Source organism: Vombatus ursinus, unplaced genomic scaffold, assembly GCF_900497805.2.
Source record: "Vombatus ursinus unplaced genomic scaffold, bare-nosed wombat genome assembly UNPS02007460.1, whole genome shotgun sequence".
Lineage (NCBI taxonomy): Eukaryota > Metazoa > Chordata > Mammalia > Diprotodontia > Vombatidae > Vombatus > Vombatus ursinus.
This window is the reverse complement of record NW_020947238.1, coordinates 796,021-868,109: the sequence shown is the minus strand read 5'-3', so window position 1 is coordinate 868,109 and position 72,089 is coordinate 796,021. Positions and strand designations below refer to the sequence as shown.

The following is a 72,089-nucleotide window of genomic DNA, read 5'->3' as shown; positions in this document are numbered from 1 at the left end:
ATAGAGATGGCATTTTCTCAGTGGGGGTAAAAGTAGCCAGCTCCCCACACTCCAAATCCTGGATGCTCAAACCTTCCTCATTCAAAAACCTCAAGGAAGAGAATATGAGATCATGTACTTGAATATTTTCTACTCACATTCAGTTCCAGATTAACCTTTCCTGAGGAATCAGTCCTTCCATGTCTAAAGTCAATTAATAGGTTTTTTTGTTTTTGTTTTTGTTTTTTTACCATCATATAGTACTAACCCCATGTCATCATGGCTGAAACCAGCTTTGAAGGGGACAAAGGCAAAGACTTTCTGGGCATTGGTCAAGGACCAGGCCCTCATCATCAGGGCTGCCTCACTAATATATTCTTTACCCTCAAAGTAGTCTTCAGCAAAACAATTGCTGTATATTTTGAATTCCTTGTCCATTACCACAACCCAGGACATTTCTCTGATGTCCTGGAGAAGGTCAAGTATTTTCTCTTTGGATATTTTGGGAATAAGCATTTATATAGTACCCACTATATGTCAAGCACAGCACTAAGTGCTTTACAAATATTGAATTTTATTTTCGCAACACTGGTACTGTTATTATCCTCATTTCACAGTTGAGGAAACTGAGACAAACAGAAGTGAAGTAACTTACCCAGGGTCACTCAGCCGGTAAGTATCTGAGGCCAAGTTTGAACTCAGGTCTTTCTGACTCCAGGCCCAGTGCTCTATTCAATGAGCAACCTAGCTACCTCATCAGACTTGAACCAGTACCTTTGGTTCAGAAGTCAGAAAACAGGGTGAAGCAAAACCTGACCACGTGTAGAGATTTCAGAAGGAATTAAGTACTTTGAATGGAACTACTCCCTCTAAAATCAGACAAGTTCACCACCACTCCCACCTCCTCAAACACATACTTAATCTAGCACAGAGTAAAATATCTCTTTGTAGGTTGCTCCAGAGACTATCAGTCTAAATACAGAACTCATTGAAGGGCAACAAAGAAAGATAACAAAGTTAAGCAGTGTTAATAGTAGGATTATAAAGTGAAATATGCAAAACAGAAAAAAACCTATGTGCATATAGTTAACAGCAAGACTAGATAAAGTTAAAGGAATATAGAAACATATACATAATCATCAATAAAAAGAAGTTTGTCTAGGCAATAATAATTAAAGTATACTTAAACAGACAAAATTAACATATATGTCAGTATAGAGTAAAACAACAGATATTAGTACATAAGTATTAAAGTAATGGTTAGCTCAAAGAAATTGGTCTGACTTAAAAAGGAAACAAACCAGAAAGTTGTTTTAAATAAAATACAGTCTAAAACAAAAGAGACATTTTTTTTTTCCTCTAGTGAATCTGGAAAACCGGGACATCCAATAATGAGAATCCTGATTGGAAAATCTTTCCTGTGAGTCATCAAAAATGAGGAGGGATAAAAATGTATACAAGAAGTCATCACATGTAGCATCTTCTCAGGGCTCACTTCCCCAGATCTTAATGGAAACCCGGTTAGTTTTCCCAAAGGGGAGAATTATTTCATTTAATTCTCATAAGAGTTGTGCTATTACACCCATTTCGCAAAAAAGGAAAGTGAGGTTAAGTGACTTACCCAGTGACTTATTATAAATACTGAGTACTGGAGATGGGCTTTGAATCCAGGTCATTCTGACTTCAGATCCAGTACTCCAACTACTTATACCATAGATTCTCAGATATAGGCTGTATCATATGAACCATCAACAGAATTCCCTAACAACCTTACAGGCTATATGGAGATTCTCAGAGGAGATCCCTCCATATCTAGCACCTTAACTTATCATTATGAATTAAAAGTTTTGTAATCAAATTTCAAATTTGGGTGACACCCAAATCCATGATGGATCAGCTCATGACCAAAAACATAACCTCTTTCCTAGTCAGTAAGTACAGAAGTCTTGGGCCTTCCTACCTGTGAGGAGCACTGTAGACACTAGGATATATTCCCCATGGATCTACTTGACAGTTGCATTCAACTTGTAACAGCTTCAGGGAAAAAAAAATGTTTACTGAAACATCAGCTTCAGCAGGATGTTCCAGCTCACTGGAATTCTATTATTTAGAGGATACCTAGCCCTAGAACAACAGAGCTGTGTGACTTTGAAACGTTGCCATTTCAAAATAGCTATAAATTGGAATCCTCTGAGAGGGCTTACATAAAGATGGGCAAAACACAGAGGGAAAGTGGCTTATAGAAAGATAATTCTCCAAATAGAAAAGGGAAAAAATAGGGGGGAGACAATAATAGAAAGGTCAATTCTAACTGGTAGCAGTGCCATTGTGGGAGAAATTGCAGAAGATTTTTAAAAAGAAAAAGGATAGAGCTAGAAAGCACAGTCATATTATTAATTATAAAGATCCATCAACCTGTTGGGAAGTTTGTGTTTTTTCTTAGCTGTCTACTTCTTTTCTTGCCTTCTATTTTATCCTGAAACACATTTTTAATAGTGTTATTTTATTGTTTTAGAATAAAAAGCTTTATGGATGCCTTTTTTTTATATCACAATCTTTTCCAGATATATTGCCCCACCCCCATTGATCTTCACTTATAACAAAGGAAAACAGTTAAGATAAACCTATCCACACAGTGAGCACATCTGTCTGCGTATGCAACATTCCACACCTACCCTCCACCCCCCCAACCATTTCTACTGAAAGGAGGAAGGGATATTTTCTCATTTTTCTAAAAAGTGGCCATTACAATTACTCATCAGTATTCTATGCTTTTTCCTATAAAAGGCCATATTATTTTGTAAAGAGATTAGGGGAAAAAATCCTAATTAGTAAATGAGCCTATTTTTCTGTCTCCCCAATTTTACATCTGTGTCTGTTTTCTATCTCATTCTGATATAAATGAGCATTAAATTATATTGTGAGATCCTTGAGAGCTGGGATTATCTAATTGCTTTTTCCAGTTGTATCCCCAGGGTTTATCAAAGTGCTTGGTACACAGTAACTTCTTAATAAATGTCCCCCACCTTTTCATTCAGTAAATCATTTGATACTTCAATAGATATTAAAAATGTTTAGTAACTGAAGCTCAGTTGTATTTTGAAGCACAAATTTTCTCCCATCCCCTTTATCTGATTGCTCATCTCTAGGGTTTCTCATATAAATACATTTCCAGTGGGTGGTATTTAAACTTTTCATAAGAAGAAATTGTCATCACTGTATGTGTTCTATGTCATAACTAATTATCTACAGATAGCAGGTGGTAATAAATATTTTATTCCAAACACTGGCTGATGTTGTTGAAAGAAACACTCTCACCTTTACCTCCAGACTCCTGTGGTTCCCCATGGTGCCCTGGATTATTTGTTTTGCTGACAACAAACACTCAAGCTTCTGACGTTAGATCACTTTCAATTAAGTGTGATGGAAGTGCAGACAGAAACTCTGGGGAAGAGACATTTTGACTTAATGCCAGTTTGGAATAGACACTCCTTACCCAAGAAGAGATGGCCTATGCCAGAGAAAAGGTTACTAACAACTCCCCACACTCCTGAATCAATGTCATTACAAGACATTTATAGGGCACAGTTTTATTTTGGAGTTGCTTCCTACTATATGCTTAGTCTCTACTTATTTCTTAAAGAGAAATGAATACAGGAATATTTTTGGCCTGAGTCTCAGAAATACTGTGAAATAGCAAATCACATGTAACTTTATATCTATCAGAAATTACTTTTTTTTAAATCACTAAAAAGTATAAAATAGTATCTAATGATGATTAAAATACTTACATAGGCAGTTTGAATATGAGAAAGGAGAGGAAAGAATTATTGAGGTAAAATTATAGAGCAGAAAAAGGAAAAATTCTATAGGGTACATCACAAGATAGATGACTAAATGTCAGTGCATATATAATTGCATCACCTTGAATAGTATGTGTTTCAACTGAAAAAAAAATCCTAAGGAATCCAATGTCTTTTATGTGTGTGTCTACCCAGTTTGTTAGAAACTCTGGCTGTTACTAGGAGACAGCTTTCTCAGGGCATCTACTGGCTCAAAGAATCCATTGGTAGCTTTAGTTAAATATCCAGTGGACCGGTGACCAATTTAACAAAACAAGCCACAGATACTACATAAAGCCACCCCATAAATCAAATGAAAATAAGTTGGGTTTTCATTTGAAAAGGTTTACTTTTTAAAGCCTAGATTGATGCCCATTAGATGACAATGTGGGAAAGTTTGCATCTCAACTAATATTTATGATAGTTCTGAGGAGAAAGGACTTTTCAACTTCAATTCTATTAACCTATTCCCTATCATAAAAGCTAAAATTTTACATTTTAGAAAAAAAACATCTTTGCCTTTCCTCAGCCCTCCTCCCTTCATTCATCCACTGATTCTTAGATTTATTTTAAGCCCTGGTTCTCCTTGCTTAAACTGGTAAAAGTTCTGTTAATCCTCCTTAAATTAGAGACACTTCAATACACTCTTCAATACAAGTCAGATTATTTTCTTCCCCTAGAGCTTTGAAATGACCACTACTGAACTTATTTTTAGGGTAACTTCTCTTCTGCCTTAAAATGTTAAGAAATATTTTCATTCTCTGTTTCTTCAGAGAACTAAGCCCTGTGTACTTCCACATTTATCACTGGCAAAGTTGTTGAAGGCCATCTTGGCCCATTCATCATGCTATTCCTCATTGTGAGTCAACCAACAGCTTATGATGGAAGTGCCTTCCCTCCTTGTTCCACTTCCTTTGAAAGAGCTGAAGATGAGCAAGTGACCTTCATTATTTCTTTTAGAAGCTCCTGGAATTCCAGCCCCTCATGAAGCCTCCCTCACTGCCTAGTTCTCAACAACTCTCCTTGTAATTCATGTGTTTCATCACCTATTCATATATATACTATAGATTTGAGTATCTGATTGTATGATGGACAGGGCAATAAGTGTTTATTGAGTTCCTATTGTGTCAGACAATGCTAAGTGCTTTACAAATATGGTTTTATTTGATCCTCACAAAATATCTGGGAGGTAAGTGCTATTATGATCTCCATTTTCCAGTTGAGGAAATTGAGGTAGAGAGGTTAAGTGACTTGCCCTGAGTAACACATAGAGGAAATGTCTGTAGCTGGGTTTGAACTCAGGTTTTCCTGACTCCAGTTCCAGAGCTCTATCGATTACAAACCTAGCTGCCTCAATACAGGATCTGTGACCTTGAATTCAGAAATTCCACTTCCACTTCGAGTGAATTTTTACATGCTCATTGCCTACAAGGTGGTGTGAGTTCCCTTGTTCAGAAAAAAATAAAATAGAGAAACACCTGAGGAACAATACTACTCTTTCTTACTTTGAAGGAAGCAGGAATGATAACTAGCATTAGTGGGTCTTAAATCAATTGGGACAGAACTTTTAATAATAACTGACATTTATGCAGCATTTTAAAATTTGCAAAGGAGTCAGCTATCTCTTCATTTCCCATCTGGCTGCAGTCCTTTGAACTTCTCCACAAAGGCCCCTACAGAGTATTCTCTTCTCCCTCACATAATCTCCTTGTGAGGACAGAGACTGTCTTCTGCCTTTCTTTATATTCCCAGGGCTTAGCACAGTGCCTGACATGTACTACTACTGCTACTACTACTACTACTATTATTACTGCTACTACTACGAACTGCTACTACTCCTGATGATGATGATGATAGCTAACATTTATATAGTACATACTCTGTGCCAGGCACTGTATTAAGCCCTTTACAATTATTTATTGTATCTATATGATATCTGAGCATCTAGGTGGCACAGTAAATAGAGCACTGGGCCCAGAGTAAGGAAGACCTGAGTTCAAATCTGGCTTCAGAAACTTACTGCTTGACTCTGGGTAAGTCACTTAACCCTGTTTGTCTCTGTTTCCTCATCTGTAAAATGGGCTGGATTAGAAGACGGCAAACACTGCAGTTTCTTTAACAAGAAAACCCCGTGAACAATCAAACATGACTGAAACAACTGAACAAAAATAGCAAAATATGATATCTAATATATTTTATCTAATATCACATATATTATCTAATATGATGATTCTCCTCCTCCTCCTCCTCCTCTTCTTCCTCTTCCTCCTTCTCTTCTTCTTCTCCTTCTCTCTCTATCTTTCTTTCTCTCTCTCTCTCTCTCTTTATTCGAGAATTATCTCATTTGATCCTCACAACCCTTGGAGGTAGGTGCTGTTATGATCCCCGTTTTGCAGATAAGGAAACAGAGGTATTTGGAAGTGAAGTGACCACCATTTTACATCAATTCCTGTGTATTTTCTATGCTTTTCTGTATTTATCATGTTCATCATTCTTATAGCACAGTAATATTCCATCATATGCATACACCACAATTTTTTAACTATGCCTCACTTAAATAACATCCATTTTGTTTCCAACTCTTTGCTATCACAAAATATTTTGGTATATATAGATAACTTCTTCTTAACTGTTCTCCTTGAGCCTAAGTCAAGAAAAGGAATCTCTGGGTCAAAGTGTATGTATATTTAGTCACTTTATTTGAATAATTTCAAGTCATTTCCAAACCGGTTGTACAACCAATAATGCAACAGTAAGCCTGTCTTCCTAAACCCCACCAAAATTGACTATTGCCATTTTGTGTCATCTTTGTCAATTTGCAGGGTAAGGGGTAAAACCACAGGGTTGTTTTGATTTGTATTTCTCTTATTATTAGTGATTTGAGCCACTCTGTAATACGATTGTTAACATTTTAGAAATCTGTTGAGAACTCTATGTTCATTTTATTTGTCCATATTTCTATTGGGAATGGTGTTTTGTGATAAAGATGTGCGTATATGGCAGTTTTGACATATGGGTATATGGGGTTTTGGGGGGGGTTTTTTTGTTTTTTTTTTGTTTTTTTTTTAGGCAACTGGGGTTAAGTGACTTGCCTAGGGTCAAACAGTTAGTAAGTGTCAAGTGTTTGGTCTGAGGCTGGATTTGAACTCAGGTCCTCCTGACTTCAGGGCTGATGCTCTATCCACTGTGCCACCTAGCTGCCCCGACATATGTATATATGTTGATGTATACACATATATGTACAAGTGTCTATTTATTTTTATATGAACATACACATGTGTAATCATTTGTTGGTTTATTTTATATGTGTATATATACACATATAATTGTGTGCATGCATATATATATACATATATTTATATATATAGTCAATAAACATTTATTAAATGCTTACTATTTTCCAGGCACTGTGCTAAGTTCTTGAATGAAAATAAGAAAAGGAAAAGACATTCCATATCCTCAAGGAGTTTAATATCTAAAGGGGAAAAAATAACACAAAAGGAAACTATGAAGCAAAGGGGGCAGTGAGGGCAGGTTGAGGTGGAAAGGGAAAGGAACCAGTGGGGGAGAAGTTAGACATGAAGCCTCAAAGTGGTATAACCAGATGAGAAATAAGGATATGTCTGAGCTGAGTTCTCTCCTTAAAGAGAGGTTTGGAATTCATGGTCCCATCCACTAATCAGAGAGGCAGAGGGTATTGATGAGGTAGGGTGAGAAAGCTAATGAGATCTTATAGGATGATGAGATTATGGTAATAATGAGCTTCCTGGGGTATGGTTGAAAGTCAGAGAAATGTCAAAGTAGTGCACTCAAATGATGTGAGAAATATATGTGTATGTACATAAGTAATTATTTATGTATATATAAAAGTATATGTATATACAGGAGTATGTATATATACATAGATAGATAGATAGATAGATAGATAGATAGATAGATAGATAGATAGATAGATATGCACACACACACACATATACTAATTGTTGATAAATCTTAGATACCAAACCCTTATCAGAGAAATTATTTGATACAAAGAATTTTTTTTTCCTGTTTGACCACTTCATTTCTTCTCCTATGTGTGCTAATTTTGTTTCTACAGAAGTTTTTCAGTTTAATATAATCAAAAAAAAACCTCTATTTTTTGCTATTTTAAAAATATACCTCTTATCCACACTTGGGAGTATCATGATCTGTTTCTCTTGTAGGTTGTTGTTGTTGTTGTTTTGCATTTTTAAACATGATCTTTAATATTAAGGTCATATATTTATTTAGAATGTATCGTGGGTTATGGTATAAATAAGATATTATTCTAAGCCTAACTCCTGCCAGACTGCTTTCCAGTTTTTCTAGTGTCTTTATTAAATAGGGAGTTCTTTCCTAAGTACTTTATGTTTTCTGCTTTGTAGAACAGCGATTTATTGAGTTCCATTTTCTCAGATTATCCCTTTTCTTGTCTACATCTCTTTTATAATCAACATTAAATGGTGTGGGTGACTATTACGATGTGATGTAGTGTGGGGACTGGAAATGCTATTCCCCTTCAACTTTACTTCTTTTCATCATTTCCCTTAATGTTCTCGATTTTCCCCCCAAAATAGTGTCAGTGTCTTTAAAAAGTTCTATAAAAATATGTTTGATAATTGATTAGTATAGCATTAGTAGTATAAATTAACTTTGGTAATATTGTTGTTGTTGTTGTTGTTTTTTAATATCATCACGACCCAGCAATAAGTGATGGATATTCACGATCCATTTCTTAAAGAGAGCTTTGTAATTGATTCTATACAAGCCTCTGTGTGTGTGTGGTGTGTGTGTGTGTGTGTGTGTGTGTGTGTGTGTGTGTATGTGCGCGCGTGCGTGCTTTGGTAGATTCATCCCATGGTACTCCATGCATGTTGTTGTTATTTGGAATGGGATTTCCTTTTCAATTATTACTGCTTGTATTTTGTTATAATTATACAGAAATCAGTTTATTTTTGAGAGTTTATTTTATAGTCTTGTTGAATTAATTATCTCATTTGTATCTTTGTGAATTCCCTAGTTTTCCAAATGAATTATCATTTTATCAGCAAATAGAGATAGTATTATCTCCCCTTTACTTATCTTTATGCCTTTTATTATATCTTTTATCTTTTTACTGTTGCTATTTTCTCCAGAAAAAAATATATCAAATTGTAGTGGCAAGAGTGGGCATCCCTGTTTTACTTATTTATATTGGAAAAAGTTCTAGTATATCCCTATTACATATGATTCCCACTTTTCATTTTAGTTAGATGCCTTTTTATGATATTTTTAAAGTTTGCTCTCTGCTTCTGTTTCGTAGAGGTTTTAACATAAATGAGTTTAATACTTTGTTAAAGGCTTTCCCTTCATTACTTGAGATAATCATGTGGTTTTGATTTTTTTTTAATTTTTAATAGGGTTATATTGATTGTTTTCCTAATGTTGAACTATCCTTGCATCCCTTGTATAAATCGATACTGGTCCAAATGGATGAATTCTTAAATTCTTCTACTATGTTTGACAGGATTCTATATTTAGAATTTTGAAGGATCTTCATTAGTGCTATTATTCTATATTTCCCCTTCCGTGCTTTATCTTTTTGTGATATAGGTTTTAGGACAATATCTCATAAAAGTATTCCAGTACATCACCCGCCCCGCCCCCCCAAAACTTTGAGAATAATTTTGTAGCATGGGTTACAATTCCTCCCTAGGTAGAATCTACCTAGACTAGGATATTCCTACTCACCCCACCACTACCTTTGGTGATCCCTTTACATCTAGTTCTGTTTCTTTGTCTGAGATTGTGTTGTTTAAGATCCCTGTTTGGGCGTCTATTATTTTGATACTAAGTGTCTTAGGAAGGATTTGAATTCATGTCTTCCTAACTCCAATCTCAGACCTCTATCCACTATTCCACCTAACTACCTGTACTATGTTGCAAGCACTCTTCATGAAATGATTGGAATAGAATTGTCCCTCGTGATTTGGAAAAGAGTGCTTGAAGTGACTGAATGGTAATTTAGGCCAAACCATTCATTTTACTGATGAAGAAAATGAGCCTTAACGTGTTGTGTTTTGATTAGGGTCACACAGGTAGCAAATAGCAAAACTAAGATTTGTACCCAGATACCTTGATTATACATTTGGCACTCTTTCTTCTATACCACATAGCCTCCTGAGTCTTATTGATCCAGTTGCAAGGATCCAGGAGGTTTGATAGAGCTCAGTACAAGGGCTTTAGGGTCAGGTTTAGCCTAATCCTCAACCTCATATCCATTTCTTGATGACTGCTGTGTAAGATTGAGTTTCTAGAATGACGTCAGATCCTTCTCAAATATATGCCATCATATATTTGCCCAATATAACCATAGTTAAAGCAAAATACAGCTCAACCTCCTTGGGGACACTGTGTTCATGTCTAAAAAAAAGAGCCCAAACAAACCTCCTTGAATCACCAAGAGGGGAGACTCTGAATAGTAGTAATCCAGTAGATAGTATCCCTACCTTGGGGTGCATCATTAAAATCTATTTGGTTATGTTTTCCTTCATCATGGAGGCCAACACTAAAAAGATCACCTGGAACTCATAGCTTGTGGCCTCCACATGAATTTATAGTGTAGACACCAAAGCTGGAGGGAAATTAGAACAGCTTTGTTATGAGGTTCAACAGATAATAATCACCCAGACTATATGTATGCATAGGCAGTCTGTCAGTGTGGGATTATAATTATGGGGTCCAGGAGATGGGCTTTTACACACAGCAGTAAAGAAGCAAGGAGCTCCTGGCTGTTTCATAGGTATCAGAAAAGAACACAATTAAAATATTCCATGGTTTGGGGGAGAAGTTACATCTCTTAGTAAGAGCTATGGCTGTTGCAATAATTGTTGGGCCATAATAAGGGGAGGATCCTGAGACAGATAAGGACCAGGGACAAGATGGAAGGACTTTACAAAATACTTTGGTTACTTTGCTACCAATAAAATGTCCATAAACAATTATATGTTATTCTAGAAGAACTATTTTTTAATAGGGTAAGAAAAGGAGAAATTGTGCTGTGAGAAAGTTTAAGTAACTTTCTCAGGATCACACAGCTAGAAAGTATCTGAGGGCAGGGACCATATGTGAGCATACATTTGTGTATGTATATGTCTTTCTATATAGATATCTATATGATAACACTTTAAGGTTTGCAAAACTTTTTATTTTATGATGTAGGTGCTTTATTATCCCCATTTTAGAGGTAAAGAAATAGAGTCTATCAGGGGTTAAATGACTTTCCCAGAAAACACAAACAGGAAGTGTCTGAGCAGATTCAAATTCAAGTGGTTGTCTCTTAAAGCAGGACAATGATTACAGAAAATAGATTCTCTTCTCCTAATTAGCAAATAGAGAAGAGAGTAAAAACTGACTAGGCCACTAATCTTACGGTCAATCAGAAGGGATAACACTGAGTTGAGATGGAATCAGACTTTGGGTTTCATGTTCAACTAGAAGAGATGGCAAGTTTAAGAGGAGGACCCCACAAAATCTGTGTCTTGAGGTCTCTGCAGTACCTGGTCAAAACCAGAATAGATTCTTACTAAGATCCATGCTGTGCTAAGCTCCTACCCAAAGGGTAAAAAGGTATCTTATTATCTACATTCCAATATTTGCCAAACATTATGACCACCACATCAACAACTAAACAGTTCTAGAACCACTGATCATTTCCAGATTCCTCCTTCCCTTGTCATGATCATGAACTCACATGAACCTATTTTTCCCCTTTCTTTTTGTCCTCATGGCCTAGTACTCATTAACAGTCTCTCAAAAAAGAAATTGAGCAGGAAAGAAAAAAAAAGTGTATTGTAAAGAACAATCATACTATAGGCCAAGGTATTTTGTGGAATACAATTTTTACTCATACAACTCAGTTACACTCCAAGTGATCCATAGTCTTCATTAGTGTGGATATTCTACTTAATGGTATAAACCACCCTACTGATAACCCTTCATTAATTTGTCTCACAAAGAGGGAAATCAATTCTTTAATGTACTGAAGAAAAATTATAGGTGTTCACTGTTGGTCTACAATTCCTTTAAATTTTCTTCCTTTGACTGGTTTACCACTTGTACTTGTTAAAGTCACTGTTGTGGTTCTCCTAATCATGGTAAATTTTGAAGAATCACAGAATTTCAGAATGAGAGGAAAGCTCAGCAACCATCTAGTCAAAACCATACCTCAAAATAATTCACCTATAATAGACGTGACAAGTGATGATCCAGCCTCTGTTTAAAAATCTTCCATAGCAGGAAGACATTATTTCCTCAGGCAGGCCATTTCACTTTTGGGAACTGTAATTGATAGGCAGGTGTTCCTTATATCACAGCTAAATACCAGTTAACTAACCCTATGAAAAAAGAAAATGTTTCTGGCATGAATGGTTCTTGACTGAAGCCATGGTAGGTTTTCATGATGATTGCTTCTTTTAGAAGTTCACTAACCATCCCTTGAAAATATTCTAAAATTTTGCCAGTAACTAAAAGTAATGTCATTGGCCCATAGTTAGGAAACTTTTTTCGCTTCCATTTTTTTTTAAATAAGGATGACCCCTCTCCTACTCTTTACTGTCTTACAAATATCAGTGTCAGTGATTCATCTATAAAATCTGCTAGCTATTTCCTCACATCCTTAAAAAAATGGAGGGTACAGAGTTAGAAATAGGACTCTAAGAAGTATTTTACCAGGGCTTATAGTGATGAAAATATTACATCCTTGATTAGTTATTTGGCTTTAGTTCCCCTCACACTCTTTATTTGTGTAATGAATGAGACAAAAGCCATTTCTTGCCACTCTATATTAGAGATTCATAGAGTTTCTGCTCATAGAATTTCTTTGTTCCTCATCCTTCCAATTTTCCCTTTGATTCCATGATTATGCTGAGACTGTGGCGTGTTTTTCAAGGATTATAATACCAACTACTGAGTCATGGACTAGCTTGATGGTTTGGTACAACTATAGTAATTATTTAAATATGGTATTTGTCCCCATTCTGAACTGAACTTGAAAGCCATGTAATTATTTCTGCAGGTTGTTTTCAGTGCAAATATTGATTATTTTTAATATCTTAATGATATGGTAGAATGGTTTGGGGTGATAGAAGATATAAGGCTTTCCTTAGAAGAAAGTCAATTCCTTCCAGTATAAATCTTTTCTAAAAAAATGATCCTTAAACTCACAATCACCTGCTGTAGCTCATTTCTACTTCAACCTGATGATGCATCACCTACTAGGATCAATACTTTAAAAATCACTGAAAGTCTTTACCCTCCAAATCAATTACCTTTCTCTGCTTCTCAGAATTGGAATAAATAAATGCACGAAAAATATTTATTAAGCACTTATTGTGTTCCAAGCACAAGAGATGTGTTGGGAAGCGAATTAATTGATCTATAGTATTATTTTCATGGCTTTGTAAGGTGCCTACTTAATTGTATTCAAGATAATTGTTAAATTTGTCTTGTGTATAGATCTATGTAAGAGATACTAGGAATAATATGTTGCACAGTAGGCTAGAACATTACAACTCAGAAGAGGTTTTGGTTTGAGTTAACCTCCCACCAGGTGAATTAACCTGAAACTCAGATGTGGACCCTTTGGGCCCAAGAGTACCTTATGTACTGAGCTTAGGGGCTTCTACCTCACAGGGTTGTTTTAAGGATCAAATGAGATAATATTTGTAAAGTGCTTAACACAATGTCTGGCCTATATAGTATGTATTTAATAAGTGCTTGTTCCTTTCTTTTTTCCTTTCTTTCTCAGATCAGAAAGAATTTTCAAACAGGCTGCTTTTACCTAGGATTTGTCAAGCAAGGCTTTGAAAGGAGAAGGCTGAGGACAGCTGTGATTTCTTGTATGAATAATTATTGCAAGTGTTCTTTACTTGAACCTTTACGCTCCCAATAGTACATTTTGCTATATAAAAGAGTTTCTCAACCCTAATCTGGGAGTAAGTCAATTTTTTTCCTCATCTTTTTAATTCTCATATCAACTTCCCTGGCCATAGGCTATGGGATTTAAGCAGTTGTCTTTTGTTACATACAATTTCAACAAAGTGATAGTGTTACCGATTACCTACTTGCCATCTGAATATTTATTTGCTTTGATTAATGTTTTAATCTCAGATAAATGAATGTCATCTACCTAAACTTTGATATAAAGCATTAGCTTTTTTGTAGCCTAAATTTTGTAGCATTTGAACCTTCCTCTTGTTATCATGCTGTGGCATATTGAAGCAGAAATATACCAATGTGCATTTTTTCAATTTTCTTTTTAGCTGCTCCAGACAAGACTCAAATACACAGTATGTATGCCAGTTGGAAACTTAATGTATAATTATCTTATGGAAATTTATAAATGTTTTCATCTGATCAAAACCTTCTTGCAAGTAATAATGAACTTTTGTGAGTAAAAAATAAAATAAAAGAGTTTCTCCACAACAATTGGTTGAAGTAGTTGAGAACTGGCAAGATCGTACCCATTCAGAAAAAAGCAGATAGGGCTGACTGGTTGGCAGTAATGCCTTCACAACAAGCAGTGGGCAGCAATTCAGGCAGCAGTAGAGGCTGCAAAGTGAGTAGCAGGTGGACAGTGAGGGGCATGGGAGGAGTAATGTTTTGGCTATGGGAAGCAACAGGTGTAGGCCTGGCTGAATGACGTTCTGGCCTCAGAAGATGGGCAATATGATGGGTAGCATCATGGATACCAGCAGCTGGCAGCTCCATGAAACCAGTGCGGGAAATAGCACATGCAGCTCATGGTAACCTTTCATTTATTTTTGGTGTTGAAACAAGATCCCCTTTGCTTTGCTACAGAGATGAGGGTATGGGGCTGACGTTAATGACTCTGGCCTTTCTAGTCACTAGTGGACAAAGATCACAGAAGGTGCATTATTTAATAAGCCAGAACTATATGACTTAGACCAGGGGTTGCTTGAATTAACTTCTCTCCTACAGGTGGATTGGTTTGAAACCCAAATGTGGGATCCCTATATTTTTTAGTTTGAGTTTTCTCAGACCAGAAGGAACTTGAGCATGGACTACTTTGATGTGGGGGTCAATGGGCAAACATTGGTGATAAGGCTAAGAGAAACTGAACTCACTTACTTATTCCATAGCTTGGAAAAAAGTGATTCCTTACATTGGGCTGTTAGTTACTGTGCCCAGTAACCAGATAGAAGTGAAGCAGAATCTGGCAAAATGTCCCAGAGGTGGGGCGGGGAACAAAGAAGGCATTTTGGAGTCCCTTGTCCTGATAGCAGCAGTAGTAAATAGCACAGGAGCTGCAAAACCTGCAGGAAGCAGCAGGAAAACAAACAAAAGTATTGGATAGTAGTAGCTTATAGCAAAAAGGGAAAAGGAAGCAACAGGAGTAATGTCAGATAAAGAAATGCCCCCAGGACTGGAGCCAAAGGTTGGATAAGGTACTGTCCTGGTATTTATGGAGTTTATTGTATAGTACAGAAATGTAGCACTCATAACTAATATAGAACAAATAGGTCCACAAGATGTAACACAAACTGCTCAGGGAAGACTGTGGTGGAAAAGAACAGTATCACTTTCAAGAAAGGGATGGGTAGGTTCTTGGGGAAGGTATCATTTAAGTTGGCTTCAAAGGACAGTTAAGAATTCAATAAGGAGAAAGGGCAAGGGGAAGAAAAACACATTTTAAATACAGGGAATAACCAGAGCTAAGGCACAGAGTTGGAAAAGCGGGGTGACATTCAGAGACCAGATAATAGTTGAGTTTGACTGGAGCATTGAGTAATAGGGAAATAATGACATGTTGCACTGAATAGGTAGGTTGGGGAATACTAAGCATCTAATGCTTGAACTTTATTTGGTAAATTCTCAGGATGCTTTGAATATTTTTGAATAAGGCAAGGAAATGGCCAAGTGTAAAAAAAAAAAAACAATATTAGTCTGGCAGTTGTGAGGAGCTGGGTTGGAGTGCTGAATGAGTAAAGGTGGGAAGGTGTATTTTGGAGCAGTCTCATGTAATGAGGATCCACACTAGTGAAGTGGAAGAAGATAAAGATATGAAAGAATGTAGAGGTAGACATGATAATTTTAGACCTTAGATATGAGATATAAGGGAGAATGAAGAGTTCACCCAATGACCTTGGCTATCCTTCTCTAAGGTCAGAAAACCAAAGGCAACGGTAGAGTTGAAACAGACTATGAAAGCAAGATTGATATTCTGGCTATGTCAGCATTTGATTCCCATGTGCCATTAACCCATAAGCACATGAAGACCCCCAGTTACCAAATGCTGTCATATAAGGAAGCGACTCTAGATCATCACCTCAAGTGATGCCTTCCTATATATCTCCCAGACTATACCAATCTATCCATGCAATAACCCTAACTATATTCTCCCCACAAAGAAATAGAACTCTGTCAAAATCCATTGAACTCAAGTATCTGTTAATATTATATAGGTCCACATGTATTTTCAAAATTATTCACATCTTTCAAAATTTTGCAAGGTTACTATGCTGAGTTAGAAAAACAATAGGTTTGAGATTGAGGAGTGAAAGTTAGAATGAATGAGAAGCACACATAATTTATAAGTACACTTCCCCCCCAAAAAAAATTACTGTGTGTTCTCATTTCTCTTTATTTGATGTAGTTACTTAGTGAAGTTACTTGGTTAATTGTTTGAACAAAGGTCTAGTGGGCAATGCTTTACTGAGCTTATTATAGCAATGTGATAAGGTCACATCTACTGTTTTCTAGAAGATGTGGTTGTATCCGTATGCTATCATGTGTCCATATGAAGTAAACAGCCCATGGTGTTCAATCAGTTCTTATAGATTGACATAAATAAATTGGAGATAGCAGTGGTGAAAGACTGGAGTTTGGAGCTGAAGACCAGAGCTGAATTAGTAGCTTTGCCACTTACAAACTGAGCAACGAACAAATCCTTTCATCTCTTGGAGCCTCACTTTCCTCATCTGTCAAAAGGAGACCATAGCACTTAACACTACTTTCTCAGCAGATTGCTGTGCTAAAAGTAAACCCTGAAGCAAAATAAAAACCCTCTTTCAAGTTTGAGAATAAAATAAGTTCAGTATTTTGTCTGGTGCTTAGTTTGAAAGTCCACTTGTTACCAGGGCAGACATGAGAGCAGCACTGAAATTCTAAAAGCCCCTAGGCTTTGCCCAAGTACAGCATGCCCAAACCACCCCGCATTTGCTTCAAAAAAAAAAATCAAAGAATACTGTTCTAGAATAGCAGGAAATAAAATGTCTACTAATGCTAAAAAGGCAGTTGTCGTATGTGGTCCTACTGTCTGCATATTATAATGTAATATATATAATAATATAAATGCATATTTACATTTATCTACATTTGTTATGTGTGCCCCACCATTATTTAACCTTCTGGAGGATACGGACTGTTGATTTTTTTTTTTCTTCTTTGTGTTTCCTGTGCCTGCCATAAAGTGAGAGCTTGCAAATGCTTGAATTGAATTATTGAGCTGATCTATGTGTCTGTTAAGTATAGCCAAAATAAGTGATCCATTGATTATGTTGACAAGGGTGCCAAAAAGTCACCCTGTCCTCTACCTTGACCCACTAACCTACCAACCCAATTGTATTTCCTTGAAGATTCCTCAACTACACTTACTGCAAATATTATTCTTTTTATGACCTCTACATATTTAAAAGTGTGAAGAGTTTAAAAAAAAATTGGAACAACAGAGGACAGCCAGAAAAGACAGAGGAGCTATCCAAAAATGCTTCTAGCTAAAGTTAGGAGAATTTAGACTGAGCAGTTGGGAGGCAGGATGCCTGGCTATAGCAATGTAAATTCTGTCAGTAATATTGAAATCATTCAGTGGAAGCTCATGATGTTCTTCTTTTAAGTTGTGTCTGTGGCTAAGGGCCCAGGTTCTGTTCCCATATGGTCCAATTAGCTGTGCTTTGTTTTGTGACTGTGTATTCATACTGGCCTCAGTTAGTTGATTTGTAGAGGATACTGTTGGTCACCGGTGGGTCTGGGCAGGAGGCTGTGGATGACTCTGTGCACACCTATCCTCAGTGCTAGGGAGAAAAATTCATGTTCTATACCTATTTGTTCTTTGGTATCAGTTTTTGTAGAAAGGACAGCCTGACCCCATTTGTTTAATCTACTTTTTTTTAAGATTCAACTAAAATGTGAACTCAGTAAGCCAACATAAATTTTTAAATAATAGTTTATTTCCCCTACAATTACATGTAAAAAAAAATTTTAACATTCTTTTTTTTTAAGTTTTGAGCTCCAAATTTTAACCCTCCCTCTCTTTTCTCCACCCCACCTCATGATGGTAAGCAAAACAATGTAGGTTATCCATGTACAATCATGAAAAACATTTCCAGCCAATATAATTTTTGTTTTAAAAAGTCATTTAATAAAAGAGGATAATTGCAATTATAACATTTTCCTTAGTAAAATAGAAGCTAGTGACCATCTTGGGGGGAAAATATAACTCTAGGGTTGAGGAGAGTGAAGATTAAATGAAAATCATATGTAATTTATAAGTACACATGCCCCCTCAAAACACATAGTTCATAATGTTTTCTGCATTTTTTTTCTTCATTTGATGCAATTGTTTAGTGAAATGGTTTGGTCTAACTGTGGGGACAGAGGGCAAGGTGTCAAGGTTTTACTTTGTGCCCTAATGCACATGAATTTTTTATGGTCTTAAGAAAAAATATTTAGGATTGGGTCCCTGTTTGTTCAACTATAAATGAAGATCATAATACCTAGTTGTTGTTTTTTAAGGAAATATATATAGGACAAATTTTAGGTGTTTTTTTAATTTTATTTTTAACATACAGTATTATTCATTGGAAGTGTTAGCTATTACCTCTATGTTTCATTTTACACAAGAAACAGAATACAAAATGTGATAAAGTAGGAATTCATATCAGGATTCTAGGTAGTATAAGATGATCTCCCAATATTACTTCTGAATTCAATAGCAAAACTTTATTTGTAAAACTAGGAATCTTTGGATTTTAGAAAAATCATGTCTTAGCAGATTGTAACCAGATAATTTTAGCATTTGCCTATCTGTATTTTTTTACATAGAAGTTTTAGCTTTAACAAAAAAATACTTATAATCATCTGAATAGAAGACATGTGCACACAGAGTGGAGGTATCTGGGGATTATACATTTCTGAAATCAGCTTGGAGTTTGAGGCACATGGCCTAGGTACTGTCAACCTTAATAGTATTCAAGACAGAAGCAGCCTCCAAATAGTAACTTAGAAAAAAAAATATTTGGGTTAGTGAGATGGTTGGATTATGCTCCTATGCCAGTAGGAGGTTCGCAAGAGGTTCAAAGGGACCTCAGATACTTTCTAGTTAGCCCATACAGACCAATAGTCTCTTCTATAACATCATAAGTAAATGGTTTTCTAGCCTCTGGTTGAAGATCTCTAGCAAAGTGGAGCTTCTCAAGGCATCACATTCCTCTTTCATTAGTTCCAATCAATAGAAAATTTTTCCTTATAATGAAGATAAGCCTTCCTCTTCAACTTCTTTGGACTGGTTCTGCTCTTTTGTGTAAACAAGGGCACATTCAGTCTCTTCTATACTGTAGAACTTCAAATGTTTGAGGAAAGTTATATTTCCTCTCAACTCTTTCTTTCGTAGTTAAATATTTCCAGTTCCTTCAATTGATCCTTCTAGGTCACATTCACTAGTCCTCACATGACAACTGTCTCCATCTTCTGGAGATGTAATAATCAGAACTAAACACAGTTTTCCACATGTACTGTGAATAAGAAAAGTATAGAATTATCACCTTCTACATTCTGGTCTCTTAATATTCACTGAAAATTAGTCTAGGAAAACTATATATGTCAAGTTATTGTGGTACAGTAAATAGAATACCAGACCTGGAGTCAGAGAAGCTTGAGTTCAAATCTGGATTTAGGAAGACCTGATTTCAAATGTGGATAAACTTACTAGCTACATGAGCCTGGAGAAGTCACTGTGCTTGCCTCAATTTCTTCATATGTAAAAAGAGGATAATAATAACACTTACTTCCCAGAGTTGCTGTGAGTATCATAGTACCTGGCTTATAGTAGGTGCTATATATATGTTGGCTGTTATCATCATCATCACCATGGACTAAACTAGATCTTTTATGATCAAAATTGTTATTTAGCCATATCTCCCCTTTCCAATCCTTTTATGTGCTCTTGTAGCCAGGCCAAAGTTCAACAGGTATATGGGAGTGAACTGTTGATTCATTTGTTGATTCATTCATTCATTCAACAAAGCTTTATAGAAGACCTATTTTATTCAAAGCAGTACTAAAGGAGATATAAAGTTGAGATAAGGTATTAGCTAAGGGTCCTTTATGGAACCAAGAACTTAATGAGGGCAATAAGACACAAATGCAAATAACTTAAATTAATGTCAGAAAAGTATGTTGAAGAGTTACTTGATAAAATTTTAGATGAGAGATGAAGAGTTGGATGGAAGTAATTAAGGATAGCAGGATTCAGGATAGGCTTCATGGAGGAAATGGCATTTGAGTTAGGCTTTGAAAGACAGGTAGAAGTTCAAAGATTGAAGGGATGAGGAAGTAGGACATAGAGGTAGCTCATATTTGGAGGGTGGAGAATAATCCAATTTGGATGGAGTTCAGAGTGTTTGGACTAGGGTAGAATGATGTCACTGAAGAAGTAGGGTGCTACTAAACTATGAAGGGAATCTGTGCCAGGAAAATAACCTTGAACTTTTGTTTGATATATAGTAGGGAACAACGAAAGACCTGTGAGCAGACAGGCATGATGTGATGGTGTCTATATACTATGTCTCATCATAGGGTGAAGAATGAATTGGTGGAAAGAGAATGAATATGAGATAATGTCATTAGAGGCTCTTCAGTAGTCTGGTGATAATGAAGGATATGTAAAACTTTCGAAGATCATTTCTCTATTCTGTTTCCCAACTTGGTGCTGCATCCCTCAGCTTTGTGAAACAGATTGAATACAAGGTATTATTGTTCCTCTGAGCCATGTTTTTATGACTTTTAAATGAGTAAATAATTGGTGAAATTGAAGAGGCAAAAAGGCTTCATCTAGAGATCTATATTTGAAAGAGAATGGGCTTTTCCAGTTGCAATCATGTCTATCCCCTATTGTCTTGCTTCAAAACATTTTCAGTTCAGCATCACAGAAGTCACAAGGAATACTGTGTCAAGAGTCTGTTATGTAAAAACATCTAAGCAAGCTTTCAGAATATCCTCCCCAAAAGAATACACTTATAATTATTTCCTTTATTGCTAAGGGACATAAAAAGCATACAATGTAAAGCCTTTTTTGACAGTATGTATAAATTCCTTAGACAGAAGGAAGATCTCCCTTTTTAGTGATCCAGTTGATTCTTACATAGACCCCTTAAAACACTTTCTTATCTCTGAAATCTCAGTATCAACAACAAAAAAAAGAACAAAAATAATACTACAAAAAAAGAAAACTAGAAAATAAATCAACTTTATAAATTACTTTAATAGGGAAACTAGGTGGTGCAGTGGGTAGAATGTCAGGCCTAAAGTCAGAAAGATTCATCTTCCTGAGTTCAAATCTGGCCTCAGACCCTTACTAGCTATGTAACCCTGGGCAAGTCACTTAACCCTGTTTGCCTCAGTTTCCTCACCTATAAAATGAGCTGGAGAAGGAAATGGCAAACCACTCCAATATCTTTGCCAAGAAAACCCCAAATGGAGTCACAAAGAATTGTACATGACTGAAACAACTGAATAACAACAACAACAAAGTATGGTTAAAGCATATTGTTTTTTTTTTCATCTTTCCCAAAATAATGTATGTACTATCTACCTCACATGGTTGTTATGGGGAAAAAATAAGTACTTGGTGAACATGAAAGCTCTGTATAAGTGTTACTTCAGAAAAACTATATACATATACATATACATATGCATACACACACACACACACACACACACACACACACAGAATGTTAATCTTGGGGTCAGCAGAGTGTTGGCCACAGCTACTTCTTGGCCATCTCCATTGTATGCTATCTCCACTCTGGACATCATTGCCACTTCCTCTTCCACTGTCATTCTAAGGCCATTTTCATATGGAACAGCCAATGATGGAAAGGTCATAAGAAGTGTTTTATTCAAAGATTCGTATTTATTGTCAAAGGATGTCAGATATTGCTGCTATTTTGAACATTTTGATACTCGATGTAAGTAGGAAAACAGCTTTATTTTAATATAAATAGCTAAAAATGTGTACATGAGGAAACAACTCTCAGATGGGATTTTTGACAGTTTGGAGAAAAAATGATCTGTGGCATAGATTTGAACACTCAGGTCTCTTTGTTAGCAATATGACCTTGCTTGCATGGGAACAGTTTAAGATTGCAAAGGGGCAGAGAGTTTATTTATTTTGTTATTTTAATTTTATTTATAGAAAAAAATAGAGAAATATGAGTAAGAAGAAATTTAATTGTAAAGGCACCAAGGAGAGAATGCCTTATTGTAGATTTAAGGGAAGGTATAATAGGCACCTCAGATAATTTGGATACATATGTTTTGCAACTAAAGAGGGTAAAAGCAAGAATATGAGAAGATATAAACATTTGGAGACTGTTGCATGATTGAAAAGGGGCTAGTAGAGAACTGTAGGAGAAATTTGAGAAGTTGTGATTTTTTTTAAAGTAAATGGTGAGAGGCATTGAGAAAAAAAATGAGAAGACTCTCATTTAAGCTTTTGAAATACAACCAACTGTAGTAGTCAGAGGGTGTCAGTTGAGGGGAGGTTTCACCTGAATGATTCCTGATTGGTCGGGAAGAATTGATCTAATTGGTCAAGGGTTCCAAGGATAACTTTTGGCCTTCATCTCAACCTGGTGCTAGAGAAAAGTGAAGCATTCCACAAGTGCAGATGACTCTCCACTGTCTAGCTTGAGAAGGAAGAGCTGAGGGACTTTGTAGCTGTTTTGGAATCCTGTTAAGAAGAGCTGCACTGTAGTTCTGATTGGAAAGCAAAGACCTCTGGTAAATGAATAAATGGGCTGGGCTGGGCTGGGCTGACCTGTTTAGCCTAGAGATAGCCAATTTGATAAGCATTACAGTTCTTTGGCTTAGCTAGAAATTCAATAGAAGAGCTAAACAAGCTCATAAGGGTGATAGTTAATTGAAAGAGTATATAAAGACTTTGATTTCCCCAAGTGGTGAGGATCAACACTCAATCACAGAGCAGAAAAGCAATTTTCTGTGGTATATTTGTTCTTGAATGGAGTGAGTTGGAGTGAGTCAAACCCAGAGTGATGGGATGTTTCACACACCCAGATTAAAGACATGAAGCCCCAAATCCTATAGTGTACATGCTAACTATAATGCCCACTGGAGTCTACAGACTCCACCTAAACCTACTTAGAGTGTTACACTGGTGGGAGCGGCATGTGGGAAGGGAAAGTGGGGGGGGTATATGGGCACTGGAATAGAATGCAGATTACCACCATTAGCTGTATACCTGCATCTCTCTCTTTGTCTCTCCCCCTTTCCTCCTCTCCTCCTCCTCTCTCCGTCTCCCTAGTTCTATTACACCATGTTACAAAATGTTCATACCCTGAGACAAAATGATGCTACTATTAAATTTACATGACAGAAATACTGTTGACAAAGGGGTGAAAGACCCATGGGCACAAAAACTTTCCTAGATACATTGTTGGATATAGCAAACAAACAAAAAACTGGGAGACTACTATGTATTCAAAGATTGCAGAATGTTTAACTATGTAATTACAAAGAAATTCTTTTGTGCAGTCAGATGTCAAATATGAAGAATTCAAAGAAAGGTGGAAAGGCTTATATGAATGGAGAGACAGACCCCAACATATTATATACACTGAAAACAACTATGTAAAAAAAAAAGAGCAAAAAGTGGGGGCAGGTAGGGGAAATGTTATAGATAAGCAACTATGACTTTACAATTGAATTTATAGAATATATTCTATCAGAATGGTTAAGCAAGTTGTGGCATGCATATGTGTGTGTATACACACATATACACACATACATATATACACGCACATATATATACCCATATACATATATACACGCGTATGTATGTATGTGTGTATAATGAAATATTATTGTACTTTAAGAAGAAAATGAGCATGAAGTATTCAGAGAAGCATGAGAAGATACAAAATGATTAAATGAGAAAAGCAGAACCAGGAAAACAGTATGCACAGTGACTATAACAATCTAAGTAGAAAGAACAATTAAAAAAAAAAGATAAGCCCTGAAGAAGAGATAATAAAATGTACCCCCCCCCTTCAGTTTGCAATGTGTATTGGGGAAAGGGTAATGTACTGGAAATATTTGAACTAAAAAGTGAACAAAAATAGCAGATTATGCTGTACTTCCTGTGAATAGAGAGCAATCAAGAGAAGAAGTTGGGGAAAGAGCTGCCCTTTTGGGGTTCTTCAATCTGGGTCCTTCACAGTGAGATACTTATAGAGCCAATGACTCTCTTTGGTACCTCCTTTCTCTGCCAAAGCTTGATCCAATTTCTGCTCTTCTGCTCTTCTTCGTGCTAGAAAAGCCATGCTTGCTCCAACCTCTGGAATCCAGACCTTCAGCATCTCTCCATCTGGTTCAGAGTTAACATTTTCCTATTACACAAATTGCCCATAATGAAACTCAGACTCTCACACAGTGGGTTACATTGATTCAAGGGGGTATACGGGTCTTGTTCACACTCATTCCTGATTGTTTTATTAAATAAAAAAGCATTCTTATTTAGTTATAGTATCAGAGACAAAGTGAACTATATCCCGGCAACAAAACACAAACAGGCCTACCTGTATTCATCCTTTTTACATGACTGTATTTTGCCCAATCAGGGAAAAAGTGAAAGGTGAGGAAAGTGTGGGAGCCCAACACATCTGCACTGTCTTCTCTACTTTTACACTTTGACTCTATTCATTAGTCTTCCCAGGAACTACTCTGGTCACTTTATCACAGAATTGAAATGTTTTGCTATCCCCTCTACTTCTGCCAAAATTGGCAGGCAAATTTACTTTTCTCCTGTTTCTTTGGTGAGATTTCTAAATGGGGTCACCTTTTTTTCTTTAGAGTAAGTTATGATGTTTTAACACAGCAGAATAATATATATAAATAGCACAGTACTTTCTCCATTTCAAAAGAAAATTGACTCCAAAACAAGCTTGATGAGCACTTTGTAGCTTGGGAATTGGAGATTTTTATATTTATCTTTTCAATAGCTCTGTCAGTAAGCCAAATGGACCTCTATACACTCATCCTCATAGACTTTCCTGTACAGAGCTACTTGCTTCAGTGTGCTATATTTTGTAGCCTTAGAGAGAAAAGAGATTACAAAGACAAGGCTGTCAGTACTTTAGCAGCAAACTTCTTAAAATATGAAATTTATTAAATGTGTGTGTATATGTTCAGTTCCTTCTATACACACATGTATGCATATGAATGCATACATGTGTGCATGTAGATTCATACAGTACATGTATACATGTATGCATATACATATATTCACATATGTATATACTTCAATACTTCAGGGATCCCTGATTCCACCAGAATGGGTACACGGTCTAGAAATGCATATTATGACCCCTCTATGATTAAATGTCACAGACCTACCTGTAGAAACAGCAAAAGATCTGGATAAAGGCACATGCAACTACCCCAGACCCAGCTCTCTTTTCTCATATCTACAAGGGTCTCAGAGAATATCGATTCAGACAATTAGATTTACACTCATACCAGTTAATAGACATTTATCATTGCTCCAAAACTTGGTATTCAGGAGAGAATAGACATTAGAACCCACAGCCTCTCAGGAATCAGTGCGTAGGCTGAAAAAAAAAACATCCAGTGGAATTTGGTTTAAGGGTCATTCTCTCTGTGCCCCACCTAATTAACCCCCTTTCCTGTATGTTCTTCACTGTCATAATTTACTTCTTCTGACCCCACACCCAGTGGCTCATTTCTACCGCTCCCCTTTAATTCCAGCTTCTAGCATGTCTTAATGCTTTCTAAAACAGCCCAGGGGTTAATTATAAAAATAATTATGAGCAAGTCTGGACCCTCACCACCTCATTTGAATTGAGATTTATCTCTTCTTGGTACTTTTAAACTCTAACATTTGGTGGTTACTGTGCATTTCTGTGACCAGAAAAAAAAATAACATGCTGTCAATTTTTTGGTGGGGAACTTACCCAAATGGTCCTAGTCTGATCTTCAAATGATAGACATGCAGCCCATTCCTGGGCCAATATGCAAAGCTTTTCCAGACTGGGAAGACCCTCCAGAGTTTGCCCTCTCCCAGAACAGCTTTCAAGATCCATGGTCAACTCCATGTCTCAAAGAAGAATCTCACAGAAGACAATGGATGTAATATATGATATTCACAGTAATATATTCCTAGCCATATACCTCATAACTAAAAATTAATCCTGACTGATAGTCACTTCAGAGAAAGTGTTCAGTGCATTTGAAATTTACGTCTATTTTGAGTTCCATTATGGTTCTACCCATAGCTTTTGTTAAAAAAAAATTATTAGAACTCTTCATAAAAATTTTTTTTAAAAGAATAAGAAGTCAACAAGCATTTAAATGCTGTTATGTGCCAAGCACTGAGTTTCATGATGTGGATAAAAAGTGTCAGGATCCAAATCACTCCTCTCTTTTTGCTCCTCTCTTTTTATTCTTAGGAAACACCTTGTTTTTCTAGAGTTAAGGCCTAGCAAGCAAGCTGTGCCCTGAGCTTGGCATAACAATAATCCTTTGTGCTCACCCTCTGGATGAATACTGCTGCAACTAGATCACAGAACTGATGGTTGCTGAGCTCAGGCAAGCATCAACAGGCCCAGACATGGAGTCCTGCTATGAGTGGACTTTTTGTCACTAGACAACCTTGCCTATCTGTTGCTGTTGTGCCTCACCACTGTTGCTACACTATACCATTTGATTCTTTATCTAGCCACAAATACATCTCCTACTAGAGGAGGACCCAACTCATGTATCTAATTTCCCTCCCCTAATGGAATAAAGAAAGCTTTTTGATTTTAAACTGTGTGAGCTCTTTGGTATTTTTGGAGTTAACAGTGGTTGCAAAACCTCTGTGATTCTTTGGTCATTTGCTATCAAAGTTGTCAAAAGAAAAAAAAAAAAAGCACAGCCCCTGATCTTAAGAAACTTACATTCTAAAAGGGTTGACACATTAAAGAACCAGGTAGAGGAAAGGTGGGAGCTGGGACATTGTGTCTAAAAGATTTGGAGTCAAATGTAAAGTTCCCAGTGCTGCAGCAACTATGGGGTCCTGAGGAGGGATTTTGATCCATGGGAATATATCTATGGAAGAAGAAAAAAGTCAGTATTTTTTAAGAATTCACTAAGGCACTGTGCTTAGAACTGGACATACAAATACAACGCAAAAGAATGACAATCTGTTTTTATCCACATCATGAAACTCAATGCCTGGCACATAACAGCTTACATTCTAATAGAAGAGAAAACACATGAAAGGGAGTTGAAGAAGGTTTCAAAAGGTATCCTAAGGGAAATCAGGAGAATGAAGGTTGGCTAGATTGGGCCCTTCCTCAAAATGTAGATGTGAAAAACTTACAGTGGGACAAAGGGGCCATAGGGGTTGAGAGAGAAAGTAACTGACTACAAAGTCTAGAGAAAAAAATCAAGATCAATGGATGAGTCGGGACAGTCGACAGGATGTTCACCAATTTGTTAAGCTGTTATTTAGAAACATTTATTTACTTTATAGCAAGGACCTGACAAGTTAGCCCCAAATCTGTATTCTCCCCAGTTCTGTGTGGTGGGCTATCACAAGAGAAATGTTGGAAACTGTTTAATAACTGGCTTTTGGGGGGAGGGGAGATTATGAATAACACACTTTTAAGTTTAATCTGCATAATGAACAAATTCTCCATCACTTCCTTGAGTTTAAACTAGAGGTATAAAACAAAGCAATGGCAATATTCCAAGTGGACAGAATCAGATTAAATTATAATTAGGAAATATTTTTAAAAATAAATTAAAATGCAGTAAAACACAGATAACATTTTATTTTTAAACTAAATCAACATGCATCCCCAAGGAATTCTTATACAGATTATTCACCCCTGTCTTAAATTGTATGACACCCCTGTTTGGATTCTAAAGAATCTATGAAACATGGGAAAGTTTTAAAAATGAATCATGTTTATAGCAGGCCTGCACTTATGGCCCACCAAAGAATTTTGGGCAGCTCATGAAAACTGTAGAAGATGTAAAGAAAGAGTAATGAGTGCTTTGTCCATGCCTGGCTTAACCCACCTTCCACTAATTACTATTGTGCCCATCATGTAACCTGCCAGGTGGGTTGCCACTGTGCATGCGCTCCTCTTTGTCACATGACCCATGGCAACCAACCACCATAAATCTGTCTCTAGTCTGAGAGGAATGGCAGTCATATGTTTTCACTGGGTTTTCAGTTGTTACTGGCACTGAATTAGGACTAAGTGAGTGCAGCTATGCGCCAATGAAGCTAACACCCGCTATGCAATGAGCAGCCACCACTCGAGTGCTTCTTCCTCTCCCTTACTGCATGGACTGCCCTCCAAGTTACATGAGTGTCTGGCACTCTCTCCAATGTCAGACGCTCAGCTGAGTATTTCTTTGTATGTGAACAGTTGCTGTGCAGTTTTGTTTTATTTTGTTTTTTGATTCTAACAAATTAAAGTTTGGGGGGTGACTTTGTAAAATGGGCAATAAAAAGAAATGGAAGATTGAATTAGAACATGGAGTGTTTAATCCAGAGTGGACAAATAGATATTTATTTACTTACACTAGAGACAAAATATTGTGCCTTATTTGCCAAGAGGTGATACTTGTTCCGAAGCAATACAATCTTCATCACCATTTCAAATCAAAACATCCTGACTTAAGTAAATTGAAGACCAATGAAAAACAAATTAAAATGTCCAAATTGTTGAAAAATCTCAGTGGGGAACAATGGTTTCTCAAGAAAGTAAACTCAAAATGTGGTAGCTACTAAGGTCAGTTTTCAGATTTCTAAAAAAATTTCTGCTGCTGGGAAGTCTTTTACTCAAGGTGACTTAAAGAAGTCTTTGCTGATTGCAATTTCTGGATTATGTCCCACTTAGCAAATTAAATTTTTTAATGTAATTTCATGATAAAAATCTTAAGTAATAAGTGTAATTAATATATATTAATTTAAATTTCTCTTTTTAAAATATGGTTTATTTGCAAAATAGCTTAATCATTAATTATGCTTTTACTTGGAAAGTGAGCCACTAAAAACCTATCTGTTGCCTGCAGAAGTTCAGCCTATTTTAATTTTGGCCCCTACCTACTGCCAAGTTGTGCAGGTCTGGTTTATAATATTGAGAGGCAGCATAGCACATTGGATTGAGAGCTGGTCTTAGAATCAAGAAAAATGAGTTCATGTTTTCTGACCCTGACAAGCTATGTTGCATATACTAGTTGTATTGCAGGGAGTCAAGCACAGAACCTCTCAGTACCCCAGGAATTTTCTCAGAGAAAAATTGATGAGTTGCTGATTGTATCAGGAGAGGGCATGTCAACATCAGGATTCCCATGGAATCACAGGTTCATATCCTCTCCCTCCCACCAGAATCTGGAGTCTTATCCTGGCTCTAAAATTTAGCTATGATTCACTCATGTTGTATATACATACTGTCAGGCATTAATGAACATGACAAAAGGCTCTGATACTGGACTCTGACAGGTGATCTATCCCCTTACTTAGTCCATAAGAACCAGGCCTCTGGATCACTTGATGGACATTTTCAAACTATGCCAGTGAAAGAAACTCTAACTTCTGTCCTGATCTCCCACCCCTACTCCTTTTTTATTGTCTTCCAGAATTAGAAAGTAAATTCTTTGAGAGTAGGAACTGTTTTGTTTGTATTTGTATCCCCAGGACTCAGTGCTTGGAATATACTACGTGTTTAATGTTTTTCATTCATTTCCATACTCGTCTCTTCCCCTCTCTGAAAAAAAAAAATATTGTAAAGAGCTTTCCTTACAGTAATCCTGGAGGTAGGTAGTACAAGTGTTACTATCCCATTTTATAAACAAGGCAGTGAAAGGTCTTAAGAGATTAAGTGGCTAACACACATTCACAAAGCTAAGAAGCATCAAAGGTGAGATTCAAACCCAGGTCTCCTGACTCCAATTACAGTACTCCTCGGGCCTCAAATGACTTAAGATATAACAGATTAGATGTTTAAACAAATGTAAATGAAACTTACTAACTCTAGTTACATTGAATATTCATTCAATCATTCACTAAATATTGGTTAGATTCCTACTATGTGCATTATGCACACAACCTTGATTCCTTAACAGATGTTTTTTGCCTGAAGTTTAACTACCTCTAGCAATGAGTGAATAAAATAGGAAGGTATAGATACTATGTCTATGTATTTTAAGATTAACCTTCAGAGCCATAAAGCCACTGTTAAAATGAATAAGCTTTTCATGGTAATGGTGGTTTTGAAAGAGGGAAACATGATAAACTTTAATTAGGATCTTGGACCCAGGCCATTCGTTTCCTTGAGGCTAATTCTGGTGGTGATAACTAGGAGTGATGGTACTCACCTGTTCAAAGGGGAAAAGTTTTCTCATGGCAAAATCCATCAGAATTAGGAGAATCCCTTAAGGACGGAATTGTCGCTTCTGAATTGCAAAAAAGAATGAGAAAATATGCTGATGGGCAGTAGTTCCACATTAGCACACAGGGGATGACCTAGCACCTTTCCTGACTCAAATTTTAATGACCATATCTCATGATAGATCTTTCCATATTAATGGTAATACTTACTTTTCTTCCAATAACAATTTAGGATCTCTAACATTCTTGTAAGTTATTTTTAAAAAATCAAAATTTCTTTCTCTTAAATTTAGCTATGATTCACTTATATTGCATACACATAGAGTCAGGCATTGAAAAACATGACAAAAGACAAAGAGTTAATTTTTTAAATTATTATTTACCAACAGACACATGTCACCCAAAATCTGCACAGAAGATTTCACAGGCACTTTGAATTGCTGGTATTGGGCACACTTGAAATTATACCATTGATAATTAGTCCCTTCATATTTCATGGGAGAATTTTAAGAATGAATTAGATAGCATCTGGAAAGTAAAATGAGTTTCTGGTTACATATCTAGCAAGAACCAGGAGATCATTGTACACAGTAAAAACAGTATTGTAATAATGATCAACTTTGAAAGACTTAACTACTCTGGTCAAAACACTGGTCCAAGAGAATTCTGAAGGACTCTTGATGAAAAATGTTATCAGTCTTCAGAGAGAAAACTGGTAAATTTTGAGTACCAATAGAAGTATAATTAAAATTGTTTTTCTTGTTGTTTTTGGTTCCCCAACATGGCTAATATGGAAATATATTTTGCATGACTTCACATATATAATTGATATCATATTGATATCATATGTTTCTCAAGGGGTAGGTAAAGGAGGGAGAGAATTTGGAAGTCAAAATTTAAAAAAAAATATGAATATCAAAAAGTATTTTGATGATGTGCTTGGGTGCTTATATTCAGACTCCACTTCCAAAATCATATTTCTCCCTAGCCTCAAGGAAATATCCCTGACAATTTCCCTCCAGCCCAAAGACCCTATCTCTGGCAATAACTCTTGAGTGGACCCAGTGAGGCAAACTATCTCTCCCTGTTAAAAGAACAAGCTGACCTCTATAGAATTTCCCTTGTATGAACAGGACTATCTTGTACCAGCAGAACTATCAAGTATCGATGCCCACAGTTAACATATACAATCCAGAGGTCAAGCTATAGACATCAACTCTTGAAAGTATCTTGTTAACAGACCAAAAATATACTCTTCAGGAACCCTCTCTTCTCCCCCTTCCCCACAGTTTCCAGTAGTGAATGACGCCTGTGCCCAAGGTTGTATGTTACCACCTAATTAGCATACTTGTCAAATAATTCACTACTTTTCCTATATCAGCTTTAGAAACATTCCTGTTAGGTTGCAAGTTCCCTAAGCAGCTCTGCCCACCACAGCAGGTCCCTTGAGAATCCTTGCCCACTGAAAAGCATAACAATAAATCTTTGGCACCTTGACTTAAAAAATGCTTGAGTCTGTGAGTTCATTCCAGACAACCCTGTTCTATACTCTGGTCCTTGAGGGGTCTCAATCTCTCAGACCACAACATTTTTACATGCAATTAGTATATAACAAAATAAATAAAATATATTAATAAAAAGCATTAAATCCTGAAGTTACAAAGAAAAAATGTAAGAAACAAAATTCAGCAGCAAAAAATAAATAAATTACATGAAAAATAAAATTAAAATTAAAAATATGCAAATTTTAATTATAAAAATGTAATTTTACTACTTAAAGTATTATGAGTTATTAGTTCCACCTTACTTTCCAATATTTATCACCATCTTCATCTATTCTGACCTTTTCACTGGAGTCATAAAGTATCAAAATATATGTTTATTTAATTTTGGGGGTCTCAATCTCATTCTTTGTAGAATTTCTCTACCTATTTATTCTATATAATCAGTATTAGTGCATAAGCAGCAGTCATTTATTTATTCATTTTGTGGTAGTCTTTTTGAAAGTAATTCTCATGAGTACTATAGTATGAGATAATCATATGTCCCACAAAATAATGTTTCCTTTTGCCTTTCAGTGAATGATTAAACCAACTTCTATTAGAAAGCAGAATCAGGAAAAAATTGAAAGATAAAAGGCCTAGAGATGACATGGAAGCCTCATAATTGAGGAAAAAACTAATAGGTTCTGGACATAGTGAACATCAAATAACATGATAAAAACTGAAATTAATTTTATTTTAACAAATAGGAAAAGACTACTGAAATTTCAGTCACACTTGAATTAGCTGTGTGCATAGTTAAATGCAAAGATCTCAACTGCTAAAAAGCTGGGAGATGGGGGTGGGGTGGGTGGGACAAAAGGAATAAAAATTAAAAAGATAGAGAGTTGAAGCAATTCAGTCCTTAGCTATTTGAAGAGCTAATTGAAAATTTAAAAACAAATCAGAAATGAATTTTGAAAATGACATTGAACGTTGAAAGCTAGATAGAATGTGAAACAATATAAATCAATTGCCATAGCAAGAAATCCAAAAAGCATAAAAAGCAACTTTCAAACACTTGATTTGATTTCCAATTACAAAGAAATGGTGGCCAAAAGGAAACTTATTTAGAATATAAACATTTGTAAAATGTCACAAAGAAGCACAAATAATGATTATGAGCAACTTTTTTTATAAAGCAAAGAGAACCAGTAAAGGGAAAAACCAATTCAAAAAAGCCTGGCAAGAAATCCAACTAAGCAAAATCATACCATGGGTATGTAAGGTTAAACCTGGAAGAGAGACAAGAAACAAAATTAAAATGGGGGTGGAAGGATCTCCATGAATTTTTATAACAATCTGCTTCCATCATCATGGAGAATAGAGTTGCCACACTTGAACTCTATTATCTCATCAATTTTGCTTATAAGAAAGGGATGTAGAATTGGCACTTAAAGACAACAAAGACAGAAAAAAAAACAGCTGGTTTGGTCCAAGTGTATGTAGAAAAATGCAAATTGGAGAAGAAGACATTAAGCAATTATTTCACCAGACACCTGAAGGAAGGGATGATACCAAAACGTTGGGGGGAACAATCAGACATTATTAATACTACACCCCCACTCACCAAATGGATTTACTGTGAGAAACTATTGAACTTTATGCCTACTCTTCTCCCTATACATAAATTTATGAGATTCATCAACATATTAATTGAAGGCAACCTCAGTGACAGTATTATTAGGAAATAGGTTTTTGTAAGTAATATTTAAGAAAGACTTACAACTTTACAATTATAGAAGAGTCTACTCTGCTTTATTGCTTGTGGATTAGGAAAAATAATTTAATTTAAAGAGCCAAATATTGCCTCAATGATTTTCATTAAATACAGTGTATTATATACATATTTGATATAATACATGAATCAAAATAATATTAGTTTTTGGAAGATACATCAATTTTAAAAACCCTATGCAATAATTTTCTAACCATAAATACTTTGAGAAGAAAAAAAGAGGGAGATGTTTGCTAGCCAAATGTGTTAGCCAAAATGATGGGAAAAAAATAAAGTGTTCAAGTTGACGATCCCTGGGGATCACAAGGTCCTCCAGAATTTACTGTTTGTGGATGATATTGTACTTGATGCATTCATCTCCAAAACGTTACAGGGCCTCCATGAAGATACCCATAACCATTCCAAAGCTTTTGATCTGACAGCCACACAGGAAAAAAAAAGTGGCTAGACAACATATGCCCCCTAGAGCCTTGTGTAAAATGAGTTCAATCTATATTTTTAGCCTTATGTCTTACTTGAATCCTGCATGTACTCATGCAAAACTAAATTATTTGATGTTTCCCAAGATTTTTTGTCCTTTTTGTGTCCTGGGTTTTTGCTCATGCAAGGATGCCCCACCAAACCTGATAACATGTACCTTCACCAGTCAAAATTCTAAACATACTTTCAAGGATGTTTCAAAGATGAGCAATCACTTTGGCCATGGCCTTATATTTTCCTATGGCATATTAATTTAAAAAAAATAAAACAATGGGGAAAAGTAGAGATGGATGAGGCAGAGGAAGAGGTCTTTTAATTTCATGTTTATTTCCTATTCATTTTCTTTGGAAAATAAGAATACACAAGGACATGTCAAAGGGACTAATGACAAGCCTATAACAATAGTCTAGGGAAGGAAAGGAACCCTTCTTCGAAGCAAAGGCTGGTGGCAGGGAAATGGGATCCAGGTAGTTCATTCCTCAGAATAGAAAAGAAAGAGGGTGACAGGGAGTCAAAAAATACTCCTTAGTGTGTGTATTTATTTCACACAGCCTTTTATTGAAGCCCTTAAAAGATCAATCAACATATGCCCTTTTAGCCAAGTAGTAGTTTATATATTTGTGTACATATATATGTGTATACACATATAATATGCATATATACATTCATATATAATCTAACAATTTTTTCTTTGAACTCATTTTCAGTGTGATAGAATGGTATATAAATATGTGCACACATGTATGCATGCATATATGTATATAAAATTTCCTTTTGTCATACATTGTTAAAGAAAAAGTGTTAATAAGGGTGAGTTAAAATGGATACTATGTACATGGGTTGATTACTCATGATTCAGTCCTTTCTTGTACTGGGTGATATCCCTATACTGGTCATTTTATTTGTATTATAAAGATAAGACATTTTCCCATTTTATTCCCAAATTGGCTAAGAATATCTCTGATGTAGTCATCAAAATCTGCTCTCCAACCACATTATGTATGTAGAATGGGACTCAGTGAAGCAGTTGAGGGACTCAAACCTAAATACCAAGACAATGGTATTTTGATATACCAGTAAATTAAAAACAATCTCATAGTAGTATGTTAGAGCTAAAATTAAATCTAGAAAAAAGCTTTCATAATTATTAAAGTTCAATTCAGCCTACTCTAAAATCTGGTACCTTAAAAATAGGAATTAGCATTCTGTTAAAAAAAAAAGACTTCTCATTAAACTTCCAGAACCACTGCCTCTAACATAACCCACTAACAAAGCATTTCTGCCAGAGATAAATTAGAATTAAGTTCCTTTGTGATGGGGTTATGTACACAATTCCTAAGCAGGAGAGAAAAAAAAAGCAAGAAAAAAAGAGAGGGAAAGTGTATTCAACAATTTTTGCAGCCACAGATATATTCTTGACCTTGAGGAGAAAGTTCAACAGGGAATATGATATGAGCAGATTTACCCACCCCAACTGAGAAAAAAAAACACATAAGTATCAACAATAACACAAAATCTCTGATAAAGTCCTGAAATATTAGTCCTTACTACCCATGATTTCTAGTCCCAAGCAACTGTCAGATTGCCTCACCACAGGTAAAATAAATACAGATTAACTTTAAGGGCTATTGAACACTGAAGATTTCCTCAGCGGTTCATTTGGTCATTTAGCACAAATGTTTCAGTTACTGAGAAATGTTGGATAATGCTGTGTTAATGGCCCTTTAATGCCTTCTTCTTCATATTTGATGTGATCATTTCTATGTATCACGCATCCATTAAAGCAGTATGATTTAAACTACTGTGTTTTTTTTTTCTATTCAAAAGGTGCTTAATAAAATGGTCATGATCCCAGCCCATGCACGTGCCATATACCATTTGCAAGCATAAAATATTACTTATGAACTTCAGAGTTTCCATACACTAGAATTTCTAAATAGACTCTGATTCTCACCTTCATCTGTTCCATTGTAGTATCTGTAATTGAGCTATGCTTTGTATTGCTAGTTGCAGTTCTGAGCCTAAGCAGTTAAAATTTAGAATGTTAGCCTGCACTTGCCTCTGCAGATGAAGGATCCTTTAAAATCTATCTGCTTACAAAAGGGACTGATTGTTCAAAAGGAGAAAATGTCATATCCTATATTGTAGAAGTGATTTTATTACCAACATATCATTGTTCTGATTATTCTGTATTTTTAAGACCTGTTTCTGGCACCTCTATACTTATACCTTAGCCTGAGATTCTGATTTCAGTTCTGGCCCTTCCTCATCCTGGCTTTTTGGTTCCTCCAATTATATGCTGATTCCTAATTTGATCTTGGACTTAGCAGACACTTGTGTGTGTCTTTGACTTGCAAAACCTGATTTCTCCTCATCTGCCTGGTACCTTTCCTTTTTACTACCTTCCTTCTTGAGGTCTGTCACTTTTTGTTGATTGCAACCATATCTTAATTTATATTATCTCTTAAAGTTTATGTTTATGTCTATATTTGAACACATTACCTTGGACTTAACATTCCTCCCCTGGTACTGATAATGCACATCTCCTTAGAATCCTTACACCTGTTCTTCACTTTCTTTGCTTCTTTGTGGAAACTTGCAACAATACCTTAGCCACTTTTATGGTAACTAAAACCTTAGTATGCTACCAATATTTGTCTTGATAATACATCAGTAACTAGAGTCATAGCCAGGACAGAATGAGTAGGTCTTTGTCCATGCCACTGAAATTTCAAAAGCAGTTAAATTTAGAATAATGATTGTAAAGTTTGTGTAATGTTTAGATGTATTACATTTACATTTTGCTAGCACTCACATCACTTCAGCTGCATAGAAAAAAACTGATAGTAGCACCTAGTTAATAATAACAATTAATTAAATTAGGAAACTACAAGATGACACATTCCTTTGGAGTCAAAGGACTCGGGTTTGATTCCCAGTTCTGTCACTCCCAAGCACAGAATGAAGGACTGAAAACACACATACTCACCAAAAAAGGTCCCTGTCTTCAACCAGCTCATACTCTAATGAAGAAGACAACACACAGTGTGTGTTGTTGTTGTTGTTGTGTGTGTGTGTGTGTGTGTGTGTGTGTGTGTGTGTGAGAGAGAGAGAGAGAGAGAGAGAGAGAAGCCTCCCTTAAAAATAGTTGGGATTTGAGCTAAATTTTTTTTTAATTTTTTTAATTTATTTATTTTTAGTTTTTAACATTCACTTCCACAAGATTTTGAGTTCCAAAATTTCTCCCCATCCCTCTCCTCCCTCCCACCCTATGACAGCCTGTATTCTGATTCTCCCTTCACCCAATCTGTTTTCCCTTCTATTAGCCCCCACCCTTCTCTTATCCCTTTCCCCTTCAATTTTCCTGTAGGGTATGATAGATTTCTATACCCCTTTGTCTATGTATCTTGTTTCCCAGTTGCATGTAAAAACAGTTTCTAACATTGCTCATCTTCCCAGCCTGTCACTTGACTGTTTAACTCTTGTTAAGGTAGGCTCTACTTCCAGTGTGAAAGGTATACTGTCCTAAGCTTCAGAGATTTTGTGCAGCAGTTTTCAGAGATACTTCTAGGCACCTAGAAGTTTTCATTCTTCCAAGGTGACACAATCTAAGGAGAAGTATTTACTCCTCTCCTGGCCTATGCTCTGGTCCGTGAGTGACCACAAGCACTCTTTTCTGCCCTGGAAATGAGAGCAGGTGTCCCTCTCCACTGCTGCCACAAGCTCTGCTATGCCAGTGCTCCTCCTAACCCCAGGACTGCCACCCAGGACTGGGACCCAGAATAAAGCACAGGCAAAGTAAGAGAATCCTGCCTCAGCACCAGCAAAGAGAATTCTGCAATCCCCCTTTGATCAGCTGCTCAATTTTCCCACAGTCTGAAGCTGAGTGCTCTGGAAGCAGCTACTGTTGCTATGGCCGCCACCCTGGGACTGTCCTAGTGTCAAGGCCTGACTGCCCTCTCTCTCACCCATGTCCTACAGATCTTTCCCACTGACCTTCTAAGTTGTCTTTAGCATTTGTGGGTTGAGAAGTCTGTAAACTGCCACAGCTACCCTTGATTCAGTCCCCTCCGGGCTGCTCCAGGTTCACTGAGGCTTGGTCTTTGCCAGTGGTGCGGCTCACTGTGCTCATCTCCCAGCCAGGCACAACAGACCCTTCTCGTAAATCATCCAGATTGTCTTGGGCTGGAAATTTGTTTCACTCTGTCTTTTTGTGGGTTATGTTGCTCTAGAATTTATTTAGAGTCATTTTTTATAAGTATTTGGAGGGGTTTGGGGGAGAACTCTAGTGAGTCCCTGCTTTTACTCCACCATCTTGGCCCCGCCCCTTGATTTGAGCTAAATCTTAAAGGAAGTTAGGAAGTTAGGAAACCTAAGAACAAGAGATAATGAGGGATAGTCTTCTAGTCCTTTATGAGACTAGGATTCCTCATGAATTAAAAGAGTAAATTATATTAAATTACCCTTTGAGATCTAAAAAGTCCCTTTGAACTTTAAATATGTGATCCTATGAACCCTACTCTGGGTGAGTTTCCTCTGTCCTATTTCCCATCCAACCATGCAGAGACCTCCCCAAAATAATTATCAATCTCTTCCATTCATACAAGTTGTTATCTGACTCCCTAGTACAGGGTAGAATATTTGTTATGTTAATTTTTCAACTTTAATTACAAATTTGGCTTGAGAGCATGTTTTAAATTTTTTACCCCAGGTACCAAATTCATATTTAAGGATCTGTTGTCAATAGTCAATACGTATTTATTTACTGTCTACTGTGTGCCAGGCAGTGTGTTAAATACTGGAGATACAAATACAGAAAAAAGAAAGACTCACTTTAAGAAACTTACAATCTACTGGGAGAAAACAAAACAAAAGAAAGCTGAAAACTGAGGATTAGGGGACAGGGATGGGAGGAAGTTCTTGACTTGGGGGCATGTTGTCAACTAGAGCTGAGAAATATAGTTTATTTAGCAATCAAGAACCAAATAAGTATAGGGTTGATAATTTATGCTTTTAATAACAACATAGTACATTATTACATATGTAAACCCTTTATTATTTGCTAAACACTTTTAAACTTAGTATCACATGTTACAACTAAGTAGATATAATTAAAAGTAAATTGGATGAACCAAAAGATCCTAATAAATTGTAAAAATCTATTATTTCACCTATTACAAATTGTTTTCCTTAAAAATCTCTTCAATTTTCCCTGTCTCTTCAAAATCCATGAATTATGTGGCTCATGTATAGAGGCTATGAGTAGTTGATTTCTGTTTTTCCATGAAAATATCCTTACATCATCACCTTGACCCCCATAAAATTGACTGAAGCAACTCATCAGTTGCTGAGGACACTTCCATACATTCTATCTATCTAAAGTCAAATTATCAACTTCAAGAAAGGAATCACCTCTCAGGGGATTGAGGAAGAATTTGGTTTATATCTTAAGACTAATAGTAATAACACTAGTGATGATAGCAAAAGAAAATACAGTTTTAAAAAAAAAGACTCATTTTTCTATAATAATTAATTATTCATGTTAATATTATGATTAACAGAATTCCAAATAGGATTGAAACATTGCCTTTGTCTTTTTTATTCATATTCTTCCACATAATTTATTTCAATGTTCATAAAATTATGTGGGGAGTCTCATATCCCACCTTAGTTCATGAGGTATCCCAAATGACATCATCTAATTTCCAATTAGAGACCAAATTAAAATTACCCATGAGATACATAATTTCTTTTAAAATGGGGAAATAATTTAATAATCAAAGCATCAATATATTCTCTAGTGCCCTCATTAGAGGAATAGACATTAATTAAAGTAATCATCATATCATTTATCATTTGTTACACAACAAGATATCTTACATGTTTATCTGAAGTGATCTTAATTGCATAAAATAAAGGACATTTCCAAAGTTAAATTACCACTACCTTTTTCTCTGAAATCAAAAGTGATAAAAACAGGTCATCAAAACAGTTTTTCTAATGCCCAGTTATCTGAATGATGTCATATGTCTGAGAGGCTTGCATGGTTTATCAGAAAGACCAATGGCTCTGGAGATAATACCCATTTTCAGATCCCATCGCTAACATATACTACCTGTATGACCTTAGACAAGTTGACACTTAATTTCTCTGAGCCTCTGTTTCCTTTATATAGAAGACTATGTGCTTCTGAGATTCCTTCTAACTCTCAGCCTATGATTCTATGAGCCTAGATTGCAGGGAGACATACATTTCCATAGACTATAACAGAATTATCATTATTAAATGCAATGGATGAGTAAATGTGACTGAGGGATTTGGAGTCATATATTCTAAGCATATTTATGTACAGGAGTATGTATGGCATATATAAAATGTTCTAAAAGTCTTGGAGGAAGTGTAATCTATTAAAATTTTAACAGCTCTGAAGTTTAAACCTGCTATGAGGTTTTGTGTATATGCATGTGTATTTATGTGTTTGTGTGTGTTTAGATAGAGAAATAGATAGATACAGATGGAGATCTTGAAAGGAGAGAGAGAGAGATTAGTTATTTATGTGTATATACTGCAAGGTATATATTTGATTATTATTTGTATACAATTATACAATAATTATAGGGTTTTATCTAAATATATTGAATCAATAAAAACAAGGGCATCCACAATAAAACCTCAATCTATAAAATCCCTTGGGATGTCTCAAAGATATACCTCCTTTAGAGGCAAATATGCAAAGAATAAGCATACAAGTTCACATCTCCTTCCTGGAATATATTCTATGCAAATTATGCTTGTTGGGAGCAATAGAGTCAAATCTTTACTGGCCCCTCTTTATATTCCTTTACAATTTTAACCTAAGTACATTACAGAAATTTCAATTTGTTGGTTTGCACTCATCCCTCTATTAACATCCATGATGAAAATAATTAAATGATATCAATTGGTATTTTTTAGTTAAGAATGTTTAGTCCTTGAAAATGAGGATGGGAGTCATGTGTCCAGGCAAGGCTTAGGTTATCACATATTGTAACAGGTGTAAATGAAAACTTCTTAATTTTGGAGATATACTGATTCAAGATATCATAGTGGAAACAAACACTGCTTATATGAGGCAATGTATATAAAAATATTTTGAAACATTGAAACATAATACAAGAACATTATGTCATTATGTCATTATGGTTACTTTTTTCCCATACTGCTTGGTAGGTTAATATGTTACTAAGAATTTGTTTTCAATCTGAGCAAATATTAAGATATTTAGGAGCATAAAAATGGTTAGTTGCTTTTTTCCCCTATTTTTAACATTAAAATAACCAAAATATTTTAAATCCTATTTTTTTTTCTGAGTGTTAATTTTGTCTCTGTTAATTTGATTTATAAAAGAGCTAGGGATTAGAGCTAGCTGTGTCTGTAATTGTTCCTCCAGGTCTTTCAAACATAGCTAAGCAATTTTGAAAATAGATAAGGATCAGATTAATTAAATTTACTAAAAACTAAGTTCTCATTGTTTATTAATTGAGTTGCTATTGATAGCCTATAAGAAAAGGAAATATAACTATTGTTGCACATTAACCAGCATTGATTGTAATTCTAGTAACTTTCTTATTTCCTAGACTATCTCAACAACTTGAATTGGTATCACGAATATCACAAATAAGGACCTCATAGCTAATAATAGAAAAGAGTTGTTATGGTGACTCTTACAAAGGAAGCTATGACTAATCAATATTCACAAAGATTTTGCATATTCTAAAGACTTTCCTAAGACTTATTAGAAGAGAAAATACAGTTTAGTTAAAAACAGACTCACACTTCTATTGAACTTTTAACATTTTCTTAAAACATCTGCATGACTACCATGACTGTGCTCAGAGCCTTCACACCCCAAAGCAGAATAATGGATTTTGAAGGGCACATCCATTAGTCTGTACTATATGACACCTGAAATGCTGTCATACTCCATAAATGTTTGTTAATAATAACATCTCTGCAGTCACAAAACATTCGTAATGTTCAGGACAATTAGCATGCTGTTATCCACTTACAGATCTGTGCTTCCTCAAATGGCCACTGAGGCTTACAAGTTTGCCACTTAAAAAAAATGATTTCTCATTGTTACCAAAAGATAAAAGCTAATCAATCATTCTGTAATACCAAGCTAATCGATATAAGGTAAACTGTTAACATATGTGTATTTAACAACCATATATAAGTAGCCATTTTATGAGCAAATGTAAAAATGTAAAAGCATTCTTATTGATTTCTGCTAAAGCTGCTCAGATTAAAAAGCTACTTCCCCAAATTCCTACAGAGATTTATCCTTGAGCTCCTTGATTAGAACACATGTTTTAAGCCCCAGAAGCTTCTCATACTGAGATCTGTCACATTTTTCTTATCCCAAATGATAATTATTCAGTTTTATTCACTATCAGAAATGGTTATATATACACAAATCAGACTATGAGGAATAACGAAAAAAGGTTCATGATGTGTTTCCTAATCCACCTCATCGGCTCTGAAACTCCATTCAGGTGAAACGGATGGGCATCATGAATCAGAAGTGGTGAGCAAAGTATATCATATCTCATAAAATACCTTCCCCCAATGCATCCCTCTTCTCCACCAACTACAGTTTTAGAGGGTAATATCTGAGATTACAGGAACAAAACAAATTTTGAAATATTGAGGGAGCAAAATGCCTCAACCTTGAGTGATCTTGTGCTGTCATTCATATTTTGAACTCATTTAGGAAGCTAAAAAATATCACGTTTATCAAGAGGCTAGAAAGAAATAAAAGAATCCAATTAATTGTTTGATTCTAACAAAATATAGTTTTTTTATCTGAGAATTATTTTTATGTAAGTTTCTGGACGAAATATCTCTTAAATTATTCCATTAACTTAAAAAAATCACTTAAAATCTGGTAAATGTTCAGGGGGGGAAACAAGAGACTCATTAGACTGTTGGCTATTTCATTTCTTTTAAAATATAAATACAATATATTATCTATTTTTCTCTATAAATCTAAAGTGATCTTTTTAAAATTAGTTTTCCAAGTCTTTTTATTTCCAAAAGGAAATGATAAGACTTGTGAGATGTTATTTCAGAAATTATTCTTACGAATAATCCTCTGTTTAAATCAAACTAATGTTTGCTATAAATCAAAACAGCAGCCTTTCTGGTATGATATAGTTTTAAGAATTAAGATGTATTCACTAAGTCTCTTAATTTGTTTAATGCCGCCTCCATCAACTGACCATGACTGAGTAAAGAAAAAAAAAAATCTGCTAAAAAGCAACCTGAGACATCCTCCAAGAAGATATCCAAGTCCATTACAAACAAAGTGATGTCATTTATAGTGCTCAACTCCTGAGATGGTTGAAAGGACTTGCTAGAGCTGCTTTAGGTATTAATCCTGACTATCGGGGGCAGCTAGGTGGTGCAGTGGATAGAGCACCAGCCCTGAAGTCAGGAGGACCTGAGTTCAAATCTGACCTCACACCAAATACTTGACACTTCTGTGTGACCCTGGGCAAATCACTTAACCCCACTTACCTTAAAAAAAAAAATTCTGACTGTAACAGTGTATTTACATAACTCTGATAAAGTCTGTTTAATGTTAAAACCATCCATACTTTAAAGTACCATTTGAGAGAGTTGCCTAAAGCTCAGAAAAGTTAAACGACTTTGTACTAGTCATACATTTAGTAAGGAAGAGAAAAGAGAGTGTGGGAATCAGGAGGAAGGGTACATGTACATACACATATATGAATACATACAATACACATGTGCATATACGTGAGTTTGTAAAATGCATGTCTATGTAGATAGGTAAATAGAGAGAGAGGGAGAAATACACCCTCAATGGGAAGAGCAGATGTAAATTGAAATGCTAGGAGAGGGGGAGACAGAGCCAAGATGGCGGATAGAGGCAGCAATCCAACCAAATTCTCCAAACTTTTCCCTTCAAAAGTTTTAAAAGTAAGGCCTTAAATCAAATTCTGGGGTGACAGAGCCAACAAGGTCAGGATGAGACATTTATCCAGAAAAAATAACTTAGGAAGTTGGCAAAGAAATCTGTGACTAGGGTGTGAGCTAACCTGAGTGCAGAAGTTTGCAGCACTAGCAAAGGCTCTTGGAGGTGGCTTCTTGTGATTCGTCCTTCATTCCGGAAGAAAATCATAATATTGGGGAGATGATGCCATGACAGGCAAGTGAATTGGACTGAAGTGAGGGAGCATTGTGCAAAGTCACCAGCCTCACTTTCTCCATGGGCAGCAGCAACAGCTTTGAGACCTCTGAGCCCAGAGACAGTAAAGGAGTCAAACAACAAGTCAGAAAGAGTTTACAGGGAACCTAGAACTGGCATGGAACATGGGACCCAGTTGCAGTGACCATACACAGTTCTGGGTCACAGTTCCAGGGCTGAGAGGAGCACTAGCACTTGTAGTTACAGTAAACCGGAGTAGAACTGACCTTCAAGAATCCGTGGGTGGCTGGAGCTAAACAAAGCAGGTTAGAGACAAGAGAGTTGTCAGGACAACAAACAGAAGTTTAATTTCAAAGTGAGGAAAACAATTTGCAAACAAGAACACTCATGCCAGAGACCTGCCCCTAACTGGAGGGACCTGCTTGAGTGTAGAGAGATCCTAATACTTATATCAATGGCTGTGCAATCAACTGTAGCCCTGACAATGAGGCAGAGGTTTCCAAACTTATTTGACTTACCGTCCCCTTTTCAAAAAAAAAAAAAAATATTCAGCACTCCCTCTTTGGAAATCTACTTTATTTAGCCCTTTAATTTTCTTTTAATTTGTGCCATTCAAAAAATATAAATATAATATAATAATATATAAATAAATAACATTTAAATATTCCAGTGCAATTTAACTTTTCACGTTTATTTCTCGACTCTTCCATTTGCTGTTAAGATCGCAAAGATATGTTATATTTTACTTTTCTTTAGAGACTCCATCTTTTCAAATACAATATCTTGTTTATATGAAGCATTCAGTAAATATATATTTGTTGAGCTGATTTTTATTTCTTTTACTGAGAACTGATTGTAGGCACAGCTGTTCTCAGAGAGGCTTTTAAATTCCTCTCAGGTACTATGCTTGCACTGCAGGTAGCTCCCACCAGGCGAATGGTGCTATGCAATTAGGGCAGCACAGTCACAGCTGGTAGGAAAGGAACACGCAGAGATCATGATGTCTCTTCTCTGAGGTTTAAGCACATATAACTTTACTGAGATGTTGGCCCATAATTTAAATACTTTAAATGATGAAATAACCCGCGAATATTATTCACATTTTACAAGAAAAGAAACTGAGACTCAGATAGATTGAGTATCTTAGCTATCAAATTGCTAAAGATGGGAACAATTACTAAAAGTCAAATCTCTTCCCCTAAAGTCCAGTGTTCTTTCAACTTATTCCACACTGTGAGATAAAGAAATAAAACTTCCTATGTACTATGTTTCTTGCCATTAATTTAACTAAAACAATTCCTACTTTATCAATATTTACTTGAATCTTTTTTCTTCCCCTCCTAAGGAGGCCCTATTTTATTTCTTTTTTTTTTCTTTTGTGTGAGGTGATCAAGGTTAAGTGACTTGCCCAGGGTCACACAGCTAGTAAGTATTAAGTGTCTAAGGCTGGATTTGAACTCAGGTCCTCCTAACTCCAAGGCCAGAGCTCTATTCACTGCGCCACCTAGCTGCCTCACAAAGACCCTATTTTAACTCTTTCATGATTTCTGGATAGATTTTCCAGAAAACTTAGAATATAACTATTGTGTTTGCTTATGTCTACATTGCTTCTTGATTTGAACAATAAATAGATTATTTACTTTTTGTTTCTCCTGGTCTAAGACTTTGGAAAACCTGCAGGGTATTGATCCTATCATTTTATAAATGAAGAAATAAGGAGCAAAGATGCAAAAGGGCTTGCTCAAAATCACCAACTAGAAATTGGCAGAGCCTAGAAAAAAAAATTAAGTCTCCTGATTTCCAGTCTAATATTTCTAACAAAACATGTAATTTCTCCAAAAAAAGGAGAACATTCTAAAAAGGAATGTATTTAATGAAAATGTTTCAATTCCCCATTTGTTCTTAATTTATTCAATCATGACCAAGCCCTCAACTGTAAAATGGGGATAATAATAGTATTAACCTCCCAGGGTTGTTGTGAGGATAAAATAAGATAATACTTATATAGCACTCTGTAAGACTTATAGCATTACAGAAATACTAGCTATCATCATTACTTTGTATGTGGCATGCTTATATCTAATATGTGTATTTGTTGTCAGCTAAAATACCTAAGAACCCAATGATGCCAACTGTAGTGAAGGAAACAGGCTACAGGGGGAGCAGCAAAGAAAGTTACGAAAATAATACAAATTGAGAAAGGAAATTAATGCAGACCAATTAGAGAGACTAAATAGCATCGTTACTGATTTGCAAAGCCAAGAAAAAGACCCAAGAAAGATATCCAGGGTCACCAGACATGATTTGACACAGAGCAGGCATATGTAGCAAGTTAGAACTTGTTATTTTAAAATTAGATTATAATATTCATATTAGATTATAATATCCATATAATATCTAATATCCTTTGGCTAAGTATAGCCCTATTCCTTCTGATCCTTCAAAAGTGTCTCAAAACACCAGTCAGGATCTAACATAAGGAACATAAAAACCAATTTTCTATGCCTGGAATGTCCTCCCCACCCCACCCCAATACCCACCTCTTCTTGAGTACCCACACATTCTTTAAAGATCAACTCACTAGGCCACTTCTCCAGGAAGTGTTCCCTGACTGCATCATGACTGATCCAATTTTTAGTGACCTTTTTACCCCCTAAGCATTCATAGAACTCTTTGAATGTATCTCTTTTTATTTCTACTTAATAGCATTTTATGTTTTCCAATTATAAGTAAAGGTAGTTTTCAATATTCCTTTCTGTAAGATTTGAGTTCCAAGTTTTTCTTCCACCCTCCCTCCCTTCCCTTTCCCCTCCTCAAGACAGCAAGCAATCTGATATGGATTATACATGTATGATCGTGTTAACATATTTCCACATTAAGTCATGTGGTGAAAGAAGAATCAAAACAAAAGGGGGAAAAATGAGAAAAAAACACAAAGTGAGAATCATATGCTGCAATCTACATTCAAACTCCAAAGTTATTTTCCTGTATGTGGATAGCATTTTCGATCATGAGTTTTTTGGAATTACCTTGGATCATCATATTGCTGAGAAGAGCTAAGTCTATCATAGTTGATCATCACACATTGTTGCTATTAGTATGTATAATGTTCTCCTAGTTCTGTTCACTTCACTCAGCATCAGTTCATGTAAGTCCAGGTTTTTCTGAAATCCACCTGCTCATCATTTCTTATAGCACAATAATATTCCATTATATTCATATACCAGAACTTGTTCAGCCATTACCCAATTGATGAGCATCTCCTCAATTACCAATTATTTACTACAACAAAAAGAGCTGCTCTAAATATTTTTGTACATGTAGGTCCTTTTCCATTTTGGGGGGAAATATCTTTGGGATACAGCCCTAGAAGTGGTATTGCTAGATCAAAGGGTATGCACAGTTTTATAGCCCTTTGGGCATAGTTCCAAATTGCTCTCCAGAATGGTTGGATCAGTTCACAACTTCACCAACAATGTGTTGGTGTTTCAAATTTCCTACATCTTCTCCAATATTTATATATTTTTTTCTTTTCTGTCATATTAGCCAATCTGATAGGTGTGAGGTGGTATCTCACAGTTATTTTAGTTTACATTTCTCTAATCAATAGTGATTTAGAGTTTTTTTTCATATGACTATAGATATTAAATTTCTTCATCTGAAAACTGCCTATTAATAGCCTTTGACCTCTATCAACTGAGGAATGATTTGTATTCTTACAAATTTGACTCAGTTCTCTATACATTTTAGAAATGAGGCCTTTATCAAAGATGCTGCCTGTAAAATTTGTTTTCCAGCTTTCTGCTTGCCATCTAATATTGGTTTCATTGGCTTTGTGCATATATTTTTTAACTTAATGTAACCAAAATTATTAATTTTGTATTTCATCATGTTCTCTATCCCTTGTTTGGCTATAAATTCTTCTGTTCTCCATAGATCTGACAGGTAAACTATTCCCTGCTCTCCTAATTTGCTTACGGTATCAACCTTCATGTCTGAATCATGTTCCAATTTTGATCTTGTCTTGGTATACAGCATGAGATGGTGGTCTATGCCTACTTCCTGCCATACTATTTTCCAGTTTCCCTAGCAGTTTTTGCCAAATCATGAGTTCTTATCCCAGAAGCTTGAGTCTTTGGGCTTATCAAACAGTAGATTACTGTAGTATTGACTACTATGTCTTCTGTACCTAACCTATTCCACTGTTCTACCACTCTTTCTTAGCAAGTACCAAATAGTTTTGATGATTGCTGCTTTATAATATAGTTTTAGATCTGGTATGACTAAGCCACCTTCCTTTGCAATTTTTTTCCCATTTATTCCCTTGATATTCTTGATCTTTTGTTCTTCCAGATGAATTTTGTTATTTTTTTCTAGTTCTAAAAATAGTTTTTGGTAGTTTGATTGATATGGCACTGAATAAATAAATAAATTTAGTTAGAATTGTCATTTTTACTATATTGATTCAGCCTACCCATGAGCAATTGATACTTTTTTTCAATTGTTTATACCTGACATTATTTGTGTGAAAAGTGTTTTGTAATTGTGTTCGTATAGTTCCTGGGTTTGTCTTGGCAGGTAAACTCCCAACTATTTTATATTGTCTACATTTATTTTTAATGTAATTTCTCTTTTGGTCTCTTGTGCTGGGATTTGTTGATAATATATAGAAATTCTGATGATTTATGTGGGGTTTATTTTATATCCTGCAACTTCGCTAAAGTTGTTAATTGTTTAAAGTAGTTTTTTAGTTGATTTCCTAGGCTCCTCTAAGCATACTGTCATATCATCAGCAAAGAGTGACAGTTTGGTTTCCTTATTGTCTGTTCTAATTCCTTCTTTTTCTTCTCTTATTGCTAAAGCTAACATTTCTAGTACAATATTGAATAACAGTGGTGATAATGTGCATCTTTGCTTCACCCCTGAAATTATTTGGAAAGTTTCTAGCTTATCCCTATTACATATAATATTTGCTGGTGGCTTTCAATAGATATTTATCTATTATATATAGATATTTAGATATCTTTATATATATATAGTCATATATAAATAGATACTTATCATGATAAGAAAAATTCCATTTATCCCTATGCTTTCTAATGTTTTTACAAGGAATGTGTTCTATATTTTGTTAAAATCTTTCCCTGAATATATTAAGATAATCATATGATTTCTGCTAGTTTTGTTACTGATATTGTCAATTTTGCTGATAGTTTTCCTAATATTGAACTAGTCCTGCATTCCTGGTACAAATCCCGTCTGGTCATAGTGTATTATCCTTGTGATAAGTTACTGTGATTTCATTACTAATGTTTTATTTGAAATGTTTGCATCAATATTCATTAGGGAAATCAGTCTATAATTTTCTTTCTGTGTTTTGGCTCTTCCTGGTTTAGGTATCAGTGACATATTTGTATCATGAAAGGAATTTGGTAGGACTCCACCTATTTTCCAAATAATTTATATTGTATTAGAATTAATTATTCTTTAAATGTTTGGTAGAATTCATCTGTAAATCCATCTGAACCCAAAGAATTTTTCTTAGGGAGTTCACTGATGGCTTGTTCAATTTATTTTTTCTAAAATAGGGTTTTTTAAGTATTTTATTTCCTCTTCAGTTAATCTGGGCAATTTATATTTTTATAGTTATTCATCTATTTCACTTAGATTGTCAGATTTATTGGTATATAGTTGGGCAAAATAGCTCCTAATTGGAGCTAGGTCTCAGCTAGGTCCAGTTGCCTGGGGCCACGGGTTTTTCCTGAGCTTCCAGCCCACAGACTGAGGGGGAGTCGAGTGGCTGATCAGAGGGAGATTGCAGGGATCTCTTGCTGAGGCAGGAATCTCTTGCTCTGCCCCTGCTTGGATCTGGGTCACAGTTCTAAGGGGCGGTCCTGGGGCGAGGTGGAACACTGGTGTGGTGGAGCTTGTTGTGGTGGTGGAGAGGAAACACCTTGCCCCTTATCATACCACCTTGGAAGAACTGAAAATTTATAGGTTCCTAGAAGTATCTCTGAAAACAGCTGTACAAACCCCCAAAGTTTGGGACAGTACACTCTTCACATTGGAAGCAGACTTTTACCTTAACAAAGAGTTTAAAACTTGAGTAATTGGCCGGGATCATGAGTAAAGAGCACAAAAAGAGTCAAACTATATTTTCTTGCTTTGGTGACAAAGAAGATCAAAACATACAACCTGAAGAAGACAACAAAGCCAAAGTTCCTACATCCAAAGCCTCCAAGAAAAATATGAATCAGACCCAGGCCTTGGAAGAACTCAAAAGGGATTTCGAGAAGCAGGTAAGAGAAGTATTGGAAAAACTGAGAGTTTTGCAAGAAAATCATGAAAAACAAGTCAACAGCTTGCTAAAGGAGACCCAAAAAAATACTGAAGAAAATAACACCTTAAAAAATAGCCTAACCCAAATGGCTAAAGAGGTCCAAAAACCCAAGGAGGAGAAGAATGCCCTAAAAAGCAAATTGGACAAATGGAAAAGGAAGTCCAAAAGATTACTGAAGAAAATACTTCCTTAAAAATTAGAATAGAGCAATTGGAACCTAGTGACTATATGAGAAATCAAGACACTGTAAAACAAATCCAAAATAATGAAAAATTAGAAAACAATGTGAAATATCTCTTTGGAAGAACAACTGACCTGGAAAATAGATCCAGGAGTGAGAACTTAAAAATTATTAAACTATCTGAAAGCCATGATCAGAAAAAGAGCCTAGACATCATCTTTCAAGAAATTATCAAGGAAAACTGTCCTGATATTTTAGAACCAGAGGGCAAAATAGAAATTGAAAGAATCCACCGATATCCTCCTGAAAGAGATCCCCAAAGGAAAACTCCTAGAAATATTGAAGACAAATTCCAGAGTTCCCAGGTCAAGGAGAAAATATTCCAAGCAGCCGGAAAGAAACAATTCAAGTATTGTGGAAACACAATCAGGATAACACAAGATCTAGCTGCTTCTACATTAAGGGACCGCAGAGCATGGAATATAATATTCCAGAGAGCAAAGGAGATAGGATTACAACCAAGAATCACCTACTCAGCAAAACTGAGTATAAGCCTGCAAGGGAAAAAAATGGTCATTCAGTGAAATAGAGGACTTTCAAGCATTCTTGATGAAAAGACCAGAACTGAATAGAAAATTTGACTTTCCAATATAAGACTCAAGTGGAACATGAAGAGGTAAACAGGAAAGAGAAAATAATAAGAAACTTACTAAGGTTGAACTGTTTACATTCCTGCATGGAAAGATGATATTTATAACTCATGAGATGTTTGTCAGTATTAGGGTAGTTGGAGGGGAAAAATTACATGTATGTATATATATAGATATAGATAGAGGGCACAGGGTGAGTTGAAAATGAAGGGGTCATATCTGGAAAATAAATTAAGGGGTGAGAGAGGAATATACTAGGAGAAGGAGAAATGGAGAGGTAGAACAGGGTAAATTATCCCACACACACACAAGAAAAAAAAAAAACAGAAAAGAAAAGGCTCTTACAGTGGAGGGGAAATGAGGGAAGGTTAGAGGGAATGAGTGAATCTTATTCTTATAGGATTTGACTTAAAGAGGGAATAACATACACACTCAATTGGGTGTGGAAATCTGTCTTACCCTACAGGAAAATAGGGGGAGAAGGGAACAAGAGAGTAGGGGAATGATAGAGAGGAGGGCAGATTGGTAAAGGGAGTAATCAGAAGCAAATACTTCTTAGGAGAGACAGGGTCAAAAGAAAGAATAGAATAAATGGGTGGGCAGGATGGGATTAAGGGAAATAGAGTTAGTTTTTCACAGCATGTCTACTATGGAAGTGTTTTGCATAATGGCATAGATATAACCTATATTTAATTGCTTGCCTTATCAATGAGGGTGGGTGGGGAGGGAGGAAGGGAGAAAATCTGGAACCCAAAGTTTTAAAAACACATGTTTAAAAAAAATGTTTTCACATGCAACTGGGAAATAAGAAATACAGGAAATGGGGCATAGAAATCCATCCTGCCCTACAGGAAAATTGAAGGGGAAGGGGATAAGAGAAGTGGGGGGAAAGATAGAAGGGAGGGCAGACTAGGGGAAGGGATGTTCAGAATGCATGCCATCTTGGGGTGGGGGGAGGGGTAAGATGGGGTGAAAATTTGGAACTCAAAACCTTGTGGAAATAAATGTTGAAAACAAAAAAATAAATAAATAAAAATTACCATAAAAATAAAAATAAATAGCTCCTAATTATTGCTTTAATTTCCTTTAATGTAGAAGTTGCTAAATTCTGTGTAATCCTGACTATGGATCCTTTATATTTGAGTTGTTCCTTTCTGGATGCTTGCAACATTTTCTCATTGACCTGGGAGCTCTGTAATTTGGCTACAGTATTACTTGGAGTTTTCATTTTGGGATCTCTTTCACGAAGTGTTCAGTGGATTCTTTCAGTGACTATTTTGCCACTGTGTCTAGACAAAATCAGTGCAGTTTTCCTTGATAATTTCTTGAAAAATGTTGTCTAGGCTTTATATATATATATGTGTGTGTGTGTGTGTGTGTGTGTATACTTATTCATTTATTTATCATGGTTTTCAGGTAGACCAATAATTCTTAAATTATCTCTCCTGGATCTATTTTCCAGGTAAGTTGTTTTACCAAAGACATATTTTATATCTTCTAATTTTTCTTTTTAGTCTTTTGATTTTGTTTGACTGATTCTTGATGTTTCATAGACTCATTAGCTTCCACTTGCCCAATTCTAATTTTTAAGGAATTAATTTCTTCAGTTAGCATTTGTACCTCCTTTTCCATTTGGCCAATTGTGTATTTTAAAGAACTGTTTTCTTCAGTCAATTATTGCGCTTCCTTTTCCAAGCTGTTGACTCTCTTTTACATAACTCTCCTTTCTTTACCCAATTTTTCTACCCCTCTTATTTGATTTTTAAAATCCTTTTTGAGCTCTTCCAAGAAGGGTTTTTTGGTCTTGAGACCAATTCATATTAACTTTGAGGCTTCAAATGTAGGCATTTTGACACTGTTGTCCTCTTCTGAGTTTGTCTTTTGATCTTCCTTGTTGCCATAGTAGCTTTCTATGGTCAGGGGTCTTTTCTGTTTTTTTGTTTTTTTGTTTTTGGCTTTGTTTTGTTTTTGTTGTTCTTTATTTTAGCCTATTTCATGACTTTTAAAGTTGAGCTCTGGTCCTGTAGCATAGGGGGCACTGTCCCAAGCTTCTTTTGCTAGGAACCAGGGGCCTGGTCACTAGCTTTTGTGTAGGGACATCCAAGGCTCATCATTTGACTACTCCATAGGGGTGGCCAAGCCTAGTCACACCTGTTATGCTGGAGTTCCAGGGCTGGCAGTTTGCTTTCTGTGATGTGGATGGAGGCCTCATAGTTCGCGTGCTGTGCCACTAGCTTCCTGAGCCAGGACCTTGGGATTTCAGTTGCAGATCTGTGCTATGGCTGAGAGCTTGTCACTGGCTTGCCCAGATACTGTCTATATTGGACTGTGCTGCCCTTTTACCCAAGTGTGACAGACCTTTCCTGAAGCCCTTCTAAGTTATCTTACACAGGAAAATTGTTTCATTTCATCTTTTTTTGAGGGCTCTGTCACTCCAGAATCTAATTATATGCTTGATTTAATGTTGTTTCTGAGGGGAAACTGGGGAGAGCTCACCCTATTTCCTCTCTTCTCTCTGCCCCCCTGAATGAACATTTTTATGCACTTTTCCATCATATAAAACACTTAAAAAATGAAACAAACCTATGATTTCATTGGTGTTGGTATTTCTTGATAAGGAATTCCTTCTACTAATTCAGATTGACACTTCTGTAGCTTATCATTTTAGAGAATTGCCTGGGACTTTGAAAAGTTAATTGATTTTTCCTAGGTCACACAACCAAAGAATAACAGAAGTGGCACTCAATGCCAGGTCTCCCTGACTCCAAGGTCAGCGCTCTATGCAACGTGCAACTGTTGCCTTTATAAATACTTATCTCCTCTACATTTTCCTTTTGCTTCACCACTTAGTACAGCATGCTAAATAGAGTTAGTTCTAATTTAAAAAAAAAAGTTGAATTAACCATTTATATCAGAGTTTAGTTTCTTTTAGTGTAAACAGTTTCGAAAGCTGACAGCATCAAAGTCCCATGTGGCCAGAATAAATGTAAAAATCACCCTATGACCAAAGTGGTCCCTCTCCTCCCATCCTTCTGAATTTTCCACTCCTTTTATGAACTTTCTCTTTGTAATGTCATGTCTGATGCTGAATTTGGCACAATGCCAATGTTACTGAGATATTTTTTAGAAGACAGCCGTGAGTGTTATTGACTTCATTTTTATCTTCACATGTGTGACACCCCTCAGATCCCTTCTTATCTGTCCACCCACTCACACAGAAATTGTCAGGTAGGAAGATTTTCCTGGTGAGGAACCTTAGATTGTAATATTAAATATTCATTGTTGACAGGTTAAGTTTCATTTAAAAAATTTTTTTAAATGTTTCTCCATGGAAGAACTTTTATGCATAGCTGGTTGATTTTTTCAGGGGTTCTATGAGTATGAAAAAGGTGAGCAAGTTTCCAGGTTTCACTGGCTTCTTCTAAGCTTTCAAAGGAAGTTGATAATAAAGAAATGAAAGGCCAATACATTCTTTTCTCTTCATGTCAGACCTCCATTATAGAATAAAAAATCACAGGACAGTTCTTAATTAATACTATTTGTGTTATACAGAAACTCACAAGGAAGCTATCTCATGAAGTTTTGCATCTGCATGAGGTATGATGGCAAGGCATTTGGAGAAGTCAATGCAATGCATAAAGTCTGCAGTTTGCTGTCATTAGAAAGACACAATCTTTGTCAATAGAAAATGAGAAAGAAGTGCTTTGAGGGTTTTAACATGCAAATTAATACAGTACTTACCTCATTTCCCCTCAGATTTTGCAGTATCTTATCTGTCACAACAAATAATTCTTGAAGTAAAGTGGGACTCATGGTGACATTGCTTAATATAGGAATTCTAAAGTCAAACAAGGTACATGACATTTGAATGTGAGCAGCCAGCATCCTCAGCCAGTCAATCTTTTAGTCTGGGGATTTAGGAGTGTTAGAATTGTCCTAATGAGTCAGATCTGTGGTTCATCTTGTGCAATATTCTGTTGTCAATGGAAACAATAAGGAATATGGATAGACTATAGGCAGTTCAATATAGTGGAAAGAGTTGGACTAGAATTAGGAGACCTGGATTCTGAAGTCTAAGGCAAAAATAAATTACATGGCTTTTCATTATGTGACCCAAGAATGTAAGAACTGTCAGCAAAAAAAGACATTAAAGAGTAAGTTTTCAGAATTCTTTCTTTTTTTTCCTTCTTATGTTCTTAAAATTTCTGAAAGTCCATTAATTTCCATATGATCCTCATGGCATGATGAGAAAAAAATCACTGGATTAAGGATAGTAAGGCCTGAATTCTAATCATGTTCTTCCACAAGCAAGTTGAGTGGTAAGCAAGTCAATTAATCTCTTTGAGTCTTACTTCCCTTAGCAGTAAAATGGGAATAATGATACTTGTACAAATAAACTTGTTCCTTTGTTTCTAGGACTGAATGACATAATAAAAGTAAATTGCTTGTTAAAGATAAAGAGGTATATAATTTTGAATGGCATCATTTATTGTCCTGTTTGACTTTAATCTTAAAGATTAGATATAGCCCAGCTTGTTTTAGTAGCCATTCACATTTTTTTCCAAATCCTTTTGAATCTATTTGTATTTCTTGCCAGAGCCACTTTGTGAGTGTAATAAGTCCAATGTATAAATTTACCCACTATATTGGGTAATATTTCTTTTAATTTGCCCTAAATTTACTTTGAGGCAGCTGGCAGCTCAATGGATAGAGCACTGGGCCTAGAGTTAGGAAGACCTAAGTTCAAATCCATCCTCAGATACTTCCTAGCTATGTGATCCTAATCAAGGTGCTTAACCTCTGATTGTCTGACAAAAGGATCTACTGGATCCACTGGAAAAGGAAATGACAAATTATTATAGTGTCTTTGCCAAGAAAATCCTTTGGAGAGCTATGATCCATGGGGTCACAAAGAGTTGGACACAACTGAATGGCAACAACAACAAATTTACTTTGCTGAATAACTTTATTGTTCAACTGGTTTATGCAATTATTTTTCTTATACATTATACCCTTTCCATATGCCCCCATAAATCTCCAAAAGGAAATCCAGTCATTGAGCTAGGGCCTTCTAACACTCTTGACATCAGATATATGCCAATGGAACAATTGTACTGGCAACTAATTATCTCACTCTCCACATGTCCATTCCTCTGACCAAACATCTCTCTGTTGACATCCTTCATACTATTTTTTTGCACTAATCTTGATTTGATAATGTGTTATATATAGTTTATGTAGCCAATCGTATGCCTCTCCATTGCCCTAGGATTCACTCTTAATGTCAGTTGTTTGGTAACTGTTAGAATTCATGACTTGTAGTCATATAGTATCACCAGATTATCAGAAGAGTATTGATGCTTTTAAAATGGGCATTTCTTTCACAGAGAAGCTTACAATCATAAAAAGGGCTATACTTTTCCCAAAGAAAATTTAATTTGCTACCCTCCTCCTGTTCAGTTCTAGACCCATCTCATTGTCCATTTGCAATATCTCTCTAAGATATCTTTAATAATTTACCAGTTCTTTTTTAATATATTTTCCTTTTTATTTATTTCTTTAAATATTTCCCAATTAACATGTAAAAAATTTACATTCATTTTTGAAAATGTTGATTTCCAAATTTTCTCCCTTTCCCTAACCTCTTCTATCCCTTAAAAAGGCAAGGGATATGATATTGATTATTAGTGTGAAGTCATGTAAAACATATTTCCATAGCAGCCATGTTGCAAAAAATTACACAAAACCAAGAAAATAAAGTAAAAAAAAAAAGTATGCTTTAATCTGCATTCAGAATTCATCCATTCTCACTCTGGAGGTAGATAGTATTTTTCATCATAGGTCCTTTAGAATTGTCTTGATTCATCATCTTGATCAGAGTAACTCTCACAGTTGTTCATCCATACAATATTGTTGCTACTGTGTACAATGTTCTGGTTCTGCTCACTTCACTTTGCATCAAAGTCTTCCCCTGTTTTCCTGAAACCATCCTGCTCATCATTTCTTACACCACAATAGTACTCCATCACAATCATATACCATAACTTGTGCAGTCATTCCCCCATTGATGGGTATCCCCTCAACATAAAGGATCACTTCTATGAAAAACCACATAAAGTCTATTCTACTTTATATCATAGTCTGGACAATAGGTTTTCTTTATCCACTTGGTCTTTCTTGTATGGTTTGTCAAAGTGAAACTTTTGAAATTCTTTTGAGTGATTATGGATCTTATTTAGGAGGCTCTACAGTGTTCTGGAGTCTGATTGAAGTATACTCCACCCTTATAACTCCGTTTTTGTTTTTGTTTTTTTATTATTTGGTTGTTTCTAGAACCTCCATTTTAAGGAGAATGATCAGGCCACCAATGCTTCATTCCTTTCCAATCTGTATCCCTGACTCTTCCCTTGGATTTTTCTATAATTTTCTTGGGTACTTTCATGCCCAACACTGCATACCTTTCCAGCTTTCTTTTATGTGTTGTTTTTCCCCATTAAAATATAAGCTCCCTCAGGGCAGAGACTATCTTTCTGCTTGCATTGTGTATTCCCAGCACTAGCATAAAGCTTGGCACTTAGTAAGACTTAATAATGCTTATAGACTTCCCCGGCCTTGTTTTAATTAGTTTAATGTTATCTGCAAAAAGATTAATATGGAATACTTCACCATTCATTGGAAATCCCTTGTTAGAAACTTCCCTAAAATCTGGGGGCCATGTTTTCCTGATAATTGGAAACCCACTATATTTAAAGGTCACAAGGCCATGCTTCCCCTTGACAATCTTTCTCCCATGCTGCCCAACTGCTGTTGTCAGAATTGTAAACCCAAATTTGTGCTGATCTGATTGGGGAGTGTCTACTTTTTTTGTTTTTCAAATTGATCTAGGATACCAGAACATGCTTCACAACAACCATCTTCCTGCAATCATCTGTACCAAAACCCACTTCCTACCTCTTGTTCTGGGTGGGGGGGAACTATATTACCAGTGCCATTATTTTTGGAAAAGACAGGCCAAATAATTGTTCTTTAGCTCCAATCACCATCCTTCAGACTTCCCAGGCCTAGATACTCCTCCAGAGGTTTTGTTTCCTCTTGTTAGAGGATAAACTCCTTGAGGGCAGGAACCATTTTGCTTTCATAGCTGCTTTCTTACAGCATAGCCAAGTGACTTGCAAATAGTAAGTGTTGAATGAGTTGTTTTCATTCATTTATTCATTCATTATGACAGTAGTAAAATGCCTTTAGTGAGCATGTCTTCTTTTTTCTACCTTATTTGAAAATGATTGGTCATTGGACAAAGTTATAACTGTTAACCCATCTTTCATGGAATTTTATGTACTTTTGACAAATTTAACACTGTGAAGGAAAAACTCTCCTCAAGCCACTTATAACTCCTCCTTTAGCAGAGGACTTTACTTCATTTTGTGCCAGAAAAAAATGAGAGCATCCATTGCAAGTTTCTTCTCCTGCTTAATTCTGTATCTCAAATTCTATACCTCAAATCCAAACATTATCTTCCTTTCACTTTTTTGGCTCTATTCTGAAAGGATAAGGTGAGCCTATTTACCAAGGCCAATACTTCTGATTATGCCCATGGTCAAATTCTCTTTCATTTGCTAGGTATCTTGCACATTCAATTGTCTCTTCTCTGTATAATTTTAAATTCTTTATTATTCACTGGCTCCATTCCAGTGGAGTACAAGCTCCATGAAGACAGGAACTGTCCCACTTTTGTATTTGTATTCCCACTTCCTAGAGAGTACCTGGCACATAGGAGATGACAAATACATATTTATTGATTAATTGATTCCGTATGCCCTATAAGAAACCATGATCTTTCGCTGTCTTAAAAATCATTACTTGTCCTCCTATACTCTCAGGACATTCTCTCTCCTACCTTTCAATGTCACTCTCTTAGAAAAAAGTTACTGCATTTATCTCTATTTCCTCACCTCCTGTGTATTTCCCAGACTATTTGCACTTAACTTTTATTGCCACTAGTCATTTCAAACTGCTATCTCTATTATCAGCAAACTTTTATTAATTGCTAAATATAATGAACTCTTTTCTCTCTGCAACCTTCTCGACCTCTTAGGAGCATCAAATTTTATTAATTATCCTATCTTGGATACTTTTTCTCCCTGAATTTCTATGACCTACCTCTTCTGGTAAACATCATACCTATATGACCGATTCCCCATCTCCAACCATCACTGGATTATGTCATGTCCCAACCATCATATGTATGTTACCAAGGGGTCTGTCCTGGGACCTCTTTCAGTCATCTTATAAGCTTCTATGGTTCAAAGATCATCTCTTTGAATATAGCTTCCAAATCTGTATATTCAATCTTCTTTTTTCTACTGATCTCTAATCCTATATCTCTACCACCTGAATATCTCTATTATTCAATACAACCAGAAATCCATATTCTTTATACCCCTTTTTTAGCTAACTGCCACCTTTCTACTCTTTCTCTTGCTACAGCCCCAACTGTTTTTTATGGCAAGTGGGTAGCACAGTGGAGAGAGCATGAAGACCAGAAGTTCATATTTGGACTTAAGATACTTATTATCTGGGCAAGTCACTTAACTTCTGACTGCCTCATTTTACTCATCTATAAAAAGGGGAAAATAACAGCACCTATCTTGCAGGGTTTTTGTGAGGATCACATGAACATTGGTTAAAACTTAGCACATTTGGTACATAGGAGCACTATATAAATGCTTATTCCTTTCCTTTCTCTATTCCTCCCTCTCTCTTCCTCAATTCATACCAGTGAACTTGTAGTTAGAGGACCTGGTTTCTAACTTACAAGTTATGCAACTCTGAGCAAGTCACTTAAATTCTCTAAGTTCCAGTTTCATAATCTGTAAAAGGAAGATAAAAAGTACTTGTTTTCTTGATCTCACAAGTTGTGAGGAAGGTACTCTTACCATGGAACAAGTCATGGGAGTTATTTAGTTCAAATCCCAACTTGGCTCATTCCTAGCTGTATGATATGGAGTAAATTACTTAACCTTTCTGGATTGCATCAATAACATTAGAAGGTTTGGCCAGGTGAACTTTAAGGTCCTTTCTAATTAAAAAAAAATCTATTAAATCTAAAAGCAAGTGTGAGTCACCATTATTAATCAATCAATAAATATTAAGCACATATGATGTGTCAGGCACTGGACCAATTGCTAAAAATGAGGCTAAAGAAAGTCCCTGCACTCAAAGAGCTTACAATCTAATGGGAGAGTCTGTGTGTGTGTGTGTGAGTGTATGAGTACACAGACACACAGACATATACACCCATATATATGTATGTATGTGAATATATATGTATATATATATAGAGAGAGAGAGAGAGAAAGAAAGAGGAAGAGAGAGAGAGAACTTACTTTGTGCATATATATGCACAAAGTAAGCTATATTATATAGGATGAATAAGAAATAATTAAAAGTGAGAAAGCAATGAAATTAAGAGAGGTTGGAGAAGGCTTCCTGTGGAAGGTGGGATTTCAGTTAAAGGAAGTGTGGTCAGTTGTTTGAGCAGGAAAGGAAGGCTTTTCCAAGCATGTGGGTCAGCCAGAGAGAATATTTGGAGCCAAGAGATGAAATATCTCATTTGTGGAACATTCAGGAAGTCAATGTCACTGGATTGAAGAGTACATTCTGGGGAGTAAAGTATAAAAAGACTGAAAAGGTAGGAGTGGGAAAAGTTATGAAGGACTTTGAATGCCAAACAGAGCATTCCTGGAGGCAATAGGAAACCACTGGATCATATTGAGTAAGGGAGCAACATGATTGAACCTGCGTTTTAAGAAAAAAACAAACACTTCACTTTTGTTGCTGTTCAGTCATTTCAGTTGTGTCCGACTCCCCATGACCCCATTTTGGGGTTTTCTTGGCAAACACACTGGACTGGTTTGCCATTTCCTTCTCCAGATCATTTTAAATATGAGAAAACTGAGGCAAACAGGGTTAAATGACTTGACCAGGGTCATACAGCTAGTAAGTGTCTAGGTCATGAAGATGAATCTTCCTGATTCCAAGCCCAATGCTCTATCCATTGAGCCACCTAGATGCTCATATTTACTAACCCTGTGTTTTCATTTGGGGACCATTAAAATTAACTCGGTCATGTGTTCTTCCCTTTTATTATGATAGACTCTTGGGCAGTTTACATAGACCTAGCCTATTTCATCACAAACATAATGCCCTTTTCACTAGAGGGTCCAACCATATGCCTACCAAAAGCATATTTTCTCTCTCTCTCTCTCTCTCTCTCTCTCTGTGTGTGTGTGTGTGTGTGTGTGTGTGTGTGTTTCTCTTTCTCTTTTCTTGACATCATATTGCATCCAGATGATTCCTTAAATCAAACCTACTTCAGACCTTTGGCTACTCTCTAATCAGCTAAAACCTCTCTCTGCTGAAACATGGAAAGGACATTTTAGTCCTATTTCAGACTTCAAAAGAAATATGAGAACATCTGCAATGGCAGATTGGGCAGTGGGAAGACTTGGATTTGGAATCAAAGGACCTAGGCCCAAATCTTGAACAAGTCACTTCACCCTCTGGGTCTCAGTTTTTTCATCTGTACTGGATGATCGGTGAAATCCATACATGTTGTATCGAACCACAACCTAGGTGAGTTCAGGAGTTTTGATTCTCTCCTCCACACAGACTCAAAATCAAATCTAATTTCTTGGTGGAGATGAAAGTCCTATCAACATCCTAATTTATGAGGATTTTAATTATTTAAAAATGATCCTGAGGCAGCTAGGTGGTGCAGTAGATAGAGCACCAGCCCCAGAGTCAGGAGGACCTAAGTTCAAATCCGGCCTAAGACATAACACTCACTAGCTGTGTGATTCTGGGCAAGTCATTTAACCCCAATTGCCTCACAAAAAAAAAAATGATCCTGTAGTTCATCCCAATTGAATCAATAATCACAGTCCACATCACAAAGAATGGGACTATCTCAAACTCACTTGCTGATCAGCTGCTCTCATTGCTAGAACAGTTAATTCTCAAACTAATCTTCCCCTGGAGGTGGGGTTCATCCACCCTCCTTTTCTTCCTATAAGCCACATCAATATTCTTCTATTTTCTCATCTTTTATCCTCCTTTATTCTTGCAGTTTACAGAAGATGAAAAAATGGAAAAACTATATATGTATATAATTTAACTATTTCATTTCCCCTCCTTTCTTTTTTAATCTGCCTTCCTCGCTCATCTAAGTTCTTCAGTTTTTATTTATCTTCCCTTTTCTTCAAAGTTCCTATTTTCAGATACTCACCAATTTCCCTGTAAAAAGGTAGGGGAGAGGGAGAGGCTTGGCATGTGCCATCTTCCACAGTTGAGTACCAACTGATATTGGTGCTTTAAAATTCCTATTTAGTATTTCAAGTTCTTTATAACCTGGCAATGGAAAGATAGTAGGTAGATAGTCATGTACCAGGAAACAAGTAGGCCAGTTTTGCTGGAATAAGGAGTGCTTTGAGGAGGGTGGTGAAAGGATACAAGGAATGGACGGATGGGATAGAGGCTGGATCTGTGATTTTATGGACTTAGGTCCCAGCCCATGAAACTTCCACTACCAAAGCAGGTTAGCACCTCTTTTTTTAATTGCTTCCCTATATAACCTTAGAGACCTCCCCAGATCACTGAGAAGCTAAATCATTTGTTCAAGTTCTCATAATCAGAATGTGTCAGAAGCAGGACTTGACCAAGGTATTCTTGGCTTCAAGATTTTGCACACTATACTATTCTCTGAAATTATTCTGGTGAAATGGGGGCCAGGTTATAAAGAACTTGAAATACTAAATAGGAGTATGTGTTTTGTGCTGCAGGAGAAAGGGAATGATCCTACATGCAAGAGAGGCCTGTGAAAATATCATGGGAAAAGATTGAAGAACCATCATTAGTTGGTGCTCAGCTGTGGGAGATGGGATGCATCTCCCTACTTCCACACTGGTAATACTCTTTCTCCTCAGCTTCATCTCTTGGAATAGCAAGATCCCTTTAAGATTTAGCACAAATTCCACTTTCTACAGGAAACACTTTCTGACCCCTCCTCACCACTTTCCCAGTGCTGACCATCCATGTCTAATACTCAAATTCTTTTGCATTTATGTTGCCTATTATTTATGTTTATTTGTATTTGTATTGTTTACTTAAGTGGAATTCAAGCTTCGTAAGGGCAAAGACCCATTTTGCCTTGTGTTCCAAAGGCTTAATAATTGTTGAATCCAAATGAATTTCCACTTTCTAGTTTGTTTATCTTTTTTATTATATGCATAACAAAAAGTTCACTTTTATCTATTGTGTCTCCAATGATGTCTTCTTAGCATGCACAGGCTATAGAAAATCCCCTTTCATCCTCAAAATTTCAACAAACAATTTTTTTAAATTCATCATTTATTTTTATCTTGTACTGCTCCCCATCCCCCAGAGTGAGAGGTGCCTTTCCCATTAATTCCCCAAGCTTCCTGGGCTACAAGACTGTTGCACCCTATCTTTCTGCTGGCTCAGCTACTCCAGGGTTTTTCCTGGGGTGATATTTTCTGGGATTTCAGAGGTCAATAAGGGAGGGTGAGAGCAACTTACTTCTTACTCCACCACCTTGGCTCCTTTTACCTAGTCCAATAATTCTTAACTTTTCTCTCCTTGATCTATTTTCCAGGTCAGTTTTTTTTTTTTTTTCCAATGAGATAGTTCACATTTCAGTCTACTCTTTTTTATTCTTTTAATTTTGTCTTATTGCTTCTTGATGTTCCAAGGATTTATTAGCTTTCACTTGCCAAATTCTAATTTTTAAGAAATTATTTTCTTCAGTGATCTTTTGTTCCTCCTTTTGCATTTGGCCAATTCTACTTTTTTAAGAAGTTCTTTTCTTCGTTGAATTTTTGTACACTATTTCCCATTGGCCAAATCTGCTTTAAAAGGAGTTTTTCTCATCAGAAAATTTTTGTATGTCTTATTCTATTTGGCCAGTTCTGCTTTATAAGGTTTTCTTCTCTTCATTGGATTTTTGTGTCTCTTTTACCATTTGGTCTATTCTGTTTCTTAAGGTATTGTTTTCTTTAGTATTTTTGGTGCCTTTTTTACCAAGCTGTTGGTGCCTTTTTTACCATGCTGTTGACTCCTCTTCTTTCATGGTTTACTTTCATTAATGTAATTTATTTTCCCAATTTTTCCTCTAACTTTTATATTTGATTTTTAAAATCTTTTTAGCTCTTCCAGAAATTCTTTGGGGCCTGAGATCAATTCACTATTTTCTTTGAGGCTTTGGATGTAGCAGTTTTAAATTTGTTGTCTTTCAAGTTTGCATTTTGATCTTTCCTGACACCATAGTAATTTTCTACAATCATGATCTTTTGTCACTGTGGTTGTTTTGGTTTACTCATTCTTCCTGCCTCTTTCTTGACTTTTAACTTAATATTAAAGTTGGGTTCTACTCCCAGGGCAACATGGATCCTGTTCCAAGCTTTGGGATTTTTATGTAGCTATTTCTAGGGGTTTTTAGGTTTCCATTTTTCTATGGTGTATGATGTAAGGAAAGCTATGTTCAATATTTGTCTGGCCTGTGTGCTGGTCTTTGAGTAACCACAAGCACACTTTTCTGACTTAAAATTGTGGCAAGGATTCCCCTCTCCCTTGGACCTGCAAGCTTTGATATGGTAATGCTTCTCCTCCCCCTGGAACTGCAACTCAGGATGTGACCCAGATCTGAGTATGAGCAATGCAACAGAGTCTTACTCAATGCCATCAAAGAATCCTTTGTAATCTCCTTCTAACAAGTTGCCCTACCCCCTTACTGCTGCTGGAGTCATGTTTGATTGAGTCTCTCCCAAGGCCTACTGATGGTTTGCTGGGGTAAACTGTTCCACTCTCACTCTCACTGTGGTGTGATATACCTTTCTTGCTAAACTTCTAAATAGTCTTAGGCTAGATAATTGTTTCATGCCACCCTTTTGTGGGTTCTGCTACTCCAGAATTACCTTAAGGCATTATTTAAAGTTGTTTGAAGTGGAATTTGGGAGCACTCAGACAAATCTGTGCCTTTTTTCTGCCATCTTGGCTCTGTCCCCTGGTAAAATTTTTGATGTTGCCCTAATTTACTTACAATGTCACCACTTATGTCTAAATTATTTATCTATTTTGATATTATTTTGGTATGCAGTGTGAGATACTGATCTATAACTAGTTTCCACCAAAGTGCTTTCTAGTTTTCCCAGGAGATTTTTACCAAATAATAACTTCTTGTCTAAAAAGGTTGTCTCTTTCAGTAGTCATCTACTACTGTGTACAGAGTATCTAATATATACCCCTGACCTAGAACTCTATTCCTTACCCATTATCAAATTACTTTCATGGTTATCACTTTGTAATAAAGTTTGAAATCTCTTACTGCTAAGCCATTTTCCTTTCCTTTTTTTTCCATTGACTCCCTTGACATTCTCAACTTTTTTTCTTCCACAGAATTTTGTTATTACTTTTTCTATCTCTACAAAATAATTCTTTGATAGTTTGATAGGTGTGGTACTAAATATGTAAATTAATTTAGGTAAAATGAATGTTTTTAATTACATTGGCTCAACAATTAATATTTCTCCAGTTGCTTATATCTGACTTTATTTGTCAGAAAAAAAAATGTATAATTGTATTAAAATAGTTCCTGGGTTTGTCTTGGCAGTTAGACACCCAAGTATTTTATGCTTTCTGCAATTATTTTTAATGAAATTTATATTTATATTTCTTCCTACTGAGTTTGGTTGGTAATATATAGAAGTGCTCATGATTTATATGTTTTTTAATCCTGTAACTTTGCCAAAATTTTTAATTGTTCAACTAGTTTTTTAGTTGATTTTCTTGAGTTCTCTAATTTTACCATCATATTATCTACAAAGAATGATAGTTTTGTGTCCTCATTGCCCATTTTCATTCTTTTAATTTCTTTTTCCTATCTTGATATAGCTAGCATTTCTAGTACAATATTGAATAATAGTTTAGATAAAGGTCATCCTTGTTTTGTCCCTGATCTTATTGCAAGGCTTCTAGCTTATGCCTGTTACACATAATGCTTGCTCTTGGTTTTAGATAAGTACTAGTTGTCATTTTTTTAAAGTTCCATTTATCCTATATTTTCAAGTGTTTTAAATAGGAATGAGTGTTACATTTTTTCAAGAGCTTTTTCAGCATCTATGGAGATAAATCATGTGATTTTTGTTGTTTTTGTTATTGATATGGCCAATTATGTTTTTCCCCCTAATACTGAACCAGCTTTGTATCCTTGGTATAAATCTTCCCTGGTCATAGTGTATTTGTGATATATTGCTGTGATCACTTTGTTAATATTTTATTTAAAATTTTTCTGTTAATATTCATTAGGGAAATTGGTCTATAGTTTTATTTCTCTGTTTTTGCTCTCCCTGGTATAAGTATTATTTGTGCCATGGTAGGAATTTGGTAGGAATCCTTTATTTTTCCAAATAGCTTACTTAGTATTGCAGTTAATTGTTCTTTAAATGTTTGGTAGAATTCATTTATAAATCCATCTGGTACTAGAGATTTTTCCTTAGGGAGCTCACTTATGGCTTTTTCAATTTCTTTTTCTAAGCTAGGATTAAGTATTCTATTTCCTCTTCTGTTAATCCAGGCAATTTATATTTCTGTAAATATTCATTGATTTCACTTAGGTTGTCAGTTTTCCTGTTAGCTATTTTGGGCAAAATAGCTCCTAATAATTGCTTTAATTTCCTCTTCATTTGTGGTGAATTCACCCTCTTCATGTTTGATACTGATAAATTGGTTTGCTTCTTTTTTAAAATAAAATTTAGCAATATTTTATCCTTTTATAGTTTTTTTCATAAACCAGTTTCTAATTTTGTTAGTCCAATTTTCAATTCAAAAATTAAATTTTTATATCCTTTCAATTTTATTAGTCTCTCTTTTCATTTTTAGGATTTCCAATTTGGTATTTAATTGGAGATTTTTAATTTGTTCATTTTCTACTTTTTTTTTTAAATTGCCATGCCCAACTTATTGTTCTGTTGTTTCTCTATTTTATTGATGTAAATATTTAGCTTTATACATTTTCCCCTAAGTACTTCTTTGGCTTCATCCCATAAATTTTGGTATGTTGTCTCATTCTTGTCATTCCCTTTAATAAAATTATTCATTGTTTTTTGATCTACTCATTCTTAAGGATTAGATTATTTAGTTTGCAATTAGTTTTTAACCTATGCTTCCAAGGCCTTTTATTGAATGTAATTTCATTATGGTCTGGAAAAGGTGCGCTTAACATTTCTGCTTTTTTTTCTATTTGTGAGGTTTCTATGTTCTAATACATGATCAATTTTTGTGAAGATGGTATGTACTGCAGAGAAAAGGGGTATGCTTGTTTCTATTCCCATTCACTTTTCTCCAGAATTATTTCATATCTAACTTTTCTAAAATACTTTTCATCTCCTTAAATTCATTCTTATTTATCTTGTGGTTAGATTTATCTAGTTCTGAGAGGAGAAACTTGAGGTCTTCCACTAATACAGTTTTATTGTGTATTTCCTCCTATAACTCACTTAACTTTTCCTGTAAGAATTTGGATGTTCCATTATTTGGTGCCTCTATATTTTGTATTCATATTACTTCATTGTCTGTTACCTTTTAGAAAAATGTACTTTTCTTGATTATCTCTTTTAATTTACTCTAGTTTTGCTTTTGCTTTGTCTGAGTTCATGATTCCTAACTCTGCCTTTTTTTTTAACTTCATCTGAAGCATAAGAGATTCTGCTCTAGCTCTTTATTTTAACTTTTTATTTCTTTTGCAAGGTTTTTTTCTTATAAACAACATATTATTGGATTCTGGTTTTTAATCCATTTTGTTATCTACTTTTGTTTTATATGTGAGTTCATGCCATTCATTTTAATAGTTATGATTATTAACTGCATTTCCGTCATCCTATTCTCTTCTGTTTACCCCACCCTTCACCTATCCCTCTTCTAAAGTCTGTTTAGCTTTTGACCACCACATCCCTTATTCCACCTTCCTTTTATCAGCTTCCCCAACCCTTTTTCTTATCCCTCTCTTTTCCTACTTCCTTGTTGGGTAAGATAGATTTTCTCTGTGTGTGTGTGTGTGTGTGTGTGTGTGTGTGTGTGTGTGTGTGTGTGTATTCTCCTTTTTTGAACCAATTCCAATGAGAGTCAGGTTCAAGTATTGCCCACTGCACCCCACATTCCTCCTCCATTATTAAAGTTGTTCTTTGCATGCCTCTTTTACGTGAAATAATCTTCCCCATTCTTCCTTTTCCATCCACTTTCACCCAACTCATTCCATTTTCTAATCTTTTCAGGGTTTTTTTTTCATTTTGAGATCATCCCCACATAATTGCCTGGCACCCATGCCCTCAACAAGCTTTTATTAAGCAGCTAAAATGTGCTGGGCCCTAGAGAGACACAGACTTGCATCACAAGATCAGAGATTTAGAGCTGGAAATTGGGTTAAGAAACCACCAAGTCCAAACTCTTCATTTCACAGATGAGAAAACTGAGGCCCAGAAATATTACATTACTTTCCCAAAGCTTCAAAGCTAGTAAGTGTCTGAGAAGGAATATGTACTTAGATTTTGCTAACTGGAAGTTCAGTGCCCTATCTCTTACCCTATTCTACTTTTCATAATCCTCACAGGTAGCTAGGCAGTGCAGTGGATAGAGTGCATGACTTAGAAACAGGGAGAGCTGAGCTGAATTCCTGCCTCAGATTTTCTCTAGCTATGTGCCACTTAAGCTTTATCTACCTTAGTTTCCTCATCTGTAAAATGAGGCCAATGATATCACCTACCTTCACAAAGTTGTTTTAACAATCAAATAATTTAACACATGCAAATGCACTTTGCAAACTTTAGAGAACTTTATGAATTCTGGCTACTATTATTACATACCCTGTTCTCAAAGATATGTATATAAACACATTATAGCACAAAAAATGGGAGAAAAGTGCTAAGAAGAGGATTTCTGAGTGTGGGATCCAAAGGTGCTGCAGAACCTTGGCCAGGCACTCCAAATAGACCTCATCAAACCGGGACCTAATCTGGCTGCCCTCCTTGGAGGGGCAGATGCCTTTTGGAACCTGCCCCAGGGGAAGGACCAAGGATTTGAAGGTGGAATCTACCCACCTGAGGTGGTTGCTGCAGCAACCCTAGTGAGTGCCAAGGCTGGGACAAAATTCATGTAGGAGGTCTTTCTGCTAACCCGGTTTCTGATTAGCATGGGGAATTGGAGAAAAGATTGTCATGGAAAGTAATTAGGAAGATTGAAGATGAGCTGGTCATTCCTGAGAGGTTGTGACCCAGCATTTCATCCTGGTGGGGAAACTGTGACTATCCACCTGGTGCTGCTGGCCTGGGGTGTGGAGGCCATTTACTGGGAGGAACTGAGCAGATTCATGTGTAACACCAGGAAGGCCAAAATATCTGCTGTAACATCTTTGCATTCCTCTCCCACCTACTCTTCTGGGTGTTCCAGATCATCCTGGTTACTGTACCCACTGTGTTCTACCTGGGCTATGCCGTGCACCATCTGTCCCAGTGCCAGATGACCCACGACCAAGAGGAGGAAGAGAATGAGCCCATGATCAAAGAGAATAAGCCTGAGATGGAGCCCATGATGGTCACAGGAGTATCCTCAGGGACGGTCTCCTGGAGGCCTATGTTGGGCAGTTGTTGGTACAATCTGTCTTAGAGGTGGCCTTCCTAATGGGCCTGTATCTGCCCTATGGCTAGGAAGCGCCTTTCTCCTATGTCTGCCAGCACAGCCCTTGTCCCCACACTGTGGACTGCTTTGTATCTCGTCCCACAAAGAACACCATCTTCCTGCTGGTCATGTAGGCAATCAGTGGCCTCTACTTCCTGCTCATTCTGATTGAGTTACTGCACCTGGGCCTGGGAAGCATGAAAAATGGGGGATACAGTTCTGCCCCACCTCTGCATTCCAAGGGTCTCAAACCGTAACTGGAGCAAATGCAGAAACAGCTGCATCTGGTCCAGAAGCAAATGGACATGGCATTGCATCCGGGCACACCTCTGGCAACAGCGCCTAACTGTTCAGGTTGGCCTCCAACCTATGATATCCCTACTCAGCAAACCGTCACAAACAATCCCAGAAAGGGACCCATCTCTCTAAGACAGAACTGTGACCTACAGGAGATGTTTCTTGTTCAACTGCAATTGCATCTCCACACATGATGAGGAGAAATGAGAGCTTTGGGATTCAGAGGATTAAGAGCCTGAGAATCACCAATAAAAGCTTTATATTTTAAAGTAATTTTTGTATCCTTTGAGATATATGCATGCATGTGTGTGTATGCATATGTGTACATACATATGTATACACACATAGCCATATGGGAGAGGAGGGATAGGCCATCAAGGCCATCAAGACCTGTCCCTCAACATTGCTTGTGGCTGTAATTCTCCCTACAGATCATCCCCTCCATCCTCACTCTGATACTCCTTCACATCCCCTACCCCTCCCTCCCCCTAAGCCCCAGAACACTGAGTTTATTGGACAATGAACTTAGAAACTTGAAACCTGGATACTTGAAACTTTGATCATCTCAGGGACTTACCTTCCAAACATGATGCCATTTGGCATTGAAGCCTGAAAACTTTACCAATAGAGACTTATTTTGTTCTGTCAAAAAAAAAGTGCTAAGGAGAGGATCAGGTAAAATGCCATGTAAAATTCAAGGAGGAACAGGCCACTTTCACTTGGAAAGATATTTTCACTTCTCTTATCATTAACTTCATTTTGCAGATCAATCAGCTAGTCAATAAGCATTTAATGAATACCCACCATGTGTCTGGCACTATGCTGAGCATGTAGTTACCAAGAAAGGAAGAAGTCCCTGCTGTCAAGGAGCTCCTAGTCTAATAGAGGAAACTATATGGAAATAATTGTGTGCAAAGATCCATATAAGAGAAATTGGAAAGAATGAACAGAGAAAGTACTAATATTAAGGGGCATTGGGAAAGGATTCTTGTAGAAGGTGACATTTTAGCTGGAAATTGAAGGATGTCTGGAAAATGAAGATGAGGAGGGAGAGAATTGCTGCATAGGGGAACAGATGAAGAACACTGAGGCAAAGGCAGGTGTTTAATAAATTGCCCCAAACCACTGTAACTATTTAGTGACACACTTGGGCCTTTTGCCTTCAAATTGGCATTGTTTTACCTTATGCTACACCATGTCTCCTCAAAGTGAGACAGTGCCTGTATAACGCTCAAGGTGTTGGACTTAAAGTAAGGAGGACCTCAGGTCAAACACCTCCTCAGACACTTACTTGCTGTGGAAGCCTGGACAAGGCTTTAATCTCTCTGAAACTAGGTTTCCTCTTCTGTAAAATGGGGT

At 36.1% G+C, this 72,089-nt stretch overlaps 1 pseudogene; it reads left to right on the top strand.

Moving 5' to 3' along the window:
* Positions 1 to 14,385: 14,385 nt before the first annotated feature.
* On the top strand, positions 14,386 to 70,875 carry LOC114033811 (annotated as a pseudogene).
* Positions 70,876 to 72,089: the final 1,214 nt, after the last annotated feature.